Consider the following 69,199-nt stretch of genomic DNA (forward strand, 5'->3'; position numbering starts at 1 on the left):
GATCCTGGCAACATCATCAACAAGTGATTCTAGGAGCCTTGCCAAGGAGGAAGGTAGTCATTCCTGCCGGCCTGGCCAACCTTAGGTCCCCAGCATCCCACTCACAGACGCCTGTGAAGCAGGGGGTTCTCCAGTAACCTGTGTGAAATGGGCAAACCCGTAGTAAGAGATCTGCGTGAAAACCACATCCTGGGGGGCTGAGAAACAGCTAGAGCTCCCCAGAGCACAGCACGACAAGGAGAGATCATCTGAGACCGGACCACACTCCAGCAAGGCTGTTGCCACACTTGCTGAACAGTATCAGGTCCTCTGGATTCCTTTCTTCACCTTTAAAAAAGGCTTCTTTAGTATTTTAGAAGTGTAGAGCGCTGTGCACGCGCCCTACGTAGGAATGGGTGTGGAGAGACACGGGTGTGGAGCGACAGGGCTAGAGACCACTGTCTGCAAACAGTCCTGAGACAACACGGCTCTGCCCAGGTAAAGGTTTTGACTGTCTGCAGCAGTCACTGGAGCTGGTCATTACCACTGGTGACATATACGGAAAAAAGATTAAGAAGAACCTGAGACAGCAGAATTATTATAACCCTCCCAGAGGCCAAGAAGCGACCATATAAACACCAATGAAAATAAGAACTATAGTGATATTTATCATCCTGGAAACATATTAATATAAAACATATATTAAAAAAAGCCTCCTGGTTCATGAAACAGCTTTTGTTTTTCTGAAAGCCGATTGTCACACTGAAGCGATATTACAAACAATTCCACACCAATCAGAAACAACCTGCCTACAGCACGGTTTAAAAAAATAATAATAAAAGAAATAAAAGTTGGCAGACTGACCTCTGCTTTGGATTTTTGCTCAAGTATGAAGATGTTTTCAAGGAAGCATAAAGAATAGAGATCAACAGGTTCTCAGAAGAGAAGCCAGATGTTTTTGAGAAGGCAAGAGATACGTTACAGGGGAGGCAGCAGAACAGAACGGCAAAATCTACTCAATCAGTCTCCTTATAAATCTCATAAAGACAAAATCTGGGGACTAGTACCTCCAAAAATAGGCCCAACATAAAGAGATCGGTCCCTAGAGTTACTCACTTGAAATTAAATCATTATTTGAACGAATAAGGGAAGAGCAATTTCAAAGCAGAGTCTGCCTTGCTGACAAACAGTGAGCACAAAACGGATCAGCTTCACAGTGCTCCGATTTTACCCTACGGTGCTCTCAGTGATAATATGCAAGTTTTAAAATCAGTCTGACAATAAAATACAGTAAAAACAGTTTTATGTATGACATGACATCCAGCATACTGAACAACATTCCAGCAGCTCTTATTGTAAGATACAAGAACATAGCAGGCCAGAAGAAAAATCAGTTGCTGACTGCATGCACTTAATTATCTGTGTGGATAAGCGACAGCAGACCCAGAATACGCTGAGGTGAAAGGCAAAGCTGCCCGTGCCGAATGATGTTTGTCGCCCTGAAGTGCTACTTCACTAAAGGGCAACATAAATCTAGTGTTGTACCCCATCTTCCTGCTCATCTTTTACAGTGCCTGTCGGCAGTCAGGACAGTTCTCCAGCCCCAACAATCCTTCCCACCCCATCTCAAGTCACGGGCAGTTTGTTCACCTCAACCCCGTTGAAAAAGTAAATCTTAGGTCTTTACAAGACGCTGTCCTGGCCGGCAATGTCCATAGGTGTCAGACGTCCTCAGTCATTCCTCCCAATCTTCCATTGCCCACTCGGGCATCTTGGAGCAATACTCAAACTCCGCTCCCTTATAGCGCAAGGCATGTAGGTACATCACCAGCTCCTTGGGAGATGGGTCCCGCCTTGTAATTTTACACTCCACGCATAAAGGGTCCTTCTCTTCTGAACTCTTTTCTCCCGTTTGCCCGTCCTGAATCTCACACGAACCGAGTTCTTTATTTTTTTCAAGCATTTCCAGGTTGGTATCCGAGTTCAGTGGACAAGCTGCTGTGTCATTTCTCTCAGGATCCTTAGTGTCCTTGGCAGGGCCGGAGTTCTCATTTATAGGATCAGCCTGCGCAGACTTTGTGCAGTCACTTGAATTACCACAGTCTTTATTTTCAGCACTGGAGTTCAAGTCCTCCTCCAAAATACCCAAAATATCCAGGCTTTGTTTGGAACGATGCTCCTCTACTAGCGCCTTAAGGAGTTCTTCATCCGTTTTATCGATCTTGCCACCTTTCCCCCTGTCAGGGCCCCAGGCTTCCATATTATAGATGGGGTCGTTGACAATAGGATGCCCCAAATACTGCAAATGGACCCGGATCTGGTGCGTGCGGCCAGTACGCGGAAGACACTTGACTACGCTGGTCTTGCCATTGTAACTGAGTCTCTGGAAGATGGTTTTGCAGGATTTCCCTTTGGGGTCCACGCGGCACACTCCCACTTTGTAAGAAACAACCAGTATGGGCTCTTCACACACCACTTCGTGTTCTGGAAACTCCCCCACCACACGACAGACATACTCCTTTTCCAGCTACGGAGAGACACAAGAGTAACTCTCAGAAAACAACAGAGAACCGTCTCTGTCCAGATTATACCCGAGTCCCATCCTAGCTACTCCTCTCTTTCTCTTCAGTGAAATACATTTGTAGGCAACATACTGCCAAGATTTTATTACAGCTGAACAGGAAAGGGAAAAAAAAAATAAAATCAGCTATTTAAAGCCAAATTTCTCTCATGCTTTCCCCAACTAGTCGGGAAATCAAGAACACAAGGGCCTGGCCTATTTTCCTCACATTGAATTCAAGAGCCATCTCTGAGTGACCTTCAGTTTACGGTCTTGAAGCAAATCCTGGAAGCTAGTATTCTGCAGCTACAGTTCTGTTGGGGTCAAGAGCCACTGGAAAAATGAGAAAAAACTTCTAAAACTTTTAAAATTGAAAAAGTATTAGATGACTGACACGTTTCCACTTACAAACAAAACTGCTCTCTACCTGTTTTGCACAATCCCAGTCAGTTTGCACAGTCCCTTAGGGAAGGAGATCCCTTTCAATCTAGTATTACCAAAACCAATGAAATTTTTAGTCAGCCTTTTTCTCTTGATGCCTCTCATGCTTAATACAGTAAGAACAGCAAGGTGACCACAAGCTGTTTTGGGAACTTGGACTTGTTTAGACCAAAAATTTGGCTGACTGCAGATCTAACCTGTTTCAAGAAAATACCATGCAAGAGACTTCAAAAACTACTGCAGCCCTTAGCTCTCACCTGTCTCTCCCGAACCTGCTCATCGATCCTCTTGGATACCTCTGCGGTCTTGGCAAACATAAGTACTCCTGAGGTCATGCGATCGAGTCGGTGAATGGTATGCAACTCCTTCAGATCATGCTCTTTGCCTAGGATGAAGATGACCGTGTTGTGACGAAACCTGCCGCAGGGATGTACTGGCAAAGAGGAGGGTTTGTCCACAACCACCATCTCGTTGTCCTCCACCAAGATCTGGATAGGCTGGGCAGTGACCGGCGGCTCATGGCGATGCACTGTATTCCTGAGAAAATCATTATTCTGCAAGACAGACAGACAATCAGCGTGAATCCAGCCTGCACAACCACCCCATCCGGCCACGCACAACGGGGGCTTGATATTGGGAGGGGGGTAATGAAAGCCCCTTTGTCCTGGAACCCAGGATTTAGCACAACTCTGCGCATCGCCATTTGAGTTCGATAACCCGCCTCAAGCACATCTCCGTGCCTCGCCCGTTCTCCGGGGGCCGAGCTGTGGGGCACGCTGGCTCTGTGCAGGCCTGCAGGATCCGCAAACTCCTGACCCCACTGGGGTAAGGATTCCCTGGGAGACCCGATTCCCTTTAAACGCCGCAGGCGCTAGCACCACCACGGGGTTACTTCACCGCACTGGCGGTCACGGGGGTGATGCTCGTTGCTAGAGCCCGGCTGCGGTCTCCCGTGTCGGGTTACCGGCCTGCCACGCCATGCTCGTTACCGGGACGCCTCCGGCAGCGCCCGGCCCCGGCGGCACCCAGCCCCGGGGTCGGTGCCCACCTTGAGCACGACGTCCAGGTCGCGCACGGGCTCCTCGTTGAGGCGGAGGCGGCCGGCGCGGGCGGCGGCGCGGTAGTAGGCGAGGGGCTGGGCGCGGAACTCGGTGCCGAAGACGTGCAGGAGGCTGCGGCCCACCCAGCGGCCCTTGCAGTAGGTGCGGAAGTCGAAGTAGTAGGGCCGCACCTTGCGCAGCCCCCCCTCGAAGTAGTAGGAGGTCTCGGCGAAGTGCTCCGCCCCGAAGCTCACCCCCGTGCTCAGCTTCCGCGGCGGCGGCACGTAGCGCTCCCCGGCCGCCAGCCGCCGCTTCTTAGGGGCCGGCGCCGCTTCCTCCTTCTCCCCGGAGCCCGGCTCCTCCTCGCCGCCGGCCGGGCCGGGGCCCGGCTCCGCCATGCCGCCGCGGGGAAGGAGCGGGCGCGGCGGCCGGTCCCCGCTCCGCGCCACCGAGCGCAGCCGCGCCGCCCACACCGCGCCGGCGCGGCGCATGGCGCGACGGCGGGCGGCGCGGCCAATCGCCGCGAGGCCACGCCCCCCACCGCTCGCGCGGCCGTCGCCTCTCCCCTTCCCGCCCTTCCCGCCTCCCCCCTCGTCGCCTCAGGTGAGGGCTCGGCGCGGGAAGGAGGCGGCGGCAGAGCTGAGCGGGAACGCCTTTATTTACCGGCACGACACGGGCACAACGGGGCAGCTCCGCCCTCGCAGCTGCTCCAGAAGAGCCCCTTAGATCCCACTGCGGCCCACCCGCCGCTCTTCAGCCTCCCGCTTCAGCCGCCCGCGTGGCCATGCGCCAGCGGGAGAAGGAAGGGCGCATCAGGGAAAAGCCGAGAGAGCGGGATTTGTCCGAACCCGAAAATTCTCAGTGTTGCTACCAGAGATTAAATTAGTCGATGCAGGACATAAAGAGAACACGCTCCTGTAATTAAACTTTGACAAATCAGGGTAGGTCGCTGCTCTGAAACAGTAATTGCGTCTTATTTTCTTCAAGCATTAGGCAGAGTAGTCACTATTAAAGAGTATTTTTAGTGAAGGTTTAAGTATTCCTGTCTGCTTTTGGAATTCGCTGTGAAGAGATGTTACCTATCACTTATCAGAGAGGATAGCCAGAGTTACCTGGATCCACCCACGGTCTGGGACCAGACATGGTCTCCGAGGGCCTCCCCCTGCTCCTGCTGCTGGAGAAATGCCCTTTTCTCCATCCCTCCGTAACGAGCTCTGCTAAAGCAGAACTTGCCTTCGCAAGCACGTCAACTGATAAAGCTTCCGTTCAAAAAGCAAAACCATACAGACCATCTACAGTCATAAGTCCCATTCATGAGCTTTCTGAGATCACTTTAGAGATATCCATCCATCTGTCAGAATTCATCCCTGAGGCAAAGAAAAACCAACAGTTACTATTCGTGGCCTTCGGTTCAGCGACAGAATCAACACGGCTACTGTGTTTATGAAAGTGCACAGGCTCCAAAAAAAGAAAAGCTCGAGTCCTCAGTCTGCAAGCCCTATCTAACAGAAAATACATCCTGCTCTCCTGCTATGCCTTACCACAGCCAAGCCTCTTTCTTCTCTCTTTTTTTTTTTTTTTTTTTAAACTAACAGCATCTGCTAGGAATCCAGGACTCTGCCAGTAAAGCCAGCAGTCAAGGAGAGCAAGCTCACAGGGACAGCTGTGAGGAAGAAGCGTTCCTCAAGGGAGAGCAAATTTTTACCGAGGCCACTGCTTTTCCTTATCTGTCAGAGGAACGTAGATCACCCCCATCAGTTGCGTTTCGATGATCTGCCCATCGCTGGTTTTGTCGTACTGCATCAGAACTTGGTTTGCGCCTTCGGGACCAACAGGCAGTATTAACCGACCTCCTGGCTTCAATTCGTTCAGCAACTGGCAAGCAGAGAAACCAGAATCGGCAGAGCCAAAAAAAAGAGACAACAGAAATAAGCCACGCTGTGAAGGTCACGACACCTTGAAAAGCACAAGCTTGCCAGCCCCATGTAAAACAGACAGAAAAAGAAGCTTCCAGTCGTTCCCTAATTATTAGTTTTTTCACAGCTACTGAGGCAGGCAGCCCACAGCAACAGACATCCAGCACGATCTCTCTTACCTCCTTTGGTACAGTTGCTGCTGCCGCTCCAACATGAATGGCATCATAAGGAGCCTCTTCGGGGTATCCCTGCCTGCCATCTCCAACTACAGGAGGAAAAAGCACGCAGAAAAGACTTTTGTTCCAATAACAACTCCACGCAAAAGTAATTCTTCCTATATCCTTTCAATTGAAATCTAGGTGATGAAAACTTCGTAACAAGATTGTGATGGCAATTTGAATTCCCAAATCAGAGCACTGACCCGTCTGCTCAAAATGTAGCATTGGTTTACTTTTTAAAAAGGGGGAGAGACTTCTGGAACTGGGCCATGCTAGAAGAAGGAACAAAGCCAGGAGGGCCTTTCAATAACACGGTGGCTTTGTGCAGACTCGAGATTCCAGATACAGAAAGAGCTGACTCAAGTTATCCTCCCAAAAAAACCACAACACTGTGTGCAGACCCATTCAAATAAACTAAAACCCAGATGTGGCACGACCACTCTCCTCTGAAGAGCGTCTCTTACTGAATTAAGATAGTCACTGCACCCTTGGAAGTAAGGTGCACGATAAGACTGCCTGTAGCGCTAAATACTACTTGTTTACACGGTAGCGTTCAGGTCAGTGTGGCACGGTGCTTACTTAGCCAGTGGTTTCTGGCAACACCGTGGCAGGCATCAACACAAACTGGAACAACTGCTTCACGAAGCAGAGCTCTGCAGGCAGCCAGAGCTAACACGTTCACAGGAGAGAACAAGCATCAGGATCCCAGAGAGCTCACCCACAAGCTTTACACGGCCAGAGCTGAGCAAAGTTGGATCATCTTCCTGGACGTTTCTGATGGATTCATGTACCAGCTCTTTAATGTGCTCTACGCCCACAGCTTTCCCTGTTGGGCCCGTCTAAAAAGAAAACCAGCAGACAAACACCTGTATACCTCCTATATGGTACAGAGATGTATTTTATAGGGCAAGTTACTGTGGGGATTGGACAATTTCCAGGAAGACACTTAAGAGGAGAGTTTCTGAACAGGAGGTGCAACTACTCTGCCCCCTTGGTTTTAAGGCTGAGTCGTCCCAGTTATATTAGCTACTTGATGGATACACAGACACTGCCTACGGGGATTCCTAGTACTCCTTCATTTCCAAAGAAATAATTGTATTTGGTAGAATTAGCAGCTTCCTTGGCAGGGCCAGTTCCTGACTAACTAACCTCCTGAGAAGAGTAACTTGACCAGCTTTCTAGCACTTCACAGAAAATAGTTTTAGGAGTTTAGAAAACAAAGAAACAGACTATGACTGCTGAAGGAGCCAACTAAAAAGAACCTACAATGGACTTGCACAGTAGATTAACACGCTCCTCTCGGTCTGAACTGGGTTAACACACAAAACGTCTCACGGCAGATACAGCATCCGTTTAGATTCCAAAAATTACTGTATTTCTTTTTACTACAAGCTGGTCTGGGAAGAGTTTAGCCCTTTCCCCCACTGCCTTCCCTCCCCCCAAAGAACCACACGCCAGCTATGGCAAGCTACCCATCCTGATGCACCTTACTAGCCAGAAACGGAGTCCTGCGAGCTTACCATCCTGGCAAAGCAAGCTGTAAGATACCCACTTCCAGATCCGACATCCAGTGCTTTTGCCCCTTCCACAAGCTGATCCTTCAGCAATTCCAGTGCATGGGCATGCTGTGTGGACAACAGGTACAAGAAGGCGTGAAACATCCCGTTTTAGTTTCCTCTCCTAAAACTTTTTCTTGTTCGAAGCGTAATCTGCTCCGATTTAAACACGGCGCGCCTGGCATTTTGTCTGACACATTCAGAGTGAAATTCAAGTGTTTGATCTGGAAGATCTTTTTGCAGAACAGCATTTAGGAAGAGGTTCAGTAATAAGACGCGAAGCAGCAGGAAAAAAGGTCTCATGCAAAAAATGGACAACATTAATGGCCAGCCTCGGTTGCACAGAATTCCTATCTAAGCATGCTTTTAAAGCAACTTAAGAAGAGTTTGCCCTGTACTCTTTAAGAAGGAAAAAAGCTTCACATACACAGTGCCTAAAGAAACAAGCATGGTAATCATGTCCATGGGATCTGTTTCACCTTTCTACTTTAGCATTTAAGAAAAAGAAAAAATAAAATAAAAAATGGCAAGCAAACAATTTCCTCCATTTCGGTTAAAAGTGAAAAGTTTCATCTTACCATATGCGGTGCACTGATTGTAGCCTTGTATCCTAAAAGGAAACGAGTGGCGAAAGTTGTGCGATAAAGGGATTACAATTAAAATTACCAACGCGAACAGTTCTTTATTCTCCCCCACTTCCCCCTAAAAATATGAAAACGCTCTTCTCTTTTGCTGCACTAAAGCACTTCATTGGCTTAAAATCTCCTGTAGGATTACTGACGAGCGCAAGATGGCTGCACAGTGCTGCGGTTCCCAAGCGTTCCAGCCTCCAGCCCATTCACCAAAACACCCCGCAGCTCTCGCAGCCTGCGCTCGCTTCCACTCCCTGAGCAGGGCGCAGGGCGATCCGGGAACATTTTGGAGACGGAAAAGCTGTATCGCTCTCTCCTCTGGATCCCGCAGTTGAAATACGGGTGGGGTTTGCTCTACTTGACCTATTGTAAAACTCAGCCGCTGTTCTGGGGAGAGAGCACCTAGCACGGAGAACTCGGACCCGCCGAGCCATCTCATGCCCCTCTGTCAGCGTGACGAGCATAGTCAACGTGCACACCGCAAAAGTGGTGATACTTTGCCTTAAGTTACTCACCGATAGATTGAGGAGAATCCATGTATGGGAAGTATTTGATGTAGTGGCCTCTGTCAGTAGCCAACAGCACATCGAACACTCGCTGGGATTTAATTATCCCTTTTTCTGGGAGAAGAAGGAAAACAGAGACAGAAAGGACTCAAATCCTCAGTACTGTGGCAAGAAGAGATTTGGAAGGGGGGGGGGGGGGGGGGGGGAGCACAGTTCAGGGAGTTGGCGGAACTGGGAGAATTCAACCTTGGCAAGTGATCTGAGAAGGGACAGAAAACAGAACCGCAGGGGGAAGTACGTCCTTTTCAGTTTCTGCTACACCAAATGAAACCACGTTACGGTCCCAACCATCAGCCCAGTCTCTCCCTGGGGATGGTGACTTACACCCACAATGTTTCTGGGGCTGTCAAACCTAATGAAAGATAAATAGAGTCACGCTTTCGCTCCCGAAAGCGGAGACTCCGGTTCGGGTTTCAGGCGCACCGGCACGGCGAGTAAACTAAAGTCAGGAGCGATGACTGCGGAAACATTCAACATCCCTGCACACCTCCTCTCCGAGGGAACTTACAGGGGAAAAATCAGCTTTAGCAGCAGGGGAAATTCAAAGCTATTTTTAAGGGCGTCCCAGCCCGCTGTCCAGAGCGGAGCGGTAAGCACCAAGCACTACTCCAGTGCCGGGACATCGCACTGGAGGGGAAGCGCAGACTGCCGGGAAGCTCAGCATCTACGGGCTCAGAGCGATGCCAGGTTGTGCAGCATTTTAGAAGGTGTCAGGCACGTACCACCCCAGAGGAGCGGAAGGAAGGCCGTGGATAGTCTGTCCTGCCACTTCTGGCATGTCCTGTTTCCAGTTATAAATAGAACAAATTCGGACTGGGACAAATACTGCAATTCAGGCAATATTAACTCCAACATTTCAGAATGAACAGCCTCACAACGTATCGCCGTACAACGCTAAATACCCTTACGCTGAAGTGCCAACAGATTCTATCGGCAGCTTTAGGACGCGCTCTGAACGGAGCCCGCGGCGGTACTCACTGTAGAGGTTGTTGACTAGCTCGGGGTGCGTCTTTCCGCTTGAAGTCCAGGCCATCGTTCTGGCAAAGAGCAGTCCCATGAGTGTAAGCACGGCGCAGGGCGGCAGGCAGCTCATCCCACGCAGACGGGCAGCGGCCTGCTGAGAGAGGGACTTCAAAACCAGCTGTTCGACAGGCACCCCGAAAGTTAATCTTTCCTCGCCCTGACGCGATCTCGCACTTATTACACCATTCGAAAGGGGACAGAGCTTGCACGTTACGTAGGACAGACTGGCAGCCCCAGAGACTCGGCACCGCTACCCTGATACGGCGGTAAGAAATAATTACCGGCCGGCTGCAGCTCTCCACGTTTAAAGCGACAAATCGCACCGGCAGCGGCTGCTTCACGCCGAGCCCCGGAAAACCCAGTTACGGGGCTGGGTGGTGGGCGCAGGGCGGGAAGGAGCCCTTCAGCGCCGGGGGCTGCCAGAGGGGGACGGCAGACTGCCGGCTTGAACCGCCGCTGCCCGCCCAGCTGGCAACGCTGCCGTGCGGGTCGGGGCGACGCCGGTTAACGGCCGAGCCGCCGGGAGGGGACGAGGCCTGCGCCCCGGCGGAGGGCACGGGGGTGCCCGCGGGGCCGCGGCGGGGAGCAGGGCGGTCCCTCCTCGGAAAGGCCGCGGCAGAGCCGGAGCTGGCAAAGCCGCCGCCGGCGGTGAGAGCGCGCCCCGGGCACCGGAGCCACAAGACCCGCCCGCCCCGGGGGAGCGGCTTCCCCCCAGGCTCGGCCGGCACCGGGCGGCCGCCGCCTTGCTGGGGAAAGCGGGGCCGAGAGGGCACGGCGGCCGGCCCGGAGCAGGCCCCAGGCCGCCCCCTCCCCGCCAGGGGCCCGCGGCCACGCCAGCCCCCCCCCCTCCCCGGGCCGGTGCCGGTACCGGTACCGGTACTGGACCCGCGCGCCTCGGCACCCACCGCGCAGCCGCACTAGGCCCCCCGCGGCCCGTTGCCAGGTGTAACGGCTCACTCGCCTCCTCCGCGCAGGAAAACTTCCGCCCTTTGCCACGATGGCGCCGTAGCGGATTCAGTGTCCCTCACGCATCCCGGCGATTCCCCGCCCTCCGCTGGGCGGCGGGCTAATAGGCGCCCTCTCGCCGCCGGGGGAGCGCGGCGATTGGCCAGACCCGGACGCCAATCGACGAGCGGTGAGAAGCCGGTGCAGCTTCCCGTGTTTCTGGTGCGGGCGGCTGCGGCAGCGGCCGAGGCGGGTGCGGGGACGGGGATCGGGACCGGGGCCCCTCCGTGGCCCCTCCGTGTCCCCGGGGAGGAGGCTCGGGCGGCCCCGGGGAGCGGCGGTGACAGGGGCCTCTGGGAGTAAGGGGCGGAGGGGGCGCCGTGCCGGGCAGGGGCGGCGCGGCCTGCCTCCCCGCGGGGTCCCTCAGGCCCTGAGGGGCTCTCTGAGTCCCTGGGTATAAATGCGACACACTAGAGCCTTCCTCTCAGGAGGGAGGCCACACTCTTCCCCGGTGGGATGAGAGGTCCCTAAAACGTCTGGTGACATGACTTGGGCAGAGGGGGGTAGATAGGGGGAGGCCTGGGGGAGAGGGTTTTCTGCTTGGTATTCATCATTTTATTCCCCCCACCTCAGGACTTCACGATGAGAATGATTGAGAGCGTTGACTCCGTGGTCACCAGGTCCAGCGAAGACCTCTGGGCTGAAATCTGTTCGTGTCTGCCACATCCCGACCAGAAGGACGCTAGCGATGCTTTTACAGACTCCTTCATGGATTCATATGCCGATGGAGGAAGCCAGGGCAGTGGATCAGATGGCTCTTCCCAAACAAATCTGAAGCCCTGGGCACCCCTGAATGATTCGGAGGTGTATTTGGCATCCCTAGGTGAGTGTCTGGTGAGGCTTCGATTTCTCCATTTGCTTAGGTGGCAGCTATGGCTCTGTTTATGCGGCTGAGGTGATGGTGCTCACAGCTCCGGTTGGAAAGACATCTTGCAACTATTTAATAGAGCATCTGACTCATTGACTGCAAGTGCATTAATGGAAATGAGAAGCACAGTCATGGCTTCTTCAGCTATGCCACAGAAAGGAACTTTTTACCAAGTACAAACCAAAGAATTTGTTTTTTTCCCCCAAAATAAGTGGGGTAGGGACACTGCTGTTTTTTCTCTGAAGAGCGTGTAGTTCCACTGTAGTTGACTTGGGGAGGGGAAATGTGTTCTGAACTCATTATAGAGCCTATGTGTTTTTGTGTTACCAGTATTTGTCTCAGTCTTTTTATGGAGCCTCGGGAGACGCTTCCGAGTGGAAAGAGAAAAGTGAAATTTCTTTCTGTGACCTGTTTTCTGGTTGGAGAGGGGGAGGACAGGTATGGGAAAGCAAGCTCTGATGCTTTCCCAAATCATGCCTGCTAGAATCTGTATGTTAAGATGACAGATCATGCAGATCGTCTTTGTGTGATTGCTTCTCTTAATTCCTGCATAATCTATCAAGCCATAGATTGATTGTGAACAGTGTTACATCTGATAGAAACACTTGATACGAGGGATGAGAAGGTTACCAGTACTGGAGCTAACATCCTAGCACAGCTAAGCGCTGCAGTCTTTAGCTCTAAGGCCATGGAATTTGTCACCCTGTTTTAAGTATTTCCTACTCCCTTCAGAAGTAGGAACATGTACATGCTGTACAACAGCATTCAACCCCAGGACGGATGTTCCTCTTGCCTGTTAGGAGGAATCTTTGGGGTTCCTCTGCTCTCCAGCAGTTGGACTGCTACTCCCTCCGCTCATAGCAAAATGTTCCATCTTTATGGCTCTTCTTTTCCCCTTCTTCCCCTCCTGTGGAGTTATTTCTATCTTGGGTCAGTTTGTAACCTGGTTTGCAGCCACACACATAGTTGTCTGGGCTTGCGTAGGAGGCTGCATACAGAAACAGGCCGGGAGGAATGGGTGGCAGAAGTGGCTTTTTAGGCTTTTATTTCTGCTAGAGCTTCCATCTTGCCTTAGTTGCTGTTTTAGACTATTATTTCACAATACGCTAAGTAGAGCTCTTAGTATCAGATCAAGGGTGCCACAGCAACAAGACATAAATTGCTCTTCTGGTATTAATTACTGCTGCAGTTCCAACTTGTTCAGAAAATGCTAGTGGATTAATTTTTACAAGCAGGCTTCAGACTAGATCTGTGTCTGTTTTCTCACAGCCAGGACGAAAGCGTAACAGTAGCACAAAGCTTCTCTTGCATATTCTGGCTAAGTCAACGGAAATACAAACCTGTTCTAGGTTTGTACCTGGCCAGGGTTAGCGATTGTGAAATTGTAGCATCAGCCTGGCAGTATATTTGGACAGATACAATAATTCAAATCTTCTGAATTGCTAGGGCCAGAGACTTTTGGTGACAGCTCAGTTCTGCGACAGAAGACAACCTCCAAAAAGCTCAACAGGTGGGCCACAGTGTTGTGAACTAGCCCAATTCAACTAATGCTGATACGCTTCTCAGTAAAAAGCGTGATTACGAATCGATACCTGACCCAATTTAAGGAGCAAACCATTATAATGGGATTTTGTGACCAGAGGAATTAATGAAATTTGCTTTCTTGTAGCTTTGTGTATTGTAGTCGGATTACCCTGCGTCTGGTAAGGAGGTGCTTTTCATCGTCCCCTGTGGCTGAGAAAGTCACGATACCACATTCTGTTATGAGATAACCAACTAATAATACTGCTGCACTCGCACTTTTTTCCCCCTCAGTTTGGGCATTATTTGGATTTGCGCTACAGTGAGTGTGGTTTATATTCCATGCCAATTTGCATGCAAATTGTGGGAACTTAATGCCTATGAGATCTGAACCCTCCTGTGTGATTTCGTGGAAACTGAACAGTAAGTGTGGAAGTTATTAAAACTCAGAAATGGGCAGAGTTGACTGATCGCATAAACCTTATTTCCTTCAGAAGCATCCCCTAAAAAATATCATCTTCTATACATACAAGAAATATAGTCATGCAGACTTGAAATACAGGGGGGAAAAATGACTTTTAAAAGATGGCTTAGTCTTGAAAAGTTAATTTAACTTTTTTGATATAGAAATCCAGATACTTCTTTTCTTCCCTTTCAGAAAAACATAATAAAGATGATAAAGACCCCTCCTTTGCCTTTTCACAGAGAGAAGACTGATGAGAATTAAAGGCTTGTCTCAAGAGGTGACCTCCAAGGATATGCTGCGCACTCTCTCCCAGGCTAAGAAGGAATGCTGGGACAGGTTCCTGCAGGAGAAGTTTGAGTCTGAATTTTATGTAGAAGGACATGACTCTGATGAGAGGTAATAAGCAAGTCGATGAGAAGGGATTACCGCTCACCGTGTTTGCAAACAGACTTTATTTCTTGAAAACTAAAATAAGGTTTTGTCAGGACTTGTGATAGGGCTTTATGACAAAAATAACATCTCATTGCAACTTGGCTTTCTGAAACAGTTTGATAATGACCATTTGCGTAGAGGGGAACACGCAGAGCACGTAGGGTTTGAACTTTCGATGCTGTTCACTGATTTTTGCGTCCCTCAGACTGGGGCGATCCAGCGTGGAAACAACCGGAACCTACTTGATAATTTCCCGTGTCACATTTGGGGTAGGGAGGGAATGGGGTGGAGGAGGAGATGTCTAATGTGTCTCAGATCGCTTTTTTTTTTTTTTTTTTTTTTTTTTTTTTTTTTTAAGACTTAACTTTAAAAGTGAACCCCAGGCCATTCCCTACATGTTTGTGAGGGCCCAGTTAAGCACTGCTTCAGACAGAAGTGGGATTGAAGGTCTTTATAGGGTTGGTACCAGTACCGAGATTAGATTTCCCGAGTGGCTCTCCCTTCCGTGCCTCTCTTACAATGCTTCTGCTCCCTCACCCATTACCCTTTTACAGATGATGTATGAATTAAGATGAGAGTCCTTCTCTTTAGCGATCTCACATTCCCAATCACTTATAATGCTCTCCATATTTCTCCTTTCTGAGCTGACATTTTTCATGATTGCTTCTAGCTGAAAAGAAGATTATTTTTCTCCCTTGAAGAAAATCTACTTAAGCTAGTTTGGGAGTTTTAAGTATGAAAAGTAATCCATGTTTATAAAGAGTTTTTAGATTCTTTCTTTGAGCAGTTAACTTCACTGTGATTTATATTTAAAAACAAGCTTTTGTAGACGTATGTGCTCTTTCTACTGTTTTTAAAGGCTGGGGATGTTATCTATGAAAGAATTTTCCTCCCTAGAATTTGACTGTGAAGTTAGAGGTCGCTCCCAAATGGTGCCAAACTGTTTGATTCTCACCCACCAACGTAATTAAACAAGCCTTAACTTTTAAGCACATAGATAATTTCAAGAACATTAGCAAGTGAAATTCTGCTCTTGTGAAAGAGCAAGAGCAAGTTAGTTTTGTTGTGGCAGTATTGAATGACTTGAATCACACTTCTAGAAGATGAGCATACACACACGCATACATTTTAAGAATTATTATATTAAACTTTAGGATTATAGCCAGCATTTAAACAAAGACAGGGTAGATCTGGTAGGACCAGTTATTGTGAGATAGGCTGTAAGACAGTAATTATGCTAGTATATATTTATAAACATCTATAGAATCCATAGTATGGTTAGCATTCTAGGATGTACACATACCGCCTTTTTCTTCTTTAATTTTCTGGTGTTATTAATGGTCACACATTTTTATATGTGCTTCCTGTTTTGGTTTTGTTCCCCTCCCTTTCCCCCTATATTTCCTAGTCTTCATCACAAACAGGCAGTTCTGGGGTTTGTTTAACACCGGTTTTCTTACTTCCAGCCCAGAAAGCTGAAAATTGAATTGTAGTCTTTGGCTACAGAGACAGACTAGTACTTCAGGAATGTAAAGGTCAAGGTACCTGCTAAGGATTCTTTTCATCGAGAAAAATGGGAGCATAAAGCTTTTCTAACAGTAGTTTAAAAAGCCCAACTACAGCAGAATGTCTTTGTAGAATGAAAGATTCTGCTTGCTCCTTTGGCACACAGATCATAAGTCTCATGATAGGCCTTACCTGTGGCAACAGGAATACCTACAGAGGTGCAAAAAATAGATATGGAGGGTTTTCCTGACACTTTTTTCATACGTTCCTATGACATTTTGTTGCTCTCTTGTTTCACTTTGTGTCTTTGCTTTCCCTCAGCACGCTAGAACATCTAAAGCGATGGCTGCAACCTGATAAAGTGGCAATCAACACTGAGGAGGTACAGTACCTCATCCCTCCAGAATCTCAGCCAGAGAAGCAGGAGACTGAGGAAGAACCTCCAGCTGCAGAGCAGTGAGATACGCACCAGCCATGCCACAGAGCTGTCTCTTGTCCGAACCCTGATGAAGTTGTATCCAGCGGTAGTAATAACCGGGGGGCAAAAGTGCCAATTATCAGTCACTTAAAAAAACAACACACAAAAAACCCCAGCTCTGGACCTCCAGAGATAGTGACTGGCATTTGCTATGGACAAGAGTGGAACACCTGTGACACAGCATATGCTGAACTGAAATCTTACTTTGATCTTCTCCCAGCCTGTAGCAGCCTAATCATTCCAGTCTGAACGTGAATTGTTTGTAATTCATCAGAAGACATATTAAACAAAAAAAAAAGTTGTTCAGAAGCATCAGAAAACATAATGGTCTAGAATAGAACACATAAAACCACTGAAGCAGTTTTTCTTCCTGTCTTGTACCTTTTTTGCTACTCAATTGGGCATTTTTTTCTTTCCTGCAAAGTCTGCTGTGGTGTTTTCCATAGATCTTCACTATTTAAGTCTGACTTGGCCCTGAGCTGTGCCTGGAGGAAGACATATTTTTTCACCTACATGAATTTGGAACCCTAAAGGAAGCTATCATTGCAATCATTAAATTGATGGTATCATTGACGTTGTAACTGTTTAACATTCCTCTTTGTGTAATTACCCTTCTACAATATCCCACTTTATTGGCCAAACTCTCTATTAACTGGAGGGGAGTATTTTCTTCTCTTGTTTGTCATTTTGTACCTGTTCTTTATCTCCTTCAGGCTCTCCAAAAGAGCATCAGGTGAGATTCTGTATCGGGAAACCAAGAACGATAACCAGGGAGGCTACAAATATCTTGTTTTCCTCACAGACTTGCATAGAATTATCTGACTTTAAATATGTTCTAGTATTTAATTGTTTTTCACCCTGTTTAACTCTGCAGAGGGTTATTTCCCATTACTAATCAAAGAATCTGTAATCATGTACTTGTATAAGACTGATGGCTCTTTAACCTGTGCTTTCTGTCTTGGCATTGACACTAAAGGTCGATAGAGGGAAGCAGCATACATCTTCTGTCAGATAAAGCTAGTTAGGACAGAAATTGTAGGGGTAGTTCTAGTCGTTCACACACACTAGATTGATACCATGTTCATGATGTACCTGTATGAAAATACATTTTAAAAAGTAGCTTCTTCATACACTTTCCTTGTTCCTGTGCAGTTATAAATGGTGCTGTTGTCTCGTTCACTGACACCTGTTATTCTGTTGGTGCTTCTCCAGTGTCATGACTCAGTGTTTGTTTCCACAATCAGCTTTATCAGTATGACCACCCACCCCAGGCTCACCGTTCACAAAAAAAAGTCACACTCAATTCTCCATTAGAACAAACACCTTTTTTTTTTTTTAAGACTTGAGAAATATGGTGAACCACCTGAATGTCAGTGATACAAGACTTGCAAATCCTGTGTCTTGTTGGAGGGTGGTTTTTGTCATCTTTTAAATGTCCCTTTTAATTTATCTCTAAAAATAAGTCTGCTTTCCTGTACAGATACAGCGCTGTGAATCTCTCACCTGTGATGTCAAGCTATGACAAAGATGCTTCTGAGTATTTACCAGAAATGCTATGTACAAAGAGAGAGAGATGCAATTTCTCTGTCCATACCCAGGCTATTTCGTAGTCAAGACACTTCCTTCTTGTGATTAGCAATGACTGTGAAGATGCTTTATATTATTTTGTCTATTCCCGTTACAGCTGTCCAAGAAAGAAATGTATTCAATAACAACTGTATGGAAACACACACAGTTCTGGGTCCACATAACCTAGCATTTCATCTAGTGAAGGGACCTTAGAGAGAGTAGCTCTCACCATTTCATTTTTAAAAATAGCTCAGAAGCCCAAGGAAAGGGTCTGGGGAAGAATTGTTGTCCAAATACAGAATTAGCGGCGGTCTTTGAATTTGCACTGATACCCTGGCAAGGCATACACAGGTCCTTTGCTGGTTAGTTACATATATCTGTCTGTACAGATGACTGAAGAATGAGAAGGTCATCTGCCTTGATTTGACCAAAACGTCAGCTACTTGGAGTAGCTTCTTGTGCGGGAGGATCTGTTTAAACGTGGCGGGGAAGACCAGCTATTTCGACCCTTCGCATTTGTAAAGCACGCTCTGCCAGGATGGCAGGGAGTAAGTCCTATTGCTGCACGTGGAGAACAGGCACTGATCATTTTCATCGGGTCCAGGAACTGTCAGTAAAAAGAAAAAAAAAAAAAAGAGACCAGTATAAGTCAGTCCTAAGCAGGACAGAGGCCAGAAGGTCAAACAAATGCCTTGTGATGGAGGAGGAGAGAACTAGTGCTGGTCACTTCAACGGATAATTGAAGAGACCTTCGTGAACGGCCGCATCAGTTCCAACAGGGAGTCTCCATCCCCGAGGGGTGCACCAGCTCCCGCTCCGAGCAGCGCCGTGTCTGTGTTGTGAAAGGGTCGGTTGGCTTCCAGTGGTGTAACACCAGCTCTACGGGCTCTGGTACGGCCAAGAGGGCTGAATGAGCGCAGGACAGCGTAGCGGTCATGCTGGACACGAGTCGGGAAGAAATACCAGTTTTCTCTGTGGCTGTTGATGGGTAATGTCAGTACAAGGCAGTAAATTAGGTCCCGAAGCACTGCAGCAGCATCTTTTCAGCAGAGAATTAAACCTGCCAAAGCGCTTAGAGATTGGCATTTAATTGGCGACTGCTTTCAGATCAAGCAACAGATCCAGCCCTATCAATTTGCAGGCTTGCTCCAAAGGCTGGCTGAGTCAGCCTAACTCAACTGAGATGTAAACAGTAGGACTGAAAGACCCGATCTATCCGCTTAAGAACAAACAAAAGGTTAAAAAAACCTATTTTATAAGCACACAAGCTATTTTTTACCTAGTTTTAACCTAACCACACTTTTACTATACAGAACGTTTACACTCGAGTAGTCTAACCCTCTGTTGCTCAAGGAAGGGGACAACATCCAGTGAAGGCACTACAGTAGAGAGGTGTTCAGAAGAACAAGCCGGGAGCTTTCACATGGTCCCCCCTTTGGACACTGACCCAGAAGAAAATCAGGCTTGGGCTGGGTCTATACTTCAATCACCATAAGAGTAGCAAGAACTCCTCTGTTAAAACCCTTAAAAACTTCTTTACAAAATCGCTTAAACTGTGAATACGCGAGGAAGCGTGACGCGTCCAGGCAGTGTTGTTGCACTCGGTGGTGATGCTGCATGTGGTTTAACTAGCAAGGACTTTACTTCAAAAAGTGTTATGGTTTATTCTAGGAAAAGAAAGCTGTTTAGCTCCTGTCAATCAAACACACTCTTGCTGGTACAAGCAGCATTTTCACTAGGGATTTTTTTTTGCTTCTACAGCAACACCAGCCTTCCTATATGTGGAAGTGATTTGCACGCTGGGAGATGCGCCAATCTAAAACAGACGAGCTGTTGATAACAGCATAGCAATAGAGAGAAAGCAAACTATCAGCAGGTGCAGAGGGGTCCGCAGTAGCGGTGCCGGAAAGCATCGTGTCCAGCCTGTTATGCACAAGCAAAGACCTGCTGTCAAATTCAGGAGATGATTTTTCAGGTGTGAGAAACTAGTAATCACAAAAGAAATGTTAGCCCCCCTCCAGTTTGTACCTGTTAAAGACAATACTTTACCCTTTTCTCTGCATGAAACAGCATTTCTCTACCCCCTTAAACTTCCTGGAGAGATGGATCACCCCGGTATTGTAACGCACGTCAAGGTCGGCTCCGTTTGTCTGTACTTGACGTACGCTGATAAACGCGCTCGTGGCAGTCTGATCCTCCCCGCGCTTTCCCAAGAGCTTCCACCCACCCATACAGGGAGAAAAGAAAAAGGTGGTTCACCGTGTACTTGAACCGACGAAATCAATCCGACCGAAGCATGAGCTGGCAGCACCGTATAATGACGCTGAGAATATTCCGTCCTGCCTTTTAATTGACAGGCTCTCTGGGACCTCAGGTTGGGAAAAACTGCAGCCTGCTGCGGGAGGAAGGTCTGCGCTGCGATTGCCATTTTGCAGAAAAGGTGATGAAGACTGACATTTTCAGAAGTGGCTTCGGGTGGACCCCCGCCGGTTGCTCTCTGGAGATGTCTTGCAGGTGCTGGAACCTGTGTTTATTTCTAAAAGCCAACCTGGTGACCAACACACAAAGAAAAGGATAAAAGTCACAGCAAACCGGTTCCTGGTCATCATCTGTACGGGGTAGGATGGACACCGGGATGTCATAGCAGATGTCTCAAGCACTGACACCTCAAGAAGCATCGCCAGCTCACAGATCCGGGGATCAGCAGGGTGGGTTGCAGCTCTTGAATCCATTGCTTGTATCCATTCAGAGACAGAAACTCCTGGTGCGGGGCAATACGAGCTTTGGAATTAGAGTGACTTATCCTACAGGGCCCCTGGAAGCAGTAAAGATTAGGTCAGAAAAGGCTTTTCCAGGATAAGCACATGCAGAGGGAAAAGCTCCCAGCACTGCTGCCGGATTGCCCTGGCTGTGGTGCATCCGGACGTGGATGAAGCCTCGGGCTGACTCGGGGTGGACGTACTCTGTCCCAGCCACCCAGCAATTCATTATTCTGCTGTCATGTTCAAACTCCATCTCTCATTTCAAACGATCTTTTAAGAGCCTTCTGCTTCCCTTATCAGATTGCTCTGCTGTTTAAAATTAACAGCAGCTCTCGGCCAGACTGTGATATGGAGACAAAGATTATTTTCTTCCTGCTGATTATTTGGCAGGGATGAGTGCTCGCCCCTGAAGTCAGCTCTCAGCCAGCTTTAATAACACCGACCCACATCCATCAGATTGAGACAAATTAACAGCCTTCTCTCACCAAAAGTTGGAATTTTGCAGAACTACTCCTAGGACTGGTCTGACAATTTCCATTCCTGTTACCAAAAAAATTCCAGTTGATGATGATGATTATTATTTTTAATTTTCCCTTACTTCAGTAAGCTATGAAGGAAAAGATGAAAGAATCCTGCATGTGGAATCAGAGGCTTCCGAGGAAAACGGAGCTGATGGGCAACGACCTGCTTTGGATCTGGCAGCCAGGTACCCCCGCCACGTTAAATAATGAGCAACCCTGTTACTATACACTCCCTTATTATGGGCATACAGTCATTAATACACCTGACAAAGTGATGCCTGTGGAGAAGCAAAGATCTGTTTTTCCTTCCAAAGGAGAAAGAAAAAAAGAAGAGAGAAAAATGACAAACCCCCAATCTTTTCACCAGGGGCAATAACTGCTCCAAAGCAGTTTCATGACAGCTTTAAAATTGCAACGTTTGTCCTGACACTTCCAATAAAAACTTCATAACAGTATTTTAGCTGAAATATGGTGTTTGTGGTTGGGGGAAAGCGGCTGCTTTTTTTTTTTTTCAGGACAAACTTTGCAAACCTAGGGTGGATTTCTGGATGCTTGTTGCCCTCCCAGCGCCTTCATAATCTGCTGCCCTACAGTAAGTGACCCAAAACCATCAGAAATGCCACGGGGAATTCAGCTGCATGGGCTGGCCAGGGAGGCTTCCCCCCCGGCCTTGCACTTCCAAACATTTTCAGCTTTGTTTTTACTCTTTATTTGCTTTGGGATATCTCCGAGATCAACCCCGTCCCTGTCCAGCTGGGACTAGGATCCAAGTCCTACCCAGAAACCACAAACACAAATCCCCTGCCAACTCTTCCTGCCATTCCTGAGGCAAATCAAAGCCGCTTCAATCTGGGGAGTCATGAAAATTACATTACAATCCTGGAAAACGACACGCTGGGTTTGCTGCCAGGGCTGAGTCTGCGGATGCAAACTGCCCCGTGCGGACCTGGGCACAGCCAGAATCGCTACCCAGAAAGAGCCGGGAGCGAGAAGGTCCGCACCTGCATAACGAACGGCCTCTCGGCTGATTTTGGAGCATTTTTGGCCCAGGAAAGAGAAGGTTTTCTGTAGCTTGATTGCTGTGGGCTCCCTCCATGCTGAAAAACAAACCAAAGGGCACAAAGCCTTTAATCGGTGGCGATCTGCCCTGTCTTAACATCAGCCCGTCGCTCAGGTCGACAGGGTAATTATCCCCGGGTGTAATTTCAGCTCTCATTACGGCCAAGCTTGTCATAACACTCTTGCACAATGTAATGGAAACGAAGTAATTACTGCAGTCACTGGACACTGGTATTATTGTTTGCCACTCAGATCTCGTTAGGAGTCATACGTTATTAATTTCATCTTGCCACTGAAATCGGTATCGAAGCAATGCTCCGGTCCTCTTTTTAATCACACAGTGCGACTGTGTTACAGTAATAAATGCCCAATTAAGGCTAATTTCTCCCAAGCCCCTGTTTCTGAAGTCGTCGTCTGTGTATCAGTCGATGGCGTGGCAATTCACTAACTTGAAATAAGCTGGAAATAATTTCCAAAAGGAAACTCGGAGTGGGAAACGCATCTCCGATGTGGCAGAGGTTGCAAGAAAAGGTGGCCAGAGGGGTGGGAGAGAGGATGGAAAAGGAACCGCAGCTCGTGCATGCTCCGAGCGGATGCTACAGAAGGAAGGATGCGACCTGCAAACAGCAGCGCTTGCACAAGTCACCCTGACATTTCAGCCTCCGGCACAGGAATAACACGTTGTGACTCTGCACTGCGTTTCCCAAACGCTGCCGCTGTGTTTCAACCCACGGGCTCTTCACTCGCGCTTTGCCGAAGCCCCTGCCACTGCCGATCACGCCGGCAGGAGCGACGCTGCTCTCCCCGTCAATCTCCATATGTTTTATGAATTGCATCCCTCACCCATGCTCCCACGGCCACCTTTAACCAGCTGCACCGTGGGAAGGCAAAGCCCCGGCTCGGAGACACGCATTTAAGGGTGACGGGGAAAGGCCCGAAGCAGCTTCAAGCTAGAAAAAGGAATTTCCTGAAGTTTCCTTATGCAACACGATCTGCCCTATAAACACGTGATTTCGGCACAAAATAAACTGATTTCCAACGCACCGCCCTCAGTCTTTTTAAGGCGAGGAAGAAAGCGGGGAGAAGGGCTGGTAGGTGCTCACGCCTGGCTCTCAGTTACGCTGCCTTCTCTCCATCCAGCCCCAGCCCGCTCGTTCGACTCGGCTGTCACTGTTTCTCTGCTCATTTAATTACCTGAAGTTGTTGGGTATTGGCTGGCTACCAAGCCAGCGACCCGATACCTCTCCAGCAAAGCCTTAACAGCTCACGGTTGCCAAAAGCTTTGTGCTTGTTGCTGTATTGCACGAGGCTGACTCCAGCCACGCTTTTATTTTATTCCTCCTCTTATTTCAAGCTTTCAGCCTTACGAAAGGCCCGCTGGTACAGCCACCTCCTCCCGCCTGCTCTCCTGCAGCCACCCCATGGGGCAGGCTGCTTTTGCGGGGTCCTCCTGCCTCCCTCCAGCGCTCAGCAGGGTGAGGAAGGGGACACGCCACCTCTGCCATCGCATGACAGCTTGGGAACATACCCACGGGGAAAAATCCTGACCAAAAGCCTGAGCATGGGCAATGCGGCAAGCACACCTGTGTGGCTGCAAAGCAGCTAAGGAGGCTGTTGGGAAAAAGATTCATGTTTTTTTCCCTACACACCCCCCAGGTCACCTTCAGGCGGGTGCTCCCAGGAGAAGGACAGGCAGATCAGCAGCTCCAGCACTTGGTACTTACGTTTTTGGGTAACCCCTTCTCACTCCTCTCCCCGGTACGCAGTGCAGGATTGGCATAATCGAGCTCTGCCATGGGAACAAAAGCACCTTTATACCATAACGCCAAGGAGATGGAAACCCCCTCACTGCCAAAGGCAGCTCTTCCCTCTCCCAACTAGCAGAACAAACCTGGTTTGGGTTTTTTCCCCACTATAACTTTTTTTTCCCCCCCAAGTCCTGCAAAGCACTTAAATCACTATTTCTAAGTTTAGCAAATTGCTGGGCTCTGTAGAGGACAGAGCAAAAAGAACTATTGAACATGAATACTCCCCTACAGAAAAGGCCTGGCATGACCTTTTATATCTAATTGGGGAATTAGTTTCACCTCCTGAAGCCCCTTTAGGGCTTTAGGCACAGCTCAAGCCTCAGCCATGCTGCCCAGCAGGTCCGCTGGGTTTAATTGCAGTATTTTAGCAGGGCAATAGCCCAGGCTCCACAAGGGTGTTGTCAGAGCTGCCTGACCTTAAACCTGGTTTAAAGACCTGTTCCTATGGCCCTGACTGCATGTAAAATCTCTGATAAAAAGGAGAAAGCTCGTTAAAATAACTCCAACCGCCCTCTGAGGCTCTGCCCATACAGCTAACCTGGGCTGAACTGGGTGTAGCACATCAGGCATACGCTGAATTTAAGAGAGGAATAATTTTAGTGACTTCAGCCATATGGATCGTGCTTGCCCTAAATCCAAAAAGACTTTTCTTTTGAGAAAAAACTCTTTGATCGTGGCTGGATGATATCATGGCTGGATGATGCCCCAACTCTCTTCAGAACTGAGACTTGCAACCCAAAGGGATTGAACATAGGAGGAAATCAGTAAAAGAAATGCACACCTGCCATTTTAAATCCTAACAGCTTCATTCTAAGAGCAAACAGCATATGAAGAGATTGGTTTTATTTAGTTTTTAAGACATTTACATTATTTGTAAACACACACAGGAGGGAACAGTCAAGAAATAAAAATCTAATCCCAACTCTTGCGTGTCCCTAAACACTCAACGTGCATTGCACAAGCTTTTTCAAGTGTCTGTGCAAAGAGCATTTTAGTGCCCAAGCTTTTTTCCCAAGCTCTCAAAAATGTCAATGTTGACATTACGTTGAAGGTAAACGCCTGTTGATTGAAAAGGTCACATATTTCTGGTGTGCCTCCGCGCCGATCCTACAAGCACCGAGGTTCTTGAGTGCATCTGTGATAAAAGGTGACCCGAGGTATTCCTGGAAAAATGGGAAAAGCTGGTGGTTTGGTGGAGAGAAAAACGGTCGCATGATGGCTGGCCCTGGCTCCCGTTTGCACTTGGGGCAATCCTGCTTAATTTCCCGGCGGTGGAAAGTGGGGCTGGGGGATCGGCCAGACGCGGGGAGCACCCAGCACCTTTCGGGTCGGCGGTGCCAGCGCTGCTCCCGGCAGGCTGGGATCCTGGCCTGGCTTGCTTTTTTCTTCTCCACCAGGAAATAAAATGCAAAATGGCATTTTTATTCCCCCACCCCGTGGCTGCGGGCTGGATGCAATTCCCCACCGCCCCTTGCTATCGCTCCCTGCGCCTGGCCCTTGCTGGCTTGTTGGCTGGAGCCGCTTGGTCTTGGGGACAGGCTGGTGCTGGTGTGCACTGGGGGTTCAGCTCCGTGGGACACACGCTGTACCCCATGCCTGTGCCCCACACCACCGCTGGCTGGTGGTCCCCAGTGGCTGGGCCACGCTCACCCCGTGGTTGGGCACCCATCAACCCGAGCTGGACCACCGTTATCCCACCCTGCCCTTGCCCCATGGCTGGGCCACGCACACCCCATGCTTGGGTGCCCATCGCCCTACAGCTGGGCCACCCTTGCCCCACGGCTGCCTTCACCCCGTGGCTGCCTGCACCCCATGGCTGCCTGCACCCCCACAGCTGCCCTTACCCCGTGGCCGCCCCCACCCCATGGCTGGGCTGCCCTCACCCCATGGCTGCCCTTGCCCCACGCTGCCCTTGCCCCGCAGCTGCCTTCACCCCACGCTGCCCTCGCCCCACGCTGCCCTCGCCCCGCGGCTGCCTTCACCCCACGCTGCCCTCGCCCCGCGGCTGCCCTCGCCCCATGCTGCCCTCGGCTGCCTTCACCCCACGCTGCCCTCGCCCCGCGGCTGCCCTCGCCCCATGCTGCCCTCGGCTGCCTTCACCCCACGCTGCCCTCGGCTGCCTTCACCCCACGCTGCCCTCGCCCCGCGGCTGCCCTCGCCCCACGCTGTCCTCACCCCCCGCCCGCCCGCTCCCCCGGGCCGGGACCCCCGACGGGGCGGCCGCTGCCGGCGCCCGGGAGCTCCGCGCGGTCCCTGCGCCCGCCCGCCCCGTCCCCTCCCCGTCCCCCCCGCAGCGCCTCCCCCTCCCCTCCCTGCCGAGGGGGGGTCGCCTGGAGCCGGCCCCGAGGGCGGGCGGGGGCTCCCCGGGGCAGCCCCGGAGCCGCCCCGCCTTGCGCAGCGCTGCCGCCCCCGGGAGCCACCGGGGCTCCCCGCCGCCCCGGCCGGGCCGGGGGCGGGGGGGGAGATGCGGCTCCGCCTGCGAAACGGTGGGGTGGGATGTGCGCGTCCCCGCGAATACCTGGAATACCGAGCGCCGCGGGGGGGAGCGTCCTGTTCCTCCAGGCTTAAAAGCTCAGGCGTCGGTGCAAAAAACCCCGCGACACAAAAACCCGAGCGAAAGCAAATGTAAGAAGGAATCGCGGCTGCCTGAGGTCTCCCGGAGGGTGACACCCCGTGAACGAACCGCTCTTCGTCGTCTTCGCGGGAATATTGGGGAGGCAGGGAGCCCCTCGGCCATCCCCTGCGCCCCCGGGCTCCGGCCCCGGGCAGGTGAGTGAGCTCCGGGGCCGCGGCCCCCCCCCGGCCCCGCCGGCCGGGACGGGGGAGGATTTCTCAGCGCGTCCCTCGTTTCGGCTTGGCCCCGGCTGGACGCCGGCGGCACACAGCCGGAGCTGCCGCGTTTAGGGCCGCTGATGCCCAGCGGTGCGGGAGAGGGACCTGGGGGATGCGCGGGAGGGCTGGCTCGACTCCTAGTAAGGGCACGAAGCGGAATGTTTATTCTTTAAATTAACGATCGTATTGGCTTCTCGGCTGCAGGTTCCAATCTGGATTTTGTGTTCCCACCCCGGGCAGGGCATGGGGACCTGGAGCTACGCTACTCACAGCGTGCACTCTGCATGTGCAGCCGTGAGGTAGAAAAGCATAATATCTCCCAGTTAATTACGGGAGCTACTTAATTAATGCTGTTGTGATGCTCCACTGGGGGGAAGAAGACTGTCCAGGTCCTGGTGAGGGGGATGAAATGGTAAATTTGACAGCGTGGGGTCTGAGAGGAGGGTCCTGGAGGGTAATTCTTCATTTCCTTCCACTTTCTGCTAGAATATATTTGACATCATCCCCCTTATGCTGCTGTAAGTGGTTTTGCGGATGTGCCCAGGGAGCCACACACTCCCTCCCGTCGTGGTCGCTACGAGGGAAGGCAGGAGAAAACCACCCAGGGCAGGAGAAGCCCAAGATCCGTGGGTGGTGGAGAAATAACCAGCGGGGTAAAATAACGCCATGGGACGGGGGAATGGTGGGGTGGGCTGGGCTGGGACGGAGAGAAACGGGAGGGCTGGGAGATGGAGAGGACCCTTCTGCTGAGCCGGGCGGCCGGAGGGCAGCGGCAGGGCTGGCAGGTCGGGATGGAGTTGGCAGGGGAAAAATGAAAAGCAAAAAATGCAGGAGTGCCATTTATTTCTGCTTTATGTCAGCACAGCTCCCAGGTTACTTTCCATGAGGCATCCTGAGCTGCTTTCCCTGTCCTGCTGCTCCAAACTGGCAGCTCCCCGTAGATCTGTGCCCGGCTGGTTAACCATTTTGTAGCCAGGTTCCCCATTTTCTCCGTACCGAAGCTCCGCTGTGTCTGCCATCGGGCACGTTCACTGTTAAAAAGTTACAGCATCTTTTAAGTCAGCCGGTGCATCACTACGGGGCTGCGCAAGAGGACCTAGACCCTGGGGACGGGTTCTTCTGCCTAGAAGTACAACCAAAGCACGTTTCTCTCCCCTTCAGGGCTGACGATCTCATCTCTGACTTCAAGGTGTGGAGAAGCAGCATCAGCCGCAGGAGAGACGGCATGGCTCACAGTCAGCTGCCCAACGACTCCTGGCAGAACGGCTCAGCCCCTCTCTTCACCGGCCTGGACCTCCTCCTGGAGCTGAAGCCCCTCTTCATCCCTCTCTATGCCATGCTGGTGGCAGTGGCGTGCACGGGGAACCTCTTCCTCATCCTCCTCATCGCTCTCACCAAGAAGCTGCACTGCACCACCAATTTCCTGATCGGGAACCTGGCGGTGGCCGACTTCATCATGTGCCTCGCCTGCGTCCCCCTCACCGTCTCCTACGCCTTCGAGGTGCGGGGCTGGCTCTTCGGGATGTTCATGTGCTACTTTGTCACCTTGATGCAGGCCGCCACCGTCTTCGTCTCAGTGCTGTCCCTCACTGCCATCGCCATTGACCGGTACGTTGTGGTGGCATACCCTATTCGCAGGAGGATAAGCCGCAGGTCCTGCATCTGCCTCGTGGCCTGCATTTGGTTACTCTCCATCATGGCCTCTGTTCCCACATCGCTGCACACCCACTACTTGGATCTCAACACCATCGGCCACGACATGATCATCTGCGAAGAGTTTTGGAAGCACGAAGAGAGAGAGCGGCTGCTGTACTCGTGCTTGATGCTCCTCTTGTCCTACATGCTCCCACTTTTGGTGGTATTGGTCTCCTTCTGTGCCATCACCTACCACTTGCGGAGGAGGAACATCCCGGGTGCTGCCTATCCCTGCCAAGACAAATGGACCAAAACGAAGCAGAAGACCTTCCGGGTGCTCACCGTCTCGGTGGTGTGCTTTGCTATCTGCTGGCTGCCCCTCCAGGTGGTGAACTTCATCAGAGACATCGACGAGGAGTTCACCATCCTGGACAAGAGGTACGTCAACGTTATCCAGGTCTCGTGTCACCTGATTGCCATGAGCTCTGCCTGCTACAACCCTTTCATCTATGCCTCCCTCCACGACAAGTTCTGGTTCCACCTCAGCAGCTACTTCTACCGCAAGAAGAAGAGCTCCAGCATTATGTCCTGCAAGGCTTCTCGATTCAATACCTGCTCCACCCTGGCAGATGCTCCTACCGGGATCTCGGATAAGATAGCTTTGCAAACTAGATTCTCTTAACTGAAGGACCCCAAGAGATCAGTTTTGCTTTTGGACCTGGTGTGCACTTTGCTTTAGACTGGACATAGGAGCTGGTTGCTGGTCATGGTGGCATGTTGCTGTTCCCAGAAGAGGTCTCTTGTGCTTGGCAGGGAGAGCGAGCACCAGGGAACAAACCGATGGGCTTTGTGTCCTCGAGGAGCAGCTCTTCTGAGCAGCTCAAGGATGTTTTGTTCTTTGGGGAAAACAAACCGGTGCAACAACAAACACCGCAGCCAGGCAAAGGCAGAGCAATTCGGAGCAGGAGGTACCTGCGAGCCCACGTACAGACACACTGGAGCAGCGGTAGGTGTTTCCACCTGACCCAATTCAAGAGACAGCTGGAAAAGACGTGAGTGTCAATGAAACAACAGTTGCTTGGCTTGTTGAAACAGAACAACGGATGAGTATCGAGATTAATGACCGGACACGCAACTAGCCTGATGTAGTTCTCCATAAGCCTCAGTTTTCAGAAATGCCTCCGCATCGGCGTGGTCACAGTCTGCCTCCGTTTCTGTGCTTGCTCTATGTGCCGAGGAGCAATGCCCGAGCCATATCCCTGCAAGCGCCGGGTCGTGCAGCCAGCAAGTTTCCCATCGGGCTTTTACAGACCTTATCTCACATCATGGCTGGGTATAGGGTGTACACCCTATATCTCACATCATGGCTGGTTATGAGGTATATACCCTATATCTTGAATCATGGTTGGGTGTAGAGTATATACCCTGTATCTCACATCATAGCTGGGCATGGGGCATATACCCTATATCTCGACTCACGGCTGGGTATAGTAGGCAGCCAGCACCGTATTTGGAGCACAAAGACTTCTCCCCACAGTTTATTTATGAGGTGGGTCAGCTTCTAAGCTAGACAAACACACATCAGATGCATTTAAAAAACTCTTTGGAGAGTGTACGTCTTCATTTTGTAGGATAAAGATTGTTCCTAAGCAACAGATAGCATTTTCTGCCTCTGGAGGAACACCAACTCACAGGTAGCTGTTAAATTGCTGTGCATTTTGTCTTTTAAATTGCGGTTCATTGGTGAAAGGGCAATATACATTCAGAAATGTGCATTCTTCAGTCGGAGACCGTGTGGGAGCACACGGCCACCGAAAGCAGACGGCTTGTTTTGAGTGGGGGCAACTTTCATAACCTGCTTGACTTTCTGAAGAAGCCACCTCTGTAAGCAGACTGGAGGGTCCCAATTTCTCCAGCTGCTAGCGTGCAGCCAAACAAGGCAGACGTAGCCGGGCACATCAGTGAAATTATTGCTGTTCTTCACAGCCGAGTAGGACTCAAGGGTATGGGGCACCCAGAAAGATCTTAAGTGATGTGTTTGCTGGGGAAGATGTCTCAGTCTCCACTCCCAGGGTAGTTTAAGATCGTATACGTCCATGCTCAAGCTCCTTGGGTGGAGGCAGGAATCCTGCCGACGGGCTGCTCTAACCCAGAAACTGCTGGATAAAGGGTGGGTTTGCTTGTCGGATGCTGCTTTGTGTCTCTAGATGCCTGGTGCATCTGTGGCCCATCAGCCAGGTCCATGCAAGTGGCACACCAAGAAGGCACCATCTCTTTGCACCCAGATGCCCAACTCGGTTTTAACCTCTTGATCTCCCAGGAGGAGCGTTTGGGAACAGCCCACAGGCATCAGCGTCACCATAAGCACCGAGTCTCAAGGTCACAACAGCTGCTGGCCACCCAAGGCCATGCCTTTGGTTCACCATCTGCTGCTGGGCTCTGTGGGGCCAAGCTGTGTATCTCCCACTGCTCTTCGTGCCCGGGGACAAGACTTTAAGGCCCCTGGGTGGCATGTCCTCACCACTGCATGAAAGCTCTCCATGGCGTTGGCCATCACTCATGCTTTCAGAGATCAGCCTGGCATCCTCCGGTGCAAACACAGCTGGTCGGACCCTAACACGATCCCTAATCTGCTCTTGTCATGCCCGGGCAGGAGCTGCTGCCTACTTGCCTTCCTGCTGAGACCTTTACGGTGGTAAAGGACTGTGTTATCTCCTGTGGTGCAACCAGTGGAGATGGGGACCCATCAAATGCAAAGTGACGTGGATGCTTGGGACTTCTGTTGCGTGCCCGCAAAGCAGCTAACTCTGTTTGCTTCTCACAGCTTTCTTGTGGCCATGCAGCATTGTGCTCGGGGCAGAGGCTGGGCTGCTCGTCCTGGAGGAGCAAAGCAAACCAGAAGGTGCACTGCTTGTCCTTCCCTCTAATAAAGGCTTAAAAAGCTCAGGCTGTGTGTTTGTATTGATTCGAATCCAATAAAAATAAGCTGTCCTTGACTGCAGCTTAATCACATCCCAGGAAGCCAGTCCATTTGGACATGTTTATCTCTGTCGCTGTCACTGGTGGTGGCAGATCCTTGGGGGTCAGTCTGAGATCAGGGCTGGAGAAATGAGGCTGGCTCAGGTTTTGGGAGAGCTCTGCGAAGCAGCAGCTCTGGCTGGAGAGAAAAGGTTGGACGTGCTTTTTTTTTTTCAACAAGGTAATGACTCAAGACATGCTTTCATTCACTTTGATTTCTCGCTACAGTGCTACAAATACCCCGTATCTGTCTATCTGAAATCTGCAATAGCAAATAATTGGTCTCTAAGGTGAGGGCAGCCCCTGAGCCGCTGCCCGTTCAGCCCTGCCCTGGCTGAAGGCTTTGATCTGAGAGCACACGATCAGGTTATCGTCATGGGCTATCACGTAGCATTAGTGGCCTCTTCTGCCGGCAGCGCTGTGCGTGCTCAGGCAAGCGTGGCTTCACAGCCCCACAGCTTCCCCTCCAGCCATGTGCCTCTCGGTCCTCATAAAATTTGCTAGCAAATCTGCTTCTCACTTTTGCAAGGTCGTTGCACCCTCAGCTGAGCCAGTAAACCCCCAAAACATCATCCCCCCCCTTAGAATTGCTGCCTTCCTGCCCCTACTGCTGCAATGCCTGCCAAGGGCTCTGTTTCCAAAAGCTGCCAGCAGCAGCCTTGGCTTGCAAAAGCAGGACGGACGATACCAACGTCCACCTTCCCCACCAGAAAAGCAACGTTCAGACACGAGGCCGGGATATTGCCAGCGGCGGCAGCGAGCCAGAGCAAATTACACAAGCTGCAAGGCGAAGTGAGAAGTGCCAGCGTTACAGGAAAAGGCACAAACCCAAATCTCGGGGCATATTCTCATGCAATAATGTTGCCCATTAGTGACATAAAAACCAAGCCGATAGCAGAATGTCAGCAGGCAACACAAAGACCTAGCAAAGAAAATAGTAATGAAGTTTAAAAGCCATTTTTTAATGCTGGTATATGTAAGCTGGATTTTTGCAGGTTTGAAATATGGGGGTTTCCTATTCAATAGGGCAAATTCCAGATGATTTCTCCGCAGCCAGCATTGCTTTAAAGTCTCCGGTGCCCTGCGGCATCAAGGGGAGCAATGAGTGTCTAAGGATGGGAACATCGTCCCATCTTCCACAAGCCTGGGCAAAACAGAGCGTTTTCTCCATTTAGCATTTTGATAGAGGCACCGGGAAGGTGCAAAATCGCCTGAAGGGACTAAAAGCATTTCTGTCTCTTGCAGCTTCAGCGGGAAAATGGACCTGGCTGGTAAGTCCCCCCTAATCTGGGACTAGGTGCTGGCAAAGCCACCCTGCCTGCCAAAACCCAGTGGGAATTTCTCAAGCGAGCGCCGGACATGGCCAACACAAGCTGCCGATGGCTGGCACCGAACAGCTCTTGCTTGATATGATAATTTCCACCTTTAATTAGCTCGGAAAAAAGATAAGCAAAAGCGATTAAGTCGCCCAGTCCCTTTCAATCACGCGGGGCTCATGTTTCCCAACCGAGCTGCAATCGTGCTGTTAAACACAGAGGAAGCCTCTAACGAGGGTGAATCGGGGAGGAATCGGCAAAGTGCTCATGATTGCTTCTTTAAACTAACGTATTTCAAACTGAACATGTTTCTTCTCTGGGATTTTGACTCTCTCAAGCCACGCGGCCGAGACGAGGCCGCCTGCTTGCCGGCAGCTCTGGTTTCAGACCTGTGGGCAGCGTTTCCTTGGGAGAGAGGCAGCACAGAGCCGCACGGCTGGGAAGGGGACGGGCAGACGGATTATCTGCCGAGCTCATGTTCTCCGGGCAGTTTCTACTGCTTTGCAGAGCTGAGCTTTTAGGGACGCGGCAATCGCAGTTTCTCTGCCAAGTGCAACTGCTGCCTATGAATCAATAGCAAAAATAAAGCCCAAACATATGAGAACTTTTTCTAGATTATTTAAAACATTGGGCGTTCCAGTTGTATTCTGTAGCCAACGTCACACAGCACAAATGGGAATGCAAACGTGCCTTTTCATCTATTTTTTGAATTCTGTTTTAAACAGAAAAATGGAGCTCTTTGCATCTATATTCCATCGTGTGGCTTATTTTATTTTGCCATGTGGCTTGAAAGCTTTCTGCTACACAAGGAAAAATCAGGCTCAAAGCCTACAAGGAAAAAAACCACACAAATCCTTAAAAATGTGGAAAAGTAAATAACTACAAAAAAAAAAAGACAGTGCTGCTGCAAAAGGGAGCTAAAGCGGCCAAAGTTGTATCGATCCAACCTTGTAACAGGTGTTCATACTAGCGCATTATGCAGCTTGCACGGGGTTTGGATTTGAAATATCCTAATGGTTTAATATCGAGGTGGTGGGGGGCACCGGTGGGGTCCCCGCTTTGAGCGGGTGCTCAGGGGGCTCCACGGGGGCTTGGGTGCCCTGAGACGTTCCCTTGGGTAGAGGACCAGGGTGTCTTTTCCCTTCCCTTTCCCCAATTCAGCTTTTCCTGCCTCTTTCCTTTCAAATCGCAGGGTCGGAGCCCTCCTGATCCCCTCCTGGTGCCTACAGATCTTCTGGGACCTCCCCTCCCACCTAGACAAGCCTCTCCCCGCCTCGACCTGTCCCAGAGGGAAATCAAAGCATCCACATATCACACACATCTCCAGGAGGTTTTTCTTCAGCTGAGGCTCAGCTTAAAAAAAATGAGAGGCTTGTCCTCAGTAGGAACAATTTTCTGTGCCAGGTGAATGTCCCCAGGAGAGAGGGAAGGGCAGCACAGGGCTCTCCTTTCCCTACCAAAACTCATTCCACCTGGCTGGGCTGCTTTGGGTTGCAGAGCTGCCAGGAGGAGGCTTTCCTTGTGTGGAACGCCGCTCAGAAATCCCCAAATCCCCATTTCACTTATCCTACGAGTCGAGCTAAACCTTTTGGTGACCTTTCTGCCGCATTAAGCACTGTGGGAATGGTGGGGGAGGATCTTCTCCCCCGTGCCCAGCCTGGGCTTGCAGCACGCCCTGCCGGCCCCCCCCCCCGCTTCTCCCGATGCCAAGATCTTGCTAGCAAAGCCCAGGCATGCCTGCTGATAGGGGATTTTTATTTTTCTGCTTTCAAGATGAGCAAATGAAGAAGCTGGGGACAAGTTTCAGGTCCTGCTGGGGCTGTGGGACCTGCACCCCAAAGCTGCAACAGATCCTCCAAGTCAAAGTCACCTTGGCGTCAATGAGGTTGGAACATCCATCGCCAGATGGATGCTTCCCCGCTCTTGCTCTTGTTTCGAGGCAGGAAGAAGCTTTTCCGGGCTTTATATGGATTGTTTCCCCCCATGGGATGAAGTGGTCTGGAGAACATCATCGGTGCACAGCATTTAACACCACTGGGGGCTTTATGAGCCAGGCTCTCCTCCGGCTCAGTCTCACGGCAAACGAGCCAAACCAAAATCTTTTTGACCTTTGGCTAAAGGTGCAGAGAAGACAAACCAAAGAGCCTGAGCATTTGCGATCTACAGTCTTAAGTAAGGAGTTCAGTGTCAGCCCTTATTTAACTATTACTCTTTAACAATTACCCAGCTGCAAAGAAACAGAGATGCAGCTGGGGCAGGCTGGGGCTGCTGCTGTCCCCAACGGTTTCAATTATTTTTTCGCTGAACACAAAACAAAAGAAACACAAGAAGGGACAAGAGCCGCAACGGCAGAAGATGCAGGTTCTGGTTGTGGTGGGGAAAGACCTGCAAAATCCCGGGAGGAAGGGGGATTTTGTACGGAGTGGGGTTTGTGGGAGCGGGGAGCTGGGAATGATGCTTTTTTAGCCGTGTGCGGGTCTACGGACCAAACTTGGTCTGCTCAAGGTCTCATTTAAGATCTGGGGGGTTAATGAAGCCATCGTGGCTCACAGGATCAGGGGTGGCCGCTGCGATGCGATGCAAAGCTCATCCCAGCGTCTGCGGTGTCCCCCAAAGGGGTGACAGCCTGTCTTCGCACAGTCTTGTCCCCCATGAGCGTGACGGATTCAAGCACTGCGAGAAAGGAAAAGAATCAGAGGACAAAACCTGCTCGATCATGTTCTTTCACCCAGAAATGGGCTTGTGTGCTAGCCATGGCCACACTGGCAAGTCTTGAGAGTAATGAAGGGTCAACTTTTTTGTGTTTTTTGGAAATCATACGAAGTTTGCCATTCTACGCACTGTTCGCCTTCATCTTCAGGGGACGAGGACGTGGCCAGAGATGCAAACCCATTTCTTCCCAAAGGCTGCTGAGAAATGCAGGCCAATTCCCTGCAAGTTTCTTACAGGAAAATAATATTCCACTGTTTGTTCAAGATCAAACAAATAAAATGAAAAGAAGAGGTCCCTCACCGGCAGGTTCCTTTTCTGTTCTTATTAATTTCACCAACTGATAAAAATCCCTGCAGTTTCAAAGTCAAATCAAGCTTCTTCTAAACTCAAGGCTGTATGAGAGACATTTACTGAATGTGCAGAGTTCACAGATTCTGTGTTTTATAAAAATTTTATAGCTGTGAACAGACAGCAGGTACAGGTTTGTATCTCCGAGTCTAGAAAACAGAAGGAATAGGGGCAGGATCCTGGCCCTTCCCTCGCGCAGGGTTTGTCCAGGCTACCTTCTGTTTTCTCCTACTTAGCCTTAATTGAACTAAAAGGATGGCGCTTTTTAGTACTTGCCTTGGGCTATTAGTTCTCCTTCCAACCAAGGGCACCGGAGGAAATCATGGGCTGTTATCCAGTGTTGATTCTTTCTCTCTTCATTTCCTCCCATTACAAGCTCTATTACCTCACTCTTAATTAAATCCCCCTAAATTGCTCTAAATAGCTTTTCTTGGCCTTCCCTCCCCCCCCCCCCCCCCCCCCCCCCCCCCCCCCCGACTCTGGCTCAGAGGCGCTAATGCGATGAGGTGGGTGGCTTTGAAAGGGGAGACCCACCACCCGTTCATTCCCATAATCTGAAACAGTTTATGTGTCTGGAGGCCCATTTAAAAAAGACGTATATCGATCCTGGAGAACTGATCTACAAAGAGTACGAGGTTTCCTCTTCCATGTTTCCAGACGAGACTAGAATTTGCAATTATTGAGCACCAGGAGAACAAATCCTCACCCCAGGTCCCCCTGCTGAGATGTTTTGCTCATCTCCCCAAATTACGTGCAGGAAATGGGAAAATACCGTTTTGCGAGGGTGAGCTAAAACCCGAGCGTCTTCTGAGAATAAATTCAGAACCAATCCACAAATCCAGTAGCCACAGTCTCTGATTCAGAGAAACTGGATATATAAAGACGAACATAATTTGTTTACTTATTGAAAGTAAATTAGATAAACGGGTGATGAAAACATGTTTGAAGGCTGATTCTGCAGAGCTTTCCTCAAGAAGATACTGTTAGCTTTTGCTACCAGAAACTGGTGGGTATAAAAGGGGTAATTTTGTTGATCCATCCTCCGTTATCAAGACTCTTGCCGAATATTCTGCCTAAGCGTGTTTCCTTCTTGCAAGCTCTCTTGTCGGTTGAAATATGGTTGATAACCCCGAGCTCTTGCCAGCTTGGTACTGCTCTTGGTCTCAGCAACAACCCGCAAACAGCCTTCTGACAGCCTGCTGCCAGGAGCTGAAGAGGTACTGAATTAGCCAGAAGTTAGACAGCTACAGGGTTTTTTTTAATTATCGTGAGAGTCCTGAACGCAGGGTATGGCCTTCGTAAGCAGCGCCCTCTGCAACTCGCATCCTGCTTAAATGTTTTATCAGTTGATTCGGTAAAGCTGATAAAGACCTCCGGGCTGGGGGTCTTTGCACATCGCAAATGCCCAATCAATTCTCGATTGCACGTGCCTCAGCTACAGTTAATTTCTGTTATAGACAGGTATTTAAAGACGGCGTGATCCTCTTCTCCAGGGAGATTTGGTGGCCTGTAGCTCTCCCGTCTGCTAGAACATGGCCCAGGAGCATTCAAGATCATCTGTTTTGAGTTGTCATTGGCTTGGAAACTGGTAATACTGCATTTAGGTGGATTGCCATCTTCTTTTTGCTCACATGATCCTCCTTAAATTGATGATAATTAGTGATTTTAATAGTTCAGGTATGTGACTTTAGCCTGCCTGTTTCGAGCCAGTCTGTTTTTGTCCTCCATGCCCACTCTCCAACCTCTCCCCCACCTCTGGTGACTCGGCGGCTTCTTCCTTACCCTCAGGTACCCGGGATGCTGACGCTTCCCAGACTGAGTTGTTTGAGGGCACCTCCAAGGACCACCCTCCCAAATTGCAACCCTTTTTCTCCAGCGCAGCCCTCAGCATCAGCTTCAGGCAGGGATGTCTTAGCGTCTGGCACGGAAGAGCAACCACATGTCCTCCACAGCCTCCCCAAAACCAGTCGTTTCTCATCTCTCTCTGCCTTGGGCAGAGAGAGGGATGGAAGTGGGTAGGTAGCGGTAGTGGAAGGGTACTGCCAACAGGGTGGTTCTTATCAGAGACCTCCAAAAGGGAAAATATTAGAGAGAAACCTACAGAGCGATTTAACAACAGCAAGGGCCCAGGCTATTTAGCCTTAACCTGTTTAGATGTCTATAGCTCTAAGAGGAAGATAATACTATTTATTATGGTGCCGTTCTTTAGAAAGCACTTGAGAGATTATCATTTGAAAGAACTTACATACATGCAAGGTATTATTACCATTATTTGGTTACCATTCAGGTTTCTCCCACAGCTGCAAATGATGAAATCCTTTGTCCTGCCTTTCAGAATAAGTTGAGATGTAGCATTAGCTATAAATGTACATGAAGGATCACTGATTTTTTTCATGTGTACTGAATCGCCTCTTGGAAATGTCCTCCTTTGTCTTCCAATCAGGCACAGTGAACAAAATTAGCCTGGTAATTTTCCATTGATTTTTGCCCCCCTTGCTATGTTTGTTCTGTCTTGATGTCATCAGTGATGAATGCGATCGCGGTTGACAAAACAGCCAATAAAAGAGAACCTCCGCTGCTGAACCGGGATCATTAGACAAATTTTGTTCATGGAGGAACTTGGCTGGAAGATGCTTAGGAAATGTTGATTTATTTTATTTTATTACTGTTTCCTGGTTTATTAAGAGTAATATTATGACACTAGCCAGGGATCCCTTCATTTCTGGTTTCCTGGACAGGTCTTGCAAAATAGCTCTCGCATTTCTCTGTAAGCAGAGATTTCATGGGCCATACAAATAGTACCTATGTCTTTCTTCTCAGGTCTTGGTTCAAGCTAAAGAGGTAGATATACAACATGTATATGAGTAAACTAGGCTTATTTTCACTTGTTTTGGCTAAAAACACAGTTACTTCAGCTCAGGCCTCCAATAATGATTTTTCTTCCTGGCAGAAAGACAGCTCTTCTCCCCAGTCACCTTTCCAAGGGGTCTCTTCTTTATTCACAAACTTAACTATTCTGAAATAAAGAAGGATAGCTAAGACGAGCAGCAGCAGAAGAGAAATACATATATCCCTCTACGGAAGGAAAGAGAGTGCTCCTGGACAGAGGTAATAAGTAATGTGGGAACTAAGAAACACAGGAGCAAGTCTGGAGGGCAGAGGGGCAGCTGGGGGGTATGTGGATGTTTTGAAGCCTGGGTTAAAATATCCACCCGCTCCTTCCCAAGAAGTTTGGTTCAAAACCAGTGATTGCCCAAGCATGTTAGCAGATAGACACGCTGATCCCTCTCCCTCCTGCCTAAGCTTTCTCCACTGATATCTGTTTGCTTAGCTGTTGTCTTATATTAAAGACTCTTAATATAAGAGGGGAAAGGCAAAGGCTCCTCGCCTGGCTGAGCCCCTGAGGAGGTCCGGGGCACGCGGCCAGGCTTCCCCAGCTGCATGCCAGGCAGCAGATTTAAACAATTCTTTAATGTCATGCTCTTTGGTGATGCTCTTCCTGGTGAAAATGCTCTTTGCCTTGGCCCGTTGTCCATTACGGCAGTGGGACACGTGGCCGGCTGTGTCAAAAGACACAGACCAGGGCTGCGATGCTCCCCTAGATACTGAAAAAGCAAAGTGATGGGTCAGCTGAAGCAGGGGGTGCACATTGTTGAGTGATGGAGTTGCCCTAGCAGGGTCCCTCGGTGGCTGGTGCTGGTGAAGAGCCACCCATGTGCAAACACAATTCCCCCTTCGCCCCCATCTCTTCAGCTTGGGCTGAACCTCAAAGCCCCAGCTGACCCCAGAAGTGAACGCTGTACATTTCCCAGTGACGCTGAAGTACCCGGGGCTCAGCAGAAGTCAATGGAAAAGTCTGATGGCCAAAATCCCTTGGGGACAAGATTAAGCTTGAATGAGAAGCAGTTAGCAATGGGGAAGAGAGGGGAGGGCTAATGAGGTGCCCCATTGATTTCGCTTCTATTATACCGATTACAGAGAAATAAGAATAAACCCGTCCCTGCTCCATTAAGTTATGACAGAGACAGGAATTCCTGCAAGATGGTCACACAATAGAAGCGAAGACCTTCCGCAAGAGCCCCATCACAGACACGAGCTGACCCCGGTTTGTCCCGGCACAAATCATCACTCAGATGAGCATGGTGCTGTCAGGCTCCCAGAGGTTTGCTCGCTCCTGGAGCCCCTGGGAATAGCTGAGATGAGCAATTTCTGCAGAAATAAGGAGTAATGGCTTACTTCTAAAGATAAATCACATTCTGTGCATGCTGGATAGACAAGGATGCATGCAGTTGACCTTAATAGGCAGTGGTCTGGTCCTAGCAACTTGCTGGGGTTTCCTTATAAGGTCAGCAAGTTCAGCGATGGTCCCTCCTCCTGCTTTTTTGGGAGGTACAGACTGTTTTGGCAGGTCCCCCACACGTTGATTTTGGGATGGTATCCCCTTTGGGATAGCAGCAGGGCCATGGAGAGCCTTGAGGAGCCCACAGGTGGGAGAGGTGCAGGAAAGGGTCCATCACGGCGATGACTTCTCACCGGGGTTCCACCAGACAAGAAGGGCTGTTCCCTCATCGTTTAGGCTTGAACGTGTCATTTTGCTCTGCCAGAAATTAATCTCTGTGGCCTTGTATGTCTTAACCCTGACCTAGGGAGGCCACAGCCTCAGGTCGTGCCTTCACTCCACCGGCAGTGCCAGCCAGGACGCTCACTCCTTGGCCACCAGCACTTGCTTCTTGGAGTCATTTCTCCCCATCTAGTACAGGTGAAGAGGGAAGAGTCATACATAAACAAGAACACTTTGCTTCTCTTTACAGTCCCCAGTTTCTAAGGGTTGTGAGGGTCCTAAGCAAGAGGCTCAGGCAGTAAAAGGGCTGGAGTTTCCAGGAGATCACCCCTAAAGAAGCCAGTTGGCCCCATTTCTGCTTAGCTAGCATCATCAGCCAAATTGGCTTTGAATCATGTCACGCTGTCAAGCTCCTCTTCCAGCAATTTGCTCCCTGCCAGACCCTGTGGGGCTTGGCAGACTGGAGTGCTCCCACCTCTGCAGAAATAAGAAATAATTTACCCCGGGGAAAAATGAGTCATTCTTTTTGGTGGAGGATGCTGGCTGGGTCAGGCTGCACGCAGACTGCCTTACCTACCACTGCCAGCTCCAGCTGCCTTCCAATTGCTCAGCATCGCACACCTCCTGCCTGGAGAAGGCTGCTGGGCACGTTGCTGAGCTCACTGCCAGCCCCAGAACACATGCAGTTGGGTTGGTGTCCCCCACCCACCTGGCCTGGTCCTCTGGTTTGTCCCCTCCAGGCACGAGCTCTCGGTTAATTGCATTATAAGGCCTTCGAGGAGATGCTGTTATGCAGCGTACAGCTGCAGAAGAGGGATGCAGAAGGATGAACATGCTCAACAGGCAGTAGATCAGCCATTGCCCCCATCACCTGTAGCTGCACTGGGGCTCCTTGGAGTCACAGCTTTTCCTTTGGGAACCACTGATGAAGGTATTCTTGAAATGTCTGTTAAATATCAGAGCTGTCACAGCACAATCCAGCTCCTTACTCCCCAGGTCACCGCAGGATGACAAGAAACAAGTTGCAGACTGAGCAACGCACTTAGCAAATCGATGCTAACACATCTTTGTTCCCTATCTCAAATCTCGTTTTTCCCCATCAATATTATCAGTGTCATCTTTTCGGCAGCAAGCCAATATCTTGCATTGACAGGGTGAGCTGTGAAAGGGCCAGCGCTGCTTCTGAAATCCTGATAAACTAAACCATAATAGCATCTCCCCCTGGTATCCCCTAATCCAGCAAAGCTTCGGAAGCAATTGGGATTTCAGACAGAGCTAAAGGCTGGGGAGTGAAGCGGACTAAGGAAAACCCAGGGTAGGCAACACCTCCCATATAAGCATGTGGAGTAATTCAGGGATGACCAACCGCCATCACATACAAATCTCAACGCCCAGCTGGGACCCAAGGGACTCAACCCAGAGGGACCTCCAAGAGATGCTCAGAAACCAGATGCACCAAATCCAGCATCACCTATGGCAGTTCATAACTCGTTAATCCCATCTCCATCAAGAACTAGCAAGGAACTAGCAAGGAATTGGATTTATTCATCTCATGTTGAAATTTGTAGGAAGAAATACGGTTATCGCCTTCTGTTTCCATGTGGTTTGTACCGTTCAACAGACGAAAAAGCTTCACGCTGAAACTACATGGAGTGTTTTATCCCTCACTGGGTTAATAATGTGCTAATGGCTCAGCTGAGGAGAAAAGAGACCTGCTGGGGCTCGGCCGAAGGGATCTTAGATTTCCAAGAGTTCAGGAAGAGAAGTCTCAGGAGGTCTGCAAAAAGGCTGGCTCCAGGACAGCCAAAAGGCAACGGTGTAGCTCCCTCCCACGTGGCCTTGGGGTGTGAAAATAAGAGCTTAAAATATTCCAACAGCTTTAGAAGATGCCTATTTCTGGGCAACAAGAGCTGCATGTCTTTCTGCGTGCTCCAGGTACTCTTGGTGATGGATGGAGGGGCTGGTGGATGGGGATGGGTGGCAATTCACGGTGCTTGGGTGAAACCTGGTGGGAGAGGTGGTGGCATTGGGGGGGCACTGGAAGCATGAGCTTTGGCCAAGAGGCTGGTGCAGGAAGCGGTTACAGAGCAATTGCCTTAGTAAGGAATCAGAAAGACAAACTTTAAATATTTGTACTTTGGAGAAGCAGTTATTACCTCGTTTATCTTCCTGCAAGAGACAGAGCTGCTTGGCTGGAGCTGGGAGAGGTGGTGCACAGGGCTCTGCGGCATGAAGCCATGGAAGGAAGAAGAGTTTGGCCAAAGCATCCACCAGAGAAAGGGGGGAAAAAAGAAGTTTTTCCCATTCTGGTTTGCCCCGATTCATGGATCTGAAGCCAATCTGACACAGGCAAGGAATTTCCCATTTTTTATCCAGGCAATCTCAAGGTAGGAATTGATGGGATTTTTTTTCCCCCCAGACCATATGGAAGTTGAACAGATCATGGGGCAGAGCAGCAGGGAAATGTTTTCACTTTAACGACACCACTTCTTGCCTTCCTTTGTCCAAGGGACCTAATGGAAACCATTGGCGAGTCTATTTCTGGCAAAAGGTAACAACCCTGAAAGCACAGGCTGCAGCAAGAGCGTGCGGTTCGGTGGCCAAGAAGCAAGAACGCGGTGCTCCACTCATTAAGCACCGCTATTTTCATTTATTGCTCCGAGTTTTCTATTGTACTTTGAGGACCGAGCAAAACAAACCGTTATTATGGGCTCCGTATTTCATTATTTATTAACTAACGCAGCTGAGTTAATCTCGCTGTGGGGTTTGCAGCGGCCTCGGCAGAGCTGTTGGCCGGGGCTGGCGGCAGGAGGTTGCTGTGGTTTGTTAAACTGCTCGGGCATCCCCAGACAGGCGAGTGCTGTGGTTGCACCGGTCATGGTGCCGTCGCAAGGGTTTTAGGCATCATAAGGATATTCGTCACTGCGTGAGCAGGAATGTTTCCAGCTTGTTGGGTGGCCGATCCCAAGCCCTGATCCATCTTCACTCTTGCTGGTTTTTATTTGGGGGGGCCCTAGTCTGAGCCTCTCTTACCCACTCTTTCTTTCAAACCCATCCTTTCGTGCATCTTTATCAAGTAGCAGACCCCTTTTGAAGCTGTTCCTCTAGTATTAATCAGACTAGATCAGGAGATTTAATTGCTACAAAGACATTTTATAGGTATGAAAGATGTCTAGTGGTACAGAGATACCTCCTCTTAAAAAAAGAGGTCCTAGAAGCTCCGACAATGCTTAGCTTAGTGAAGCTCTATTGCAAGAAGCATTTCCCAGCAAAAAAAAATAATTAATAATAGTTTTTATAAGCAGTATATGCACATACAGCACATTGAATCCACCAAAAGCAGTTTGGCTTTCCCGAGTAGATGAATCCTTAACATTTAGCTCAACCCACTGAAGTTACTGCACTAAATGCATGAAGACTGCCTTAACTGCTCCCCATAACGCTGACCCGCCGGCACAATATTACCAAATAGTTCAATGACAGCTTATAATTACAATCTTGGCATTTCCACTTTTTGTGGAGTTACAGCGAAGGCGTGCTTTGTAGCACTCACACAGTGCAAAGCGCTCTTGGCGTCCTCCAAAGTCCTCGGGCATCCATCTCCTGAAAGCACGGGGTTTCTCCCAGCGAGCCGCTATCCGAGGGAGGGGAGCCTGTTCTCCAGAGAGAGCTCAGCCATTTCAGTTAAATGGATTTTTTTCTACCTACCATTAACGTTGTTTATGCAGCGCCTGAGGTCAGCTTCCCACCATCTCATACAGAAGTCGTCCTCGCTGCTGCTTCATCAAACATTAAAAGCTGTGTTCGAACAAACTGTAACTTCAGGAGCGATAAAGAGAAAATCTCCCCCCAGAAGAAGAGTTGGCTCAAAGCAAAGCCTTTTCCCCAGCCTCATTAAAACTGCAATTGCTTTTCTTGCTAGTGCCGCAAGACCCTCTGCTCACCTCCACACCCCTTCAGGCCCCATCCTCTTCCCCCATCTCTCATGAAGGACGCGGCAGAGCCAGCGGTGGCCGACCCCACACCACAGATATAATTTTTTTTTTTGAAGAAATGGGTTTAAAGAGCTGACAAAGGTGAACTATTGCTTTTTCTGACAGCAGCAAGCTGGATGGCAGAAGGAGAGAGCTGACGCTACGTGGAGAGACTTGCCATACCAACGTTAAAAATGCAGCTTGTGTAAGACGTGCTCAACATCTCTTACACCTTAAGGAGAACAAAACCCGTGACATGTAAAAGGTTACACGGAGCAGCCTTCTAACAACAAGCCATTTTACGCACCACCTTCTCTCTCCCGCTATTTCACCTGCTGAATTTAGGGCTTGGAAACCACCTTGGGCACCATCACAGCCCTGGAGGCTCAGCCCTTGGCAGGGCTCACACGGGGCTTGTGGATAATCATCTTTGCAACTCAACCTATCATTTGCAGGCAAAACCCCTATCCAGCACCACAGCATCCAAGCACTCACCTTGGGTTTATAACCTGCGAAATAATATATAGAATAGCCTATTTTTATTCCTTGAACTTCTGCTGCTGCCTTGCAAAATGGACTTCCTCCAGCCCATGCTCCTCCCCACCCCTGCTGCCTCTGCCAGCGCTTAACAGCCTGATTTCCGAAGAGCTGGGATAATTATTTTGCTTAACTCAAACAAACCATTTTGTTTAACTCAAAGCTGTGAGCCTATGATGATAAACCCTCTGAGGGCTGAAACCAGAAACACTGCTGGTAACTTGGTAGGTGGCAATTTCCAGCGGGCACGTGGTCCGTAGCCGGTATCAGACATTACCACTTGTTTTCTTGCTCAGCTCAGACCAGCTGAATCCCACTTTCCCTCCACAACACAGAAAGGGCAGTGGGGAAATGCCCAGGATCTCGTTGGATCGGGCAAACCGAAGATCTCCACGTGGATGTTACCTCTCCATGAACTGCTGGATCCTTTAGCAATGGTGAATTATTGAAAGAGCCACAGCTGATTTATGAATGTACCCGTTTCCGTCTCATTACATATTCCCCTGGTATCTCCTCCTCCTTAGCTCGCTGCAAAGATGATTTTGAGAGCTCACATTTTAATGTCTTTAAGCATAGCAAGCTCTTGCTGCAGCAAATTAATGAAGATTTCTTAAACCCCAATTTACTTTTCATTCAGCTTGTTTATCCTTCATTCAGCTCCCACAGCAGATGGCAAGAAGCTCCTTAATTATGCTCTACGGTCACCACGTCCTCTCTCAGAGAAAAATCGGGCATTTGCTATACTTGATTCTACATTTTTCCCCAAGCTGGCGATGAGAGATGGGGTGCCTTGTGCCAGGCCCCCAAAACCTACAGCCACATCACCCAAAGCACTCCTGGCTCCGTACCACCGCCCGGGGCTCTCCCACGAGCCACGGATGGAGCAGGGCTGGGAGACTCCCCCACAAAAAATCCCACAACCAAAGCATCGCTTTTGCTGCATTTTAATATCCACCCTTTCGGGGGTGATAAATAAGACCCAGGCATTTACTGTAGCAGGGATGGGGTTGTCCTGCAGTCCCTGGTTTGCTGTCTCTGGCAGCAGTGAACTTGGGGTGATCCTGCAGCAGTCGGGGAGATACCCCTCCATGGGGTCCTACAACCGCGGGGTCCCAGGCAGGGGGTAATTGCTTCAGCCTCTGGTTTGCTTCAGCCAACGTACTGGCTGCTGATTAGTATAATCATGTTGACAACACGCAAGCGGCACCGCAGCATGCAGGGTGACTGGCACTAATTTCAGAAAATGAGTGTGAGCGCTCTTTTATTGTCATAAAGGTAAAAGCTGCGGCGAGCGGCTCTCTGTTGCTATAGGAACCCATCAACCTGGGGGAGAAGCCAAATTGCTGGACCGATGCGGCTCCTTCGGAGGTGGCAGTGGGGGGCTCTTTCTGGTCACCCCCCTCCTTGTCCAAGAACAGCACCAGGGCAACTTCAGGAGGCAAAACGCAGCGGTGTGGAGGTCTTCCAGCGCGGCTCTGAGCCCTGCTGCAGTTACACGGCGATAACTACCCTACAGACCTTGTACTTACACAGCCTGAGATAACCCTCTCCAAAATTCGGCCTCTCTGGCATAGGTGCTGGGCTCTGAGCTTTCACATGCCTGGTTGGAAAGAGCCTCAGCTCTGGCTGTCTAAACCTGTCCAGATGTTGTGCTCTGGAGGTGCCTACTTCTGTTGGGCATAAAAAGACCGTGGAGAGCCCGTTCAGCTGTACCTGTCTCTTGTAACCACCTAAAATTCGGCAAAATCCATTCCTGTTCTGGGAGGGATAGTCCCCGTTCCCCTGCAAGCCTCCGGACACAGCAGTGAGGATGACCAAGGGTGGAGCAGGCATCTAAAACAAAGAGATGTCCCCACGGTGGAGACGCACAAGGGGCAGAGCCAGGATGAAGCTCAGCTCTCCAAAATCCACCGTTTCTCTGCCCAGGTCTCTGATTTCCATCCCCCCGCTCAGGCAGATGCAGAGAGCCGTGTTGCCTCCCAGCATCGGCCCCAGCCTTCCTAGTTATCCCACCGACTTGCTGCCAACTGCTTTTAAGCCCCACTCCTTGCACGCAAAGTTGCAGCGTGAATAAGCCAATGTGTTTTTCCGGTATTTTTTTTAGCAGATATACATTACAATGCTTATCTACTGAACACAAATAGGTCCAAGGGTGAATTTTAGGTGGTGGATGGTGACTCCTCACTAGCTGCTTTTCAGCCAGCAACGTGGCAGTGTTTTCCTGTGAGCTCCAGTGCCAGAATAAAAGGAAACTGGAGCCACGTGATAAAGGAGATCAAAGCCTAATGGAAGAGATAAGGATGAAGTGGCTAACGGAGAAAAAGCTCCGCATCATCACATATTCAACTGAAATTAAATTCACGAAACTTAAAGCTGCTTTAAAGGAAAACCTTTAAAGAAAACCTGATGCTCCAGAAAATACAGAGACTTTGTGCGTACAAAGCTCCGACCCCACTCGTGGGACGTTTTCACACGGGTGAGAGCTTTGCTGCTGCAAACGTGGCACCATCCCCATCCCACACACATCGCTCGCTGATACTGAGCCTGATCCTGCAAACATCCCCACGGACCAGGAGCCCTGAGAAGCCCGAGATATTGCTAACATTTGTGAACGTTTTGCTCCGCGATGGATGCAACATCCCGCCTTACCGCTGTGCACAGGTTGGAAAACCCTCCAACCCCCCCGCATCGGAGAGTTTGGTTAATTGTAATAGACGGGGGAGAGACAAGATCAGGTCAAAACTTGGGGTGCGGAGCCCCGCTGCCACGCGGACCTCAGATCTGAGACTAAAATCTGGATGAGAATTTGGCAGCTCTGCCAATTCCCACTGCTGACCAAAAAAAAAAGTAATCCAGCTGCAAATATTCCTCCTAACCTCTGGTGTGTCTGAAATTAGGAAATCAATGGGATGGAGGGATGCACTTAATAAAAATGATGGAAATCTGGGCATGTGGACTCGAGCACGTGAGATGTCACAAACTGGGCGAGGTGCCTGGACACAGCCCACAGTGCCGGTGCATTTTCGGGCTGTGAAGGTCTGATGAAACCACCCTCCAGGCTGACGTTAGTGGATGGAGATACCCCCGGGGTGCACAAGGCTGGTAACACACGCGGTGATCCTGGCACAGACCAGAGGCAACACTTACGGTCCTGTCCCGATACACACAGACAAGGAAAAAAAGCATCTAGCCCCCAAACTTGCCAAAATTCAGCTTGTTTGCTTGCATCTAGCCCCAAGCAGGCCAAATTTAAACTAAAAGATGAGTAAGACTGATGCAAGAGCAGCAGGGACGTGACAGGCGGTGGGGTCAGCTCACCAGCAAGCCCAGCGCTGGTAACGTTTTCCTAAATGTCCTGAAAAAGGAGGATTTGAAAGAGAAACGTGATAGCAGCATGAGAGAACTGGGTGATGGAGACATAAGTATTTTGGTAGGGGGACGAAGGGTCGCTGCAGGTTTTATGAGGGCTCTGAAGGGAAAGTCTGCATTTGCTGCCAGCGTGTACGTGATGCTGATAAAGGTCCAAAGTTTTGGCTAAGATCCTTGCAGCTCTTTATGCCAAAAAAGGCAAAAAAGGGTATTGCAATAACCACACTGGGTTGCAACAAGAGCCTGGACAAAGCTTGATCTGGCAAAAAGATGAATTTTTAAGATTTACCCTCAAACTCAGCCAAGGACGCAGCCTGGCCCTTCTTACCCAGGCAGGGATCATCGCCCTCCTGGGTCACCCTGAGCCCAAGACAACGCCGGGAGATAGCCGGGCAGGTTTATTGATGCTCCTTCCTCCCGTATTAACAAGAAATCTTCATTCATACACTTGCCACAGGGAATTTTCAGGCTGCCAGCTCCTTCCTTTCACTGAAGACGACACAGTTTCTGGGTCTCCATAATTATTTACACGTGGGCTGTATTTATTGGCAATTAAATGGTTCAGTGGCTCCGAGACATTAGTCTCCTCTAAACACGTTGTCTGCCAGATTGCTTCCTGCCAGCAATCCCTGTGGGCTGGGAAATTTTGCCGAGCCCTCTGGGGCTGCGCGTGTATCGGAGGGAGCAGCTGGCAGAGCCCCCCCGCCGAGGCTGCCGCGCTCCGCTCTCCCTCGGAAAAAATAATGCTATGACACAGCCTCACATTCGGCAACTCGGAGCCAACGGGAGGGGATCGTGTTTGCTTTAAACACGTTTGCAGCCAGGCGGATCGGAGCCCTGGGAGATCAGAGAGGTTGCAGGGATGGTGTGCGCAGCATCCCTGGGAAACGGCTCAGGAAAAATGCACCGACCTGGGGAAACATGCAGCAACTTGGCAAAACTTGCAGTGGGAAGGTAAAAAAAAAAAAAATGCAGCGATCTGGTAAAATGTGCGGAGACCCTAGAAAAATCTGCAGTGGTCCTGCTAAAACACGCAGCGAACCTGGCAAGGCATGCAGTGGGCTGGTAAAACACGAAGCAAGCCCAGTAACATGCAGTAAACACAGAGTGGCTCTGGCAAGACATGCAATAACCCTGGGTAAAATATGCAGCAGCCCCAGCAAAATACGCACTGATCCCAGTAAAATATGCAGCAGCTTGGTAAAATGTGCTGTGGCTTTTGCAAAACATGCAATAACTGATAAAACATGTGGCAGCCCCAGCAGAATATGCAGTGATCCCAGTAAAACACACAGCAACCTGGCAAAACACAAAGCAACCCCAGTAAAACATGCAAGAGCTCTGGCAAGACATGCAAGAACCCTGCTAAAACATGCAGCAGCCCCAGCAAAACATGCACTGATCCCAGTAAGACATGCAGCAGCCTGGTAAAACACACAGCGACCTGGTAAAACACGAAGCAACCCCAGTAAAACATGCAGCAGCCCTGGGAAAACATGCACCGACCCGGAAAAACATGCAGCAACTCTGGGAAGACATGCAATAACCCTGATAAACCGTGCAGCAGCCCCAGGAAAATACGCAGCAATCTGGTAAAACACGCCGCAGCCCTGGCAAAACATGCAATGCTTTTCATAAAACATGCAGCAACTCTGGCAAAACATGCAATAGCCCCGGTAAAACATACAGCAGCCCCAGAAAAAGACATCGTGACCCTGGTGAAGCATGCGGTGACCTGGTAAAACACGCGATGATCTGGCAAAACATGTAGCGGTTCTTGCAACGACCTGGTAAAATACGCAGTGACCCTGGTAAGACATGCAATGACTCTGTAAAACCTGCAGCAGCCGGGGCTGGATGCGGGGCGTTTTCGGTAGCAGGACCCATCGCACACAAGTTGTTTATGCAGCCAGCAGCGCGGCGCTTCATGCCTTCACCGTCACCGCAAAAATACCCGAGAGAAAAATCAGAAAACAGCAGGCCTGAGGAGACACTAATTACCCACAGCACCGCCGAGGGGGGCGGCAGCGGGATGTTTCTGAGCAGACAGCGGCCCTAAAATATCCCCCGATTCCTCCCTCGTTTCCCGTGCAAACTGTATTTGAGGGGCTGGCCCTGCTGCTGCTCTTCCCGACGGCGGTTTCTGCAGCATCGGGTGAGGCTCCCGCTCGCCATCTCCATGTCCCAACCTCCCACCGGTCCCCTCCGCTTAACTCCTGTCCAAACACCATCAACCATCATCCCAGGCAGAGGATAAAGGGGATGGGATGGGATGGGATGGGATGGGATGGGATGGGATGGGATGGGAAAGAGGCAGCTCAAATGCTGCAGAGAGACAGGGACCCGCGAAGGGTGCAATATCGCTGAGAAATGGTGGGTGTGAGCTTAAATAGGACAAAAAGCAACCCCTGAGCTGGGCAGCTCCCTAGTGCACATAAAGCGGGTTGCAAAATGGCTTCAGGGTGAAGAGCTTCGTATTGTGAAGCAGGAGGGGAGGTTTGGCCTCCAGCAGTGAGCGATATGATTTTTGCTGGTTAAAAAAAAAAAAAAGAAAGAAGAAAAAAAGAAAGAAGAAAAAAAAAGAAAAAAGAAAAAAGGAAAAAAGAAGAAATAAAGAAAAAAGAAAGAAAAAGGAAGAAAAAAGGAAGAAAAAAGGAAGGAAAAAAGAAAGGAAAAAAAGAAAGTAAGTTTGACTGTAATTTCAAAATTCAGGAGGCTGCTCTGCTCTCTAAGAGCTGCTGCAACAGCTCGGCTGCAGGAGTTACACCGGCACAAAATGCATCAGAAAGCCGCTCGGTGCCGAATTTCGAGATCGAGAAGAGCTTCTCGCTGCGACTCAAACGGGGAATGTCGCGCCCTGTCGCAGACACGTCCCAGCCCAGCGCGGGGACGGGAGAGACGTGAAAACACAGCACGGGGCCGCGGGGACCACGCTGCAGCTCCGCAAAGGCAGCTGCTAGAGGCAACAGCGGGTGCCCAAAACCTTTCCAAAAGCTGCTTGCGATGATTCGAAGATCCATTAAAATAGGACGCAGGGCTCATTCTTGCTATTGGAAGACCTTTTTTTTTTTTTTTTAATTATTTTAAGGAATTGTCTGAAGTTTCCAAGATCACGGTGGATTCCTGCAGAGCTGCTTTGGGGCAGTGCCTGGCGCGGTGCTGAGCGCCCAGGGCAGACGCAGTGCTTTGCAGAGACTTTGTGCCTTTGCAGCATCGTCCCGTCAGTGCCGGGAATTTGCCGCCAAACCCGTCCCAGCTCCCGCCTGGCTCCGTTGAGCGGGAACGGCAGCCGCCCGGCAGCGCTGCCGCTCTTTGTGAGCACGCAGTGGGGGAGAGCAACAAAAATATGCCCTCCTGCCCGGCGAGAAGAGGGCTTTTCAATAAACCAGATGTTTTCGCTGCCACCCTGAACATCCCTACCTCCTTGCCATCAACGGTTGCCGCTCGGTACGGCGCGAGCTTCGTTAAAAGCCTCCCGGACCCAAAATGCCTCCCGGCCCCTGCGATCATACAGAACGACTTTATTCTCCCCAAAGGTCAGGCTCGCTGCTAGCGGGGCTCTAATCAGCTTAAGACCCACTTGGACTTGCTAATGAGTGCCGGCAAGCGGGAGGGAGGCGGTGGGACGAGCGAGGAGCGTGGGGATCTGGATATTTAAGTGCATTTATTATGCTTTCAAGTTTTAAATTTCAAGCTTTCGCCGTTTTCCTCCCACCTGGCCCTTTCCCCGGCTTAGCTGCTGTTTTGCAAATGAGCCTGAATTGCCTCACTTCTGCTCCGCTGCTGTCAGAAAAGCAGAGCTCGTACCCAGCCATGCTATTTAGCTATTTATCTTTTACTCCTCATGACTATTCAGGCGTCTTAAAAGTCTATTAAACAGCCGCAGCTTCAGCAGGGTTGGCATCATGCGCCTGCGTTGCTGCTGGTTTTAGCATCCCTATTTTCCATATTTTCCTCCTCACCTGGTGGTCCCCAACAGAGATACAGCAATAAACATGATTTTGCTGGTTGCTGTGAGCGTATTTCCAAGCTGCCGACCCCTACATGTTGGACAGGGGGAGGAATACACCCCCAGTGCTTTTAGGAGAGCAGAAAGATGCATTTAAGCCCCAAAGTGTCCTGTTGTTTCCCATTTCTTTCATTACCCAAGCTCCCATCAGCAAATACCACTTACCAAAGCGGTCCAGCGCAGCTGCAGTGCTGCAGGGCTCCAGAGAGCCGCTGAAAGGTGCAGTTCCCCACGCTGGTCACCAGTCCTTGCCAAAGAGCTCTGCAGCTTGCGGATAAACCCTGCCGGTGCTTTACTTTTGGTCTCTCTTGCAGCACAGCAAGGTTTCTGCGGCTCCTGTTAGCACTTCGGAGGGGCATAAAGCGAATTCGTCGAGCTTCTTGGCTCGAAATCGTGTCAAGCTGCGCTAAAAGCAAACAGAAGATGCAATTTATAATTCTGTGTTTTGGGCCTGCAAAGGAAAAGGCTTTTGGTAAGTTTTAAAAACCAAAGGTGGTTTTTTCCAGAAGAAAAGGAAGCGACCTCATATGTCTTTATAGGCGAGTGCAAAACAGACCTGGAAAACTCCCTGACACCAAGAGGAGGTCTGGTATAACTGAGGCAGGAGACTCCCGCCTATTACATGAGATGGGATTTCAGTTGCGGTTCCCAACCCCGCTAACGAGATCCTTTGAGACCCCAAACACCCAGTACGTCACGGTCCCTCTGACTGTTTACAAGGTGCGCAGGACTTGTGTGCACAAGAGGTTCAAATGCTGCAGGAGCAACGCAAAAATTGCTCCAGGGCCCATGCCCCATCTGATATTTGGTGTGAGCTGTGCTTTCGGTTCCAAAAGTGCACAGATACAGAAATTTGTGCAAAATAGACAAATTACACAAAACACACAAATTTGTACAAAAGAGTATGTACCCAAACAGGGTCGGCATCAACTCAGGCCCTGGTGAGCCTCGTCCTGCCAGCCCCCGGGATGTCTCTTGAAATGCCACAGCCATCTGCACCAACTTGGAGTAAAAAATGCCATTCGGGAGAATCTTACGATGCTTTTAACCAGAGCTTTTTGCACAGATGCAATACAATAGCACAACATAAAGGCAGCCTGATCTTATTTCCACTTTCTACACCCTGGAATTTCTACCAGAGCGCCGTTATGTACAGCCGCCTCTAATGCCTGGGCAGGCATCGGCCTTTTGTGTGCAAATCCCTTGATTTTCCTGATGGGCATTGCTAAGGCTGGACAGAAACCATCGTTTTGCTCTTGGGGTCCTCGTCCCTGGCAAGCTACCGTCCATCAGTCCATATACCACTGCTGCAGCAGAGAGGCTTTTACCTCCTATACGGCATCTCCGGGGCCAAAGAGCATCCTCCGCCCGCGCCTGTATTGCTGCACGAAGGTTGCAACCAGCCTCTTGCAAGGGGGAGCCTCGGGGAGCACCGGCGGGGCGCACGCGGCATCCGAGAGGGCATCTTGCTGCTGTTCATGCTCGCGACAGCCCCACGCGCCTCCCATTAAAGCTGTCACACTGTACACGCACGGGGTTTGCTCGCGTGTGTTTGAAGTACGCATTTAATCAGACGCAAAAGGCTCCGAGCATTGTTTTGCTTTATTTGCCAAATACTTTTTCTGGGATCTACGTTAACTTTTTTGTTTTCCTGATTAGACTGCAGTCAAAACACACACGCATAAATGCCGGGTGTCATAACGCTGTGGCTTCCTGCGGCCTCGCTGGAACAGACCTGATTTAGAGCCGAAATAACCCAGGCCGCCTTAAATTTCTGCCAATGCTCTGGCACAACTATCTGTGAAAACTTTGGGTGCTGCTTCAGCTTTGCAGAGCTGCCCTTTCAGCTTCCGCCAGAGACAGCCGACCTATAAGCTCTGCAGACCCGGCTTGCAGTTTAAGGGCAAATAGAGATTTTTTGGCTCGTGCATCACCAAAGCGACGGCGCAGGCAGCACTTGCCAGCGGCCGATGATGAAGCATAAAAATCCAACGGTAATGGGCAGACGTGCTGGATGCTGGGATCGATCCGCAATGATTTATGGGCTTTATTTTCGGGAGAAAGGCAGGGTCTGGGAGCCCGCAGGGAGCTCTGGGGCTGGTTCAGCCAAGCTCTCGGCAGGAGTTACCCTGTGCTGAGCCGCGCGGCCGTTCACACCAGAGATGGATGTCTCTGTGTTGCAACCCCGGGCCACAGCATTGAAGCATGCAAAGCATCTCCATTGAGCAGAGCTGCAGCCGAGCGCCTTGGGGGCTCTGCAGTCCTGCCCACATTGCAACGAGAAAGGGGGAAGAAAGAAAAAAAAGAGCTGTTTGGTGCAGCAAAACACCCCGTCTGCCGGCACTCATCCGGGCTGCAATCTCACCGGGAGCCTCAAAAGTATTACAGCTCTTTTCCCACGGTTGCTTCTCTATTATTCTTTTTAATAGCCTGTGACGCCATCGGTGCATACTGAAGTCATTTGCTGAATGGGGCTCTAATATAAAGCATGCACTGGCAGCGCTGAGGAAGTTTGGAGGAATGGAAAAAAAATCACCCTCTTGCCTATTCTTATAACATGCACTAAGGAGATGGGAAAATCCAGGCGTTAAGGAGGTCAGCAGAGCCTCTCTCACCCTTCACATGGGATTGCCCCCTGCAAAATGCTTCCCGGGGCACTATTAAATACCCCGGGGCAAGAATGCTGGGGGCACCCCTGGGTGCCGGGGGCGCGACGCCAGAGTCCCCCGAGGGACCCATTTGCTTTTTTTGCACACAACTTGGAGAACAGCTGGGAGCAGCCGGCCAGCTGATGGAAAAGCACAGGAAATCAGTTTTTCAACACGATGCTGTGCTCCCTCTCCTCCCTCCAGCTATACAGGGATATTTTCTTTTCTTTAACCACTTTAACAGTCTGTCTTTGAGAGGAAGCTGTAGCAACACGTCCTGCTTCACCATAGCTGATAATAACTCCTGATGGGAAGTGTAGGGCAATGGGTAATTCCCATCGGGGCAGAGCAGACCGTGCTTTCGGTTAGAGCCGTGCCTGGAGACCCCGACACGACGATCGTTTCATTCTGCGAAACTGGGACTGCAGTCAGGTCATAAAAATGACATCTTTGCACTCAAATCTCATCCATGTGTGCGCTGGGGTGGTATCTGCTGAAATGAGAAAAAGTCAGTCTTTTCCACAAGTGAACCCGACAAACCAGCCTGACCATGAGCGAGCCGGCTGTGGCCCTCTCCCCTTAGCCATCAGCAGAGCTCTTGGCCAAAATCTGCCCTAAAGCCGTGCGGACAAGCTGTTTGAGGGAGCGGGTCCCCCGTGGGGACAACCTGCATATGGTGCTGGTGAAGCAACCAGACGGTGGACAGCCAAGAAGGTGCCCGTCCTGCAGAAGCTCCTTTAGTCCAGCTTCATTTCAAGAGTCCAAGTGGAAGTTTGGTTGCTTAAAAGCCACTTCTATGGCTTATTAATTTATTTGAAGAATTTGAAAAATCTTCATTTGATTTGAAGAGCTGGATCAGACCTGGATCCCTGGGATGCCCCAAGCCTGACCTGCCCCATGCCAGTTCTCCAACGTCCCTTCCCAGCATTGATTAAAAGCCCTTCACCAAGGGACTCGCAGGAGTCGGTGCAACAAGCGTCTCGCATGGGGCTGCATTGATCTCTCCTGCTGGGAGCGAGGAGATAATTAAGAGCAACCTCTTCAGACACCACTTACCGGGAAGCAAGACAGGTCTCTGTCAGCTGTTCGTGATTGATAGCCGTCTCTCCCTGCAGCGCACATGCACAGACCCATCCGCCCGCCCCCGTTAAAGGCTCTAGCTCTGCTTCTGCCACTTTGCTGGGAGAAAGCCGAAGCTTTAACACTCCTGCTCTTCCCTAATTGCCTTGTTTGGCCATTGGTACCCAAGTGCTAATTGCTGATGGTCAGCAAGCCGTTCAAACCTAGCTGCAAGGAACAGCAGGCATGATTTTAACCGGTGGGATTTTTTTTTATTTTTAAAACAAAACCAGCCTCCCTTTCTTGCTGCAAGTTGGCTATTCCTCTAGCAGATGGCCAAAAAACCACAGTTTAATGCGGCTACCTTGGGGTGCGTAGGAAGCGTGCATGCAATGCAAATTCCCTCTCCTCCGTATGACCTTACTGGGGGAGGATTCTCTCTCCCAGACCTCAACACCTCTCCTTCCCTTTAGCATCTTCACGGGTACTCTGTTTATCTCTTCCTTCTGGCATCAAAGCGAGATGTGGCTTTGTGCCACCCTGCGTTTTCATCATAGCCGGAGCCCTGATTCCTGTTCCCCCTCCACCTTCAGAAAACACGTCCCAGGGGATATAAGAGCCTTTTTCCATCCTTGATCCCCACAAGTCCATGGAAAGATGTGATCCCTCCAACTAAACGTCACAGGTGGAGTCATGTCCCTCAAAGCCACATCCCCACAGATAGGTTTTTGGGCTGCCTTGCAATTACCTGCGGCAAAGCCAAACCCTCTAATTCCTTGTGTGTGGGGTTACAAGGGATCAGGGGCACCAGATAGTATCTTTTTTTCCCCCCTAATGTCACACATTTGAGAGCTGATGTAGTAAAACGATCCGTAAGCACACTACGAATCCCAGAGCCACCCGACCCTTCTCTTTGCGTGTTGGCAATGGCGCATTCCCAGTTTTCCGAGTTGCCATAACCTGATGCTTGCAGTTAATTTAGCCTTGATGCAAATGTGCTGGTTCTGAATGATGAAAGTCATCAGATCAAAACACAGTTCTCTGAGATCTGATCTAGGAGCTGCATGTCACCGTCTGATCCCAAATTTACACCTCACTTGAAACCAGGATTACAATTTCTTACCCAATGCCAACCTGGGGAAGACCGAGCTCCCTCTAAGACACACAATCCTAAAATCCAGAATTCTTTCACCTTGACTCCAAATCCCTACAAATATATGGGTAAATGCTACCGTGAACGGGAAGCCCACGTCTGCCACCCTTGGACCCACAGTCTATCATCCAGCTTTCTGACCATCCAGTGGTTGCTCTTGGAAATCCTAGCACTTGAACTGATTTTAGCATGTGTGATTTTCTTGGATAGTCACTCCCAAAGACAAGATATATATAGTTGGTTTCCTCTGTTGAGCTCCTTGCCTATTTTTAAGCATTGCATTGATGCAATGAGAGAGCAAGGTCAACACCTCATGGCTTGGTCTACTGCCAAACTCAATGGGTGGCACTGAACAACGGCAGGCAAGAGTTTTAGCCATGAATCTGTCCTCATTTTCCAATTTCTTTATATAATTTCTCAAAGAATGGGAGTATTGCTGGACAGATTTTTCATTGACCTGAAGAGGGCTGCTTTTGAATAACTCAACTGGTTCAAACCCTATACAGAGGAATAAACTGCAGGCAGGGCAACTCGGCTTAATTTGGTGGCACTAGCGCTGGAAAAAGAGCAGATGAGGTTCGTACAAGCCCTTTCCATCGAATTGATATTTCAGACTTCTCCATTTGTGGCTCTTTCGAGCCAAAGGACAAATTGCCAAGAATAAGGGTATCTGAGGAAAATCGCGTGAAGGCACGTGGGCTCCTGCAGAAGTTGCGTGACCGACAAGGTGTCCCCCCCTCCTCCCCGCTGGCTCTGGGCCTGAAGATACTTTGCTCACAATGCAGCTTCCATTATTTCCATAGCAACCATCTTTTGTCAGGTCTCAAGACTGGAGATTTTTAACAACTCCATTTGCCAATTCAAGCCCCAGAAGGAAGTGGGCTGCAAAAGGAGAAAGTTCTCATTCAAATGCAAAATAGCTGCAATAATAGCTGAGGGGTGCGGGGGGGCCCATCACTTGGGCACGTTGCTTTTCATCCAACCGTTCCTCTTTTGCTTGGTTTACACCGTGTGAAAGAGCCTCATCCAGTGGCACTTTTGACACTGGAAGCCACAACGTGCGTTGGGGCACTCAGACAATGCCAAGCCCAGCTGGCATGGGCCTGAATGAGATTTCCCTCTCCTTAATGAAAAGATATTTCTTTGCTTCAATAGGAGCTTTGATCTGGTTCTGTCAAAACCACCCTGGGGTCTCTTGGGAATGTGCTTGATGCCTCCTAGCCCCCAGCCCCTTCCTAGGCCAAAGAGGTCCTCTGCCCTCTGTCCCCTTCTCGCAAGAAGCATCAGCTTCCATCACGTTGTATCTCAGCTCTTGACAAGCCTAAGATTAATGTCCAAAACATGCTACGAAGGGGCTTGTGTATCATCACATTGGGAGAAGATGCCCAAGATGCCAGTGCTGCTGCTGAGCACTTGGTGCAGCAAAACCCCAGCCCGAGGGGACGGGGCTCATTCATTGCTTCTGCCCATCTACCAGGGCACGGGGCTGTTACTGCTGTGAAATGATAAATATTTTGTGCAAGTTTGCTGTCCTGCCTTCCCTAGCTCCTTGCTGGGATATAGGGACACCAGCTCATACCTGGCTCGTTTGCAAATCGGAGGCATGGAAGTCTTATAAGCCCCTCCAAAATCTCAGCCTAGAAGATCCATTGGCCTCATCCCTAATTTTTGCCCCAGAGGTCTCACCCAAAACAGCTTTGCCCTGCTTCCTAGGGTAAGATGGGTATTTCTTCTCCCAGAAGACAACTAATTTCATCAGTCAACCTCCTGCCAAATAATTTGGCTGGTCATTAGAAAAAGTAGCAAACTAAGAAAGAAGCATTTCGTGCTTGTGCATTCACCTTTTTTGTTACCGCTTACTTTTGCAGCAGCCTAGAGCCAGCAGCAGCCCTTTGTGCCGACCTCTTTCCACTGAGGCCCTTTTCCTGTCATCTCCCAACACAAATCAGTACAGAACTGGGACTGGAGACAACCTCGATGGCAATGAGGGGGCAAGGAAGCGGGGCTGGCAGCTGGAAACGCAGCCTTTCCAGGGCATCCCTAAAAGGAAGCCGTCTCCTGGTGGCCAGAGAAACTTCAATCTCTTTCATAAAATCTCATCAAGAACCTGAGGGCGATCATGAAAACCAGTTCTGCTCCGAGCATTGCATGGCTTCCCCAGCTCCGGCAGTAGCAGGCTCTGGCGCGGTGGGCTCAGGTCCGTGCTACCCGCCTCGCTGCCTGCCTGGGCAATTAGATGAAGCATCTTTTAAATTGTAATCCTGGAAAGAATAAAAAGACCCGGGAAATGCAGACTTCCAAAAGGAGAGCTTTGAATATCCCACCCTTCCCCGCAACCTTTTATAATGCCTTCGACAATGACTTCGCTGTCCTTTTCTGGGACCTTTGTGGGTCTGACGGCCATGTGGGAGCCCCGCCGTCTGGGCAGATCTCTGCTGATATCATTACCCACAAAAGGGCTCTAAAAGCCTCGGTGATGTTTTCACTTGATGAATGTATTTTTTTTTCCCCCCTTCACTGAATAAACCCTCCCATGACTCACGCGGTTGCTGGGGCATGCGTGTGTACACTGAGCCGCGAGGAAACCCCAGCTCCAGCCCGGAGGCTTTCGCAGGCTGCCCCGCTGGGCACTTGTGTCAGCTCCAGCTGATTTTTCAAATCCATCTCCAGCTTGCTTTCTTTTTCCCCTAAGCACCCCAATCTCAGCAAAAGCAAAACAGGAAAGATGCCTGGTCTTTGAGACAACAGCAGTCCGACGCGAGAGTGCCATCCCAGCGCCTTTTTAACTCAACGTTTTTATCTTTAGCTGCTTTGCTACCCTTTGGTCCTGCATTGCAAGAGGGCAAGACAGGGCATGCTCTGCATGAGTTAACCGAAAAAGCAGACAGGGGTGTTTACCTCATTTCAAGGGTGGACATCCCCTGGACACAGGACCAGCCTTTTCGGGTGCATTTTCACCAACAGCGAGCACAGGAAGCAGCTCTGTTAAAGAGCAAAGTCGTGCCTGAAGCCCACAAATAAAAAACACTGTGGTTTTCTCCTTGCTGTTGCATGCAGACACTACGGCGAGGCTGATCTGCAAATGATGTTGAAGAAATGAGCCAGGCTGTGAGCAAGGAGAGGGAACGCAGATGCTGCCTCAAACCACATCCTCATCTGGTCTGGTGGGGCATCTTCAGGTGCAGTCCAGCCCTTGGAGCCCCCTACTCCTGCACTAGGCAGAGGGATCCAGGACCACCCAGCCTCTACCTGGGAGCTACAGGAGGGGAATCCAGACCTAAATGTGTCTGCAGAGGGATATGTCCTACCTTGAGGACATCTGGGATCTTCATCCCATCCATCCCAGGAGACTGCTCCTTGCTGTACTGCTGAGCTCTGTCACTGATTAACATTACAGCTGAGAGGTTCATGCCCCTATTTCTTTTGGTCTTTTAATAAAAAGTTCTTAGGAAAGCAAGCTGGTGTTCATTTGGCTTCATCCACAAATAAACTCTGCCCACAAAACCAAGATAAACTTTCTTGCCACTGCAGAATAAAAAAAAGCACACTGCTCATGCACACCCTGTTTTGCAGAGGACTGAGCATTTTATCTGTGTGAAGCAAATAAGGGGGAAGCTACAGTTTCGTTTTAATAGCTAATTGCATTTTTATAGTGCCTTTAGTTCAAGGCTTTCAAAAGATTTTACAAACTCTCTCTATTTACCTCTCAGTCCTTGGCCATGGGGTTTTGGCTAGGTTTTGATCCAAGAACTGTTTCCACGGTCTGCTCAGAAGCACCTCAAAGGCAAAAAATTTCATCAAAGGACCCATCTAGTGAAGTTTCCTCCATCTGGAGCCAAAATCTTGGGAAAATCACCCCGCTCAGTTTGACCTGAGCTCCGGTCTCTGCTCCCAAACAGCATGTGCAACTGAATAAGCACCTCTAAAACCACAGGCAAGCCCCTTCCCCAAGAAAGTATAGGTCTGAGTCCTCAAAAACAATGCGGGAGTCTATGATTATAAGGAGCTCTTTCAGTACAGCTCAGAGCCTCAATAATAAGACGCTATTGATAAGCCCCGAGCAGGTACGTATGGAGTACCGACTCCACCAAAATCTCTCAGCCTCATTATACACAACAGATCCATTAGAGACATTTCCTTTTGGCTCTTTCAAAATCTTGCCTGTGATGAAAGAAACGTCCCAAGGATGCTCATACTTCTGCATGAAGAAAAAATCCAGCTAAAAGCAAGAGAGACAGTGCGGTGATTCTCCTCTGTCATAAAGAAAGCTGAAAACCAAGAGGAGCAGAAGCAAAGCTGGTTTTATGCCTTGCGCAGGCATTAAGGCAGCCGTCCGTGGCACTGCTTACTCCTGCCGCGTTTCGGAAAGCTTTATTCCTGTTAGATACGGGGTCATGGCTACCAGCCAGCAAGGCGACTGGCAGCGTTAATGCATTTACTTCAGCACCAGTGCCTGGCAAGGAAGTTAGTTATTTCTGCAAAAGCAATAGGAAAAAGCCGACAGGAAAGAGGAAAAATCTGACATATGCACTGGAGCTCAGTGTGGAGACCAGAGGGAATGTGTTTAAAACCCTTTTCTTTCTGCGAGTGGCTGCAATGACCCCGGTGTAGAAATTCAGAGACACCAGGTTGCAGATGCCAAATTTTAGCTCAGCGAGTGCTCCTCGTCACCAGAGCTGGCTCTGCTGCCGGTGGGTGATGCACCCTCCCAAATCATCCAGGTTAAAGTCATTTATTCTGCATGCTCTGAGCTTCAATACCCATTCCCAGCGTTGCACTACAAAAAGCCAACCGCTTGGGTTTTAGGTACGTTGAAATGAGGCTTTGCAGGCGTAACGACATTGGAATCAGTAAACAAGATGACACATGAAATGAGATTTTTGAAACAGCAAAGGATCCTGACCTGTCCCGCTCCCTCGTCCAAAGGGAGATACCAAACCAGCAGCTCCGAATGCCGAAAATCAAATGGCTCTCCTCCACCGTTGTAGTCCAAGCACAATGCTGAAGGTATTAAACGTGTTCGCTGCAATTATTTAAACACCACAAAGACAGAACAGGGATCGATTTCCCACGCCTCTCAGAAAATGCCCTACACGCTGGTTAATCACCGGGAAGCAGGGACCTTCCCTCCCACATGCAGAGGCTTTCCCGCATGCCAGCGGTCATTCCCGATGGAAGTGCTCAGAGCTACAGCACTCGCAGCACTGCAGAAATCGAGGTCTTTTCCGTTGGTCATTAAGCAACTGAATGCACGAGTCTCATTTCACAGGAGAATAACCAGACTTTTCCATGAGCAAGTAAATCAATCTCAGGTATAACAGATGAACTATGAGAAATAACCCAGGAAATGAATGAAAAAAAAAAAATCATGACAGGTTGCAATTGCCTATTTTTAGTTCTTTGTGTGGGGCAACAATATGCTGGTTTATGTTTGTATGTAGATAAACGATCTGACTGTAATGAAATTCTAAAGCAGAGAGATATCGTAGAAACGAGCACAGCATAAATGCATGCCTGTATAAATAGGGAATTCTTTACAATTGCATCTGTAACGCTGAGTTACAACAATTTAAGAAGCTGGCAACTGGCTTTGGAAAACGTTGCTTGCTTGCTGTTGGGTCTTTTGTCCTTTCAGGAAAAAGAGATGTCAGCGAGACGGACAGACACGGATACACAGGACAGGGTGGAAGACAATACACCGAGCAGTGATGGACAGTTATCTTCTGATGCTGGACCATTAAATCCCTGAGAAAAAGGATTTTATGCCCCTGTCCTCTCTCCAGCACAAAACCTCACATTGTTAAATCTATGTATTCCTCATAATATCTATAATAATATAATACAATATAGAAATGTATTCCTGCCTGGAGTTAGGCACAGCTGTTGCCAGCAAGCAGCCCAGGACTGAACGTGCACCAAGCGTGACTCTCTACCTGCCAATTAATCACGTCACCAGCCAGGTATTTGGCAACATGAACTTGGGGAACTTGACCTTACAAGAGAGTTTTTTCCCTGCCAGACTCTTCATCCGTTGCCTTCTCTGATCACTGCATTTCCTAAACAAGTGATTAAAGCATCTGTAAAACACCTCGGAAGTTTCCCTGCAATTAGCAGCCAAGCACTGGGATAAAATCAACTGTGAAGGTGCCTTAGTCACCTTAGGGTGATGCAAATGGCCGTGAGGTGGAAAGGGCCGATTTCTTCTCTGGTAGAAAAATATTAGCAGAAGACGGTTTCAGCATCTGTGGGACTAAAGGGACTTCTGTGCAAAAAGCATCGCTCCACATCACAGCAGGCAAGTGCATGCAGCTCTGGACGTTGTGCAGGCGCTGGTTCAAGGGGAAGAGAAACTATTAGGTCCCCGTTCATCACCAGCGCTCACCCAAGAGTAAAGCAGCCCATTCCTTTCTGCAACACCGCGTTAAAATCACAAGAGCTGTGAGCAATGAAAGGATGCAGTGAAATAAATTCTCCTCTCAACTTTGGTGGAAATGGATTAGCAGGTCCAAGAGTTACCAGGGAAGGAGGAATAAACACATGCACATAAACGGCAAAATTCACGAGCACATAAAACGCTTCTTTTTTTGTTTGGTTGGTTGGTTTTAGGTAAGCAGGCTAAGAAGGGACTAATGGCAAATTAAAATAAAATAACATCATGGTAATTTAGAGGGAATCAGAAGTTCTCCATATAACGAGGTAGAATTAAACTGCTGGAGTGTCTCCACATATCCAGGCATGCTTCTACAGGGAAAACGTGAGACCGGCAGGGTCAGGGCTAGGATTTATCGACACGAAATTAGAAAAAGCAAGCGAGGGAAATGCAGTGACAGAACCCCAATGCCAAAACCTCAAGTTGTTTACTTGGGGAAGTTTGGGGCATTCAGTACAGTGTTGAGGCTTAATAAAATATAATAATTCAAAAGAGAAAAGGTCCCCTTTTTATTCTGCTGGTGACTGCAAGCGTGGAGACGGAAAGGTGGAAAAAGGAGCTGCCAAACTGGAACAGACCAGGAAGCAGAAATGTTAAACAGTTTGATTAAACCAAAACAGTTTATAACTTTACGGTTTCCTCCTCGTTTGTACCAGAGCTGCTGTGAAATCCCCTCCTCCCCGCTTTCGTAGACGTTACCCCTTTCCCCGCTCTCCAGGTCCCTGCAGAGGAGGGCTGGATCCTGCTCAGCATCTCTCACCTCCAGCAGTTGCTGCCAGCTGTGGAATTTGCTCCTGATTTATTCCACACCGGAGAAACACCTGACAAAAGAAAGAAATTATGCAGCTGCTGAGGGAGATTTTTTTTTTTTTCTTCCTACTTGGCTAAAAGCTCTCTCAGGAAATTGTATTATCGGCCATGGATAAAATGAAGTACCACTAATGGAAACCTAATTGATTTTTCATATTTGCTGACTTGCAGCAAAGAGATGAGAAAATCAGATAGCCCGTAACCTCAATCAAGTAAAAGGAATAAGGTTTAGAGGTACATGACAAAATGCCCCCCGCTTCAGCTTTTGGGAGACTTTTCCACACTCCATACATTTTTGCCAGGTATGGGACAAACTTCTGCCCAAGCTATGAGGTTTTGCCTGCATTAAAACCCTCCTTATGGGAGGGTACAAGGAGGTGGGAGGCCATTTGATTTTATTTAAAGAGAAAAAGGTGATCGATGATATCCAGTAAAGGAGTAAGAGATGGTCAAAGAAAAGCAAAATCCTTCTGTGGGCAATAAATTAGATTAAGGGGACGAGAGACAAAAAATTTAATATAGAGAACAGAAGCTGCAGCAGATAAACAAACAAGCAGCACAAACCTTTAGAACTACTGAGAAATAAACATTTAATTAAAAACCCAGTCGCTAAACAAGCAGGAAATGTTCCCTCAGCTTCACAGAAGCAGACAAAGATAGTAAAGTCTAACCAGCTTATTCCTAGTTAGAGAGACCTGAAGGTCAGGCTTAATTAAAACTCAGACGACCCCACCATCGGCATCTGTTTTACAAAACAAAGTCAATTCCCAGCTGGTATCTGGTGCCTTTGGCTGGAGAACAAGACGGATCCTCCAGCTCTTCCAGCACCGGGCACCAAACATTCCTGCGCTGTCACCAAAATCGCCGGGAACAGACAGGAATTTTTGCAGGTTTCAGACTGGGCACAAGGAGAGCAAAGCCCGTTTCTAACCCGTATTTTTGTACAGAGTAGGTGGCTGCAGAGGCGAGGACGCAGCCGGGAGCTGAAGTCCATGAACGCACCAGTCATTGCTCTTGTGCCCAGCCACGGTCCCGTTATCAAAGGTAAAAATCACTCAACTCAAACTGTGCTTGGCTACTGACTTCAAGAGGGAGACAGCGATTTTGCAGGGAGTTTAGATACAGTGAATCTATTAAGTTACTTAAGTCATGCCCTAGGCAGGATTTTTCATCCCACCCCTTTGCGTTTGCTTGGATGTGGCTCCATGCCCTTCTTTCAGACAATTTCACAAATCCTAAAGAAAACACCTTAATATTCCTTCCCCCCTTTTTGAGAGATTAATCCCGGGAAACCACCAGCTCCCCACAGTATCTATAATCCATCCCTACTGCTTTGTATCAGCTCCACAGCAATTAGGCACCTATTTTGCTGCTGACTGCTGCTTTTCATCCAATTGCCCGTGTCGCGTAATCGTCTCGTCGTTCGGCTCGGATGCGTTTCTTTCTCCACTTGTTACCGCTGCTGTGGCACTTAAAACACGAGTTATTCAAGGCAGGAACTGTCTATTTGTCATACTTCTCCGCCATGGCTTAGCACGAGGGGCAGAAGGCCTCTCCAAGAATGCAAACAAACACTGACATCGGAGGAAAAGCACTAAGCAACAGACTAATTCATACAAAAAATTTATTAGAAACAAGGACGCAGCCCCCCCAGGAACAACATTATACATTATCCCCCAAACTTTTACAATTTAACAGCCATCATTAAATACAAGCAGCTACAAAAACGGTGTGCGCATCTATAAAAGAAGGGAGAACTAATCCTCAAATCGCCGTTGTTTCAAACGTGGCCGGAGAAAGTATTTTTCCACGGCGGGCTGCATGCACGTGGGCACGCAGACACCCACCGAGGCTGTGCGCTGGCACACTGCGGGTCGGGGGTTTCTGTCGCTTTCTGTCCTGAGAAGCAGGACAGGTTTTGATCTTACCAGAAGTCTGTATTGCTTTAATTCAGAGAGAGAGAAAAGAGCAAATTGTTACGGCTTCATATTACATCTGATATGTTACGCTGGGTAAATAGTTGGCACTTTCAAATCTTAAAATCGCACAAGAATGAATATTACATTATCACTAGTTTTATTTCAATGCTAAATAATAATTAATAATAATAAAAAACAGAGGTACTACTGTCACAGAAAAAAAGACCAGCCTGATTTAATCACCATCTACAGATGAGAAAATAGAGGATAAATAGGGCCTAGTTTATAAAAGCCCTTTCTTCTACTCATACCCAAAAAACTACCTCCTGTCTAATCCAGGACCAGTTTTAACAGCGCTCATTTTTAGCGCATCAACCACTATATTGTTATTAGCGCATCAACCACTGTATTATCATTGCAATTCAGCTGCATACTATTTAGTACAAAACACAAAAAAGGAGGAAAAAATACTTAAAATAGATCCACTTCTCAATTTCCTTACAGATGTTTTCCGTGTCGCGCCATAAAAAAGAATTTAAAGCAAAATAGATATACAAAAGCTACTGTGCTCAAGTCAGCGGCGTATGTACACATTAAAATCAGAACAATACAAAAAGTATTCTAGTAGCAAAGGCAATATATAATATTTTATATAAACAGTGTTTGAAAAATATAAAATTAGGAAATAATGCATAGAAGAGCGTGTTTCACAGGCCCTGCAGCAATGTGTTATTCACAGCAACGGCTGCATTAGCAAGTCCTTGCAACGAAGGCAGAATTTACACCAGATCCCGAAATGAACAACTCATTGCTTGCAGAATTCGCTGGTTATGTTGGGAAGGGGGTAGGCAAAGAGGGAGAAATCCAGGATATATTTCAGTAACAGCTCTTTTATCAGATGGCGTTGAGTGTTGCACAGGTAGTAATGGAGCGTTTCTGCTGTCACGGGCTTGTACCACGACTGCCGTTCGGGGAAGCGGATGAAGGAGGGCGACTGGACTTGCTCGAGGACGTAGTTGGCGTCCGTGTTCAGCCGCTCGTAGGAGCCGATGAAGTCGTACCTCACGGCGCAGGGCTGGCACAGGTTGTAGATGGGCATCCAGTGCTCGTTCATCCTCTCCGCCTCCTCGTCCAGCAGGTACCGGAGAAACTCGGAGAAGGTCACGTCGTCGCCTGCCGAATTCCCCCCGTTCTTCCGATACCTCCTGACGATCTCCACCCCGTACTTCTGCTGGTACTCCTTGATCTCCCCAAATTTATTCCTGTAGGCCGACAGCAGCCTCTCCATGGGGTTTCGCACGAAGATGAACTTGTAGTAGTTCTTCAGGCGGTAGCTGATCTCGTCCGGCTTCATGTCCCCCAGGAACACCAGGTCGCTCTTGTGATCCATCTTCAGCTTGACGTCGACGCTCTCCAGCGCCCCGTCCAGCACCTTCAGGATGCGTTTCCAGTTGGAGCAGGCCACCTTGGGCACGTAGCAGTACAAGAAGCGGTACTTGTCGCTGACCAGGAGGTGCCGGAGGACTGTCCGCCGCTGGCCGGCCGGCAGCTCCCAGACGCTGCGGGGCATGGCCCGCTGCCTGCAGACGGCACGGATGGTGCGGTTGCGGATGTCCTGCAGCACCTCGTAGTCCAGGTCGCCGGGAGCCTCCTCACCGCCACCGCCCCGCCGGGAGAGCTCCCCCGCTGCCGGGTGCAGCGGCGGCGGCTTCACCTCGGCCAGGATGCCCTTCTCGATCATGAGGAGCAGCCCGCTGGAGGCCAGGATCACGCCGAACATCAGCATGGAGGGCAGCAGCACGGTGCCGCCGCCGGCGCCCCGTGGGCGGGCCCGGCTGCGGCCCGAGGCGGCCGCCCGCCTCACCTCCCCGGTGAAGGGGGAACGGGGGAACATGGCCTCGGAGGGGTCGGGCCGCCGCCGCCTCAGCCGCCGCGCCGCATGCCGGGGATGGAGAGGAGAGGGGGGGGGCTGGCTGGCGGCTCCCCGCCCGGCTGCCGGCGCCGTGAGGGGGACGTGGAAACGGGAGCGAGGCGGGGCAGCGGCCGGCAGTGACGGCCGCGGAGGGCGGGCCGCGGGCCGGGGGAGGCGGCGGCCATTTCGCGGCGGCCCCGCCCCGCCGCTCGCCTGCCTCAGGGGGAAGGGGCGGCGGCGGGCAGCGAGCGGGGCAGGCAAGGGAGGGCGAGGGAGCTCCCCCCGCCTCGCCCGGGCCCGGGCCCCTCCGGCGGCTTCGTGAGGGGAAGCGAAGCCGGGAGTTGCCCGCGGCCGCCGGGTTTCCAGTCAGCGCTCCGGCACCCGGAGGGTGGTTAACCGCCCGGCAGTGCCCTTCAGTCAGGCACAGGCATCATCGCCTTTAACAGGTGTCTGAGTAACACCCCACGCTCCCCTCTCCCCAAAACACATTTTAAATGTAATTTAAAATAAAACCCTCCAGGGTTTGCTCTGAGTTACAGGCTGCTGCTCACAGCACAGTTTAAAGCCCATTGCTTTCCAGATCGTATGTAGCCGTTCTGTGGCTATGTGCAGCGACACAGGCTTTAATTAAATGGCTGTAGTAGTTTTTGCAATACTAGGCCAAAGTAGCCTTAATCAGTAGTCGTGCCACGCTTTATTACTGCGCAGCTTTAGCAGCCTAGAGGAGGAGGAGATGCAAGGTACCTGCCGAGCCGTGCACAGAGCTACGCCGAGTCCGGGCCGAGGACGGCTGTGCCACCACCTGAAAGCCAAAGGACAAGATTTCTAAAACTTTGTAGGTATTTCCCCCAAGCCGCCTTCTTCAAATTACTCCAGCTGACGTTCTCTAACACCACCTCTGCTTAAGGCAAACCGCTTGATGCTGAGGCTTTGACCAGTCAAAGTAACAACAAGCTGTAACCAGCGGCTTGTCATTAGAGCCAGGTAGGCAGCCTGAACAGCCCATAGCACTAAGCCAGCCATAAGGATGC

At 49.8% G+C, this 69,199-nt stretch overlaps 5 protein-coding genes across 13 annotated transcripts; 2 read left to right on the forward strand and 3 right to left on the reverse strand.

Moving 5' to 3' along the window:
* Positions 1-1,265: 1,265 nt before the first annotated feature.
* On the reverse strand, positions 1,266-4,442 carry RPUSD2 (RNA pseudouridine synthase domain containing 2). Its single transcript, XM_076343619.1, has 3 exons — positions 4,029-4,442; positions 3,238-3,534; positions 1,266-2,506 (listed from the first exon to the last, which is right to left on the reverse strand). Exons 1-3 carry the CDS (start codon positions 4,416-4,418, stop codon positions 1,715-1,717), a joined length of 1,479 nt encoding a protein of 492 aa, XP_076199734.1. The 5' UTR covers positions 4,419-4,442; the 3' UTR covers positions 1,266-1,714.
* A 218-nt stretch (positions 4,443-4,660) lies between these two features.
* On the reverse strand, positions 4,661-10,001 carry LOC143163012 (protein-L-isoaspartate(D-aspartate) O-methyltransferase-like). The gene is made up of 8 exons (XM_076343620.1): positions 9,887-10,001; positions 8,858-8,962; positions 8,289-8,320; positions 7,675-7,779; positions 6,873-6,993; positions 6,116-6,201; positions 5,726-5,895; positions 4,661-5,387 (listed from the first exon to the last, which is right to left on the reverse strand). The coding sequence occupies exons 1-8, from the start codon at positions 9,999-10,001 to the stop codon at positions 5,375-5,377; spliced, it is 747 nt and encodes a 248-aa protein (XP_076199735.1). The 3' UTR covers positions 4,661-5,374.
* A 17-nt stretch (positions 10,002-10,018) lies between these two features.
* On the forward strand, positions 10,019-17,937 carry CCDC32 (coiled-coil domain containing 32). 9 transcript variants are annotated; one of them, XM_076343627.1, is made up of 4 exons: positions 10,019-10,197; positions 11,510-11,759; positions 14,031-14,187; positions 16,051-17,937. In XM_076343627.1, the coding sequence occupies exons 2-4, from the start codon at positions 11,519-11,521 to the stop codon at positions 16,187-16,189; spliced, it is 537 nt and encodes a 178-aa protein (XP_076199742.1). In that variant the 5' UTR covers positions 10,019-10,197; positions 11,510-11,518; the 3' UTR covers positions 16,190-17,937. The 9 variants fall into 9 exon arrangements, with proteins under 9 accessions (XP_076199742.1, XP_076199740.1, XP_076199736.1 ...); XM_076343625.1 differs by lacking the exon at positions 10,019-10,197 and adding an exon at positions 10,951-11,066; XM_076343621.1 differs by lacking the exon at positions 10,019-10,197 and adding an exon at positions 11,056-11,098.
* Positions 17,938-26,376: 8,439 nt separating this feature from the next.
* On the forward strand, positions 26,377-29,232 carry LOC143162760 (prolactin-releasing peptide receptor-like). The gene is made up of 2 exons (XM_076343328.1): positions 26,377-26,695; positions 27,920-29,232. Exon 2 carries the CDS (start codon positions 27,984-27,986, stop codon positions 29,073-29,075), a length of 1,092 nt encoding a protein of 363 aa, XP_076199443.1. The 5' UTR covers positions 26,377-26,695; positions 27,920-27,983; the 3' UTR covers positions 29,076-29,232.
* Positions 29,233-65,944: 36,712 nt separating this feature from the next.
* CHST14 (carbohydrate sulfotransferase 14) lies at positions 65,945-68,259 on the reverse strand. The gene has a single exon (XM_076343630.1). The coding sequence runs from the start codon at positions 68,148-68,150 to the stop codon at positions 67,062-67,064; it is 1,089 nt and encodes a 362-aa protein (XP_076199745.1). The 5' UTR covers positions 68,151-68,259; the 3' UTR covers positions 65,945-67,061.
* Positions 68,260-69,199: the final 940 nt, after the last annotated feature.

This window comes from Aptenodytes patagonicus, chromosome 7, assembly GCF_965638725.1.
Source record: "Aptenodytes patagonicus chromosome 7, bAptPat1.pri.cur, whole genome shotgun sequence".
NCBI classification, from domain to species: domain Eukaryota; kingdom Metazoa; phylum Chordata; class Aves; order Sphenisciformes; family Spheniscidae; genus Aptenodytes; species Aptenodytes patagonicus.

Bases quoted from the DNA above. Each gene is read 5' to 3' on its own strand.
- RPUSD2 (XM_076343619.1), bottom strand. From the start codon at position 4,418: ATGGCGGAGCCGGGCCCCGGCCCGGCCGGCGGCGAGGAGGAGCCGGGC. The intron at 3,535-4,028 runs GTGGGCACCGAC...TCTGTCTTGCAG, and splicing joins ACCTGGACGTCGTGCTCAAG to AATAATGATTTTCTCAGGAA. The intron at 2,507-3,237 runs GTGAGAGCTAAG...GTCTCTCCGTAG, and splicing joins AGCAGGTTCGGGAGAGACAG to CTGGAAAAGGAGTATGTCTG.
- LOC143163012 (XM_076343620.1), bottom strand. From the start codon at position 10,001: ATGAGCTGCCTGCCGCCCTGCGCCGTGCTTACACTCATGGGACTGCTC. The intron at 8,963-9,886 runs GTGAGTACCGCC...TTCTTCTCCCAG, and splicing joins GCTAGTCAACAACCTCTACA to AAAAAGGGATAATTAAATCC. The intron at 7,780-8,288 runs GTAAGATGAAAC...TTGTCCACACAG, and splicing joins CAATCAGTGCACCGCATATG to CATGCCCATGCACTGGAATT.
- CCDC32 (XM_076343627.1), top strand. From the start codon at position 11,519: ATGAGAATGATTGAGAGCGTTGACTCCGTGGTCACCAGGTCCAGCGAA. The intron at 11,760-14,030 runs GTGAGTGTCTGG...GCCTTTTCACAG, and splicing joins GGTGTATTTGGCATCCCTAG to AGAGAAGACTGATGAGAATT. The intron at 14,188-16,050 runs GTAATAAGCAAG...GCTTTCCCTCAG, and splicing joins GGACATGACTCTGATGAGAG to CACGCTAGAACATCTAAAGC.
- LOC143162760 (XM_076343328.1), top strand. From the start codon at position 27,984: ATGGCTCACAGTCAGCTGCCCAACGACTCCTGGCAGAACGGCTCAGCC.
- CHST14 (XM_076343630.1), bottom strand. From the start codon at position 68,150: ATGTTCCCCCGTTCCCCCTTCACCGGGGAGGTGAGGCGGGCGGCCGCC.